The sequence below is a fragment of the Lolium perenne genome, chromosome 3, assembly GCF_019359855.2.
Source record: "Lolium perenne isolate Kyuss_39 chromosome 3, Kyuss_2.0, whole genome shotgun sequence".
Classification (NCBI taxonomy): domain Eukaryota; kingdom Viridiplantae; phylum Streptophyta; class Magnoliopsida; order Poales; family Poaceae; genus Lolium; species Lolium perenne.
In genome coordinates, this window is record NC_067246.2 from 304,229,882 (window position 1) to 304,301,970 (window position 72,089).

The 72,089-nt window shown below is 43.1% G+C and overlaps 3 protein-coding genes across 3 annotated transcripts; 1 reads left to right on the forward strand and 2 right to left on the reverse strand.

The window, feature by feature from the left end:
- The first annotated feature begins 27,901 nt into the window (after nt 1-27,901).
- Nucleotides 27,902-34,542, forward strand: LOC127345300 (dolichyl-diphosphooligosaccharide--protein glycosyltransferase subunit 2). Its single transcript, XM_051371750.2, has 19 exons — nt 27,902-28,189; nt 28,374-28,566; nt 28,659-28,748; nt 28,861-28,917; nt 29,022-29,091; nt 29,392-29,456; nt 29,881-29,935; nt 30,317-30,444; nt 30,529-30,644; nt 30,728-30,797; nt 31,228-31,326; nt 31,446-31,535; nt 31,624-31,772; nt 32,405-32,516; nt 32,598-32,681; nt 33,513-33,593; nt 33,666-33,890; nt 34,004-34,126; nt 34,202-34,542. The coding sequence occupies exons 1-19, from the start codon at nt 28,041-28,043 to the stop codon at nt 34,316-34,318; spliced, it is 2,073 nt and encodes a 690-aa protein (XP_051227710.1). The 5' UTR covers nt 27,902-28,040; the 3' UTR covers nt 34,319-34,542.
- Nucleotides 34,543-34,922: 380 nt separating this feature from the next.
- Nucleotides 34,923-40,063, reverse strand: LOC127345301 (ABC transporter B family member 26, chloroplastic). The gene is made up of 18 exons (XM_051371751.2): nt 39,483-40,063; nt 39,235-39,359; nt 38,722-38,764; nt 38,571-38,615; nt 38,320-38,442; nt 38,133-38,236; nt 37,736-37,790; nt 37,565-37,635; nt 37,376-37,478; nt 36,990-37,200; nt 36,807-36,880; nt 36,599-36,655; nt 36,414-36,488; nt 36,204-36,278; nt 35,836-36,117; nt 35,672-35,736; nt 35,542-35,602; nt 34,923-35,370 (listed from the first exon to the last, which is right to left on the reverse strand). Exons 1-18 carry the CDS (start codon nt 39,855-39,857, stop codon nt 35,290-35,292), a joined length of 2,025 nt encoding a protein of 674 aa, XP_051227711.1. The 5' UTR covers nt 39,858-40,063; the 3' UTR covers nt 34,923-35,289.
- Nucleotides 40,064-62,305: 22,242 nt separating this feature from the next.
- Nucleotides 62,306-64,882, reverse strand: LOC139838237 (uncharacterized). Its single transcript, XM_071827621.1, has 4 exons — nt 64,684-64,882; nt 64,399-64,608; nt 63,578-63,822; nt 62,306-63,244 (listed from the first exon to the last, which is right to left on the reverse strand). The coding sequence occupies exons 1-4, from the start codon at nt 64,880-64,882 to the stop codon at nt 62,306-62,308; spliced, it is 1,593 nt and encodes a 530-aa protein (XP_071683722.1).
- Between the last annotated feature and the right edge of the window lie 7,207 nt (nt 64,883-72,089).

Genomic DNA, 72,089 nt, shown 5'->3' on the forward strand with positions numbered 1-72,089 from the left:
AAAAAACTCAATCACCAGAGCTTCCGACTATTTTCTTACTTCTCAAATTTGTAGCTAGAACTCAAAGGATATCCGATGGGATCAAGACGGCTTGACACAGCTGTTGTTTTCCTTGGTGATGTCCAACATTCAACTAGGTTATGTGCGCCTCTACACTGCTGCTTTGTTCTTGAGCCACTTCCCCCCTTTGATCGTCGATCTGTTTCGATGGTTATTGATGATGTCAAAGATAGGTTTAGTCCTATGTCGCATGTCAACGTCCATCCATCCACAGAAGATAAAATCATTGTCTCTTTCGAAAATCACCAATCAGCAATGCTAGCCATTAGAACCGCCAGCGAACAAAGAAATGTCTATGTTGATGGAATTCCATATGATTTCCAGGTTGACCATACAATTTACCATCTCTACACAACACTTTCTGACAGACATGCCATCTTGACAATACAGATGTTACCACTGCATCTACGATCACACCCCGTCGTAGAACAGATCCTATGCCGGTTTTGTGTCTTAGATTATGTACCATCTCAAACAGATTCGATGCAAGACGAATCTTTTTTCACATGATATGTCCGCTCTCAGCGAGACATACCTTTCCCAACACATATAATCATCTGGGTTGAAGAGCCAACTACCAATGATTCTCTTTCCACAAATCACGAGTCCCCAATTTTCTTAAGTTCCTACACAGTCACCTTGATTACTGAGGAATACAGCTATGGGCGCGGTGATATAAACTATGACGTGCCAGTTCCAAACCACTTTAACCAGGTTTCAGAAAGTTACATTCCTTACTCTCTCCTAGATAAACCTCAAGTTCCGTCATGTTGTTCCCCCGGCAAGGATCCTTGCTCGCAAAAATTGAGAACATATATGCCCTATTCTTAGACATATCTTTCATCTGTATCAACGTGCAGAAAATGTACAACCAAGGGTTCCTCCTTTCCCTTTCTCGAGAATCAGATTCTTCTTCCCTATTCAACATGCTTGACACTTTTCTTAGCCGCGAGGTCCAGTCTGGTGCCATTGCCCTACAGCCTTGGATACCTTCATATGGCTCAACAGGAAGCGCTATATCAACCACGGCTAATATCCGTGTAACATGATTACCTTGCAACCTCTTTACTTTGTCCAACATACAGCAACTGCTCAGTCCTTTTTGCATGGTAAAAAATAATGCCCGTGCTATTGTTGAAGCAGAGAACAGTATTGGCAATACTATGTCCTCCTACAAGTGCTCTGTCTGGTGCCGAGACCCGCGCAAAATTCCTCGGCGTATCCAAGCAAAGCTACTGCCGTTAACTTTCTGCGATCCATCATCGATGACTGTAACAGACCACATATTTCTTAGGCAAATAGAAATTGGTGTCGGTATGCAGATCAACTAGCCTTTTTCCCTTCTTAATCCCATGTTTTAACGTATCCCTCTACATTTCACCTATATATGTACTTCCCTTAATTCGGATGTTATGAATAAAACACCAAGTTTGGGTGCCTTGATTCTAATCTTGCTTCTTTTTGGCTGTATACTCGCTTTCTGCTCAGCTTCTCAACTGTGTTACCAATCTCCATGCTATCACACTGGTGTATACAACAACAAGAATACTTGTAGAAGCAACAATTGTTCTTTGTATACATTATTTATTCCTTATTTAAAATTAGAAAAACAATCATTTCTTTATTTTATTAACTTAGTATCCAGAAGAGGTAGTATTTCTTTGATCCATATCTTATTTAATTTAGTATCCAGAAGAAGTAGTATTCTATTAATTGCGTTGCTGCAGAGGCTGGATGTAATTGATATCTTTTGATGTTAATATATTCTCTTCAGCGGAAAAAAAAACTTGTTTAACTCATAATTTTATTTAATTTATTTTTTCCCTACGCAAAACAAAAAAGAATAATAAGTAATTCCATAAATCTACGCTGTTGCCCAGCAATTCACTATTCTTCTTAATTAATTATTTCCTATATAGAGAGAATGGCCCTCACAAATTGCAAATACTAATTTCTTAAGAATCAATTATACCATCTGCTAAATTCATGTACTTTCTTTACTTAATAAAATAGTATGCAAGGCCCAACAAGAGCTACGTACGGGAGTGGTGTTTTGGAACATGGGAGCATATGCTCCCTTTATTTTAAAATTCATCTTACACATATTTTGAATTTCAAAAAAATTGAAACAAAAAATTCGCACGTACATTTTCACGTGCTACACGCTCACAAAGTTGTTTCATAAAAAATGGACTTGTCATGTGATGTGTGTAAAAAAGACAAAACTCAGTGCTAAAAATAATGTTTTTTACAAGGTAAATTTTCTCTTTTTTACATAGACCACAAAAAATATTGATTTTTCCTGAAACTTGAGGAATGCACATATATTATGGAGATGTACATGTAGAATTTTTTGTCAAAATTTTTTGACAACTCGAAATATAATTTTTTGGTATAGGGAGCATACGCACCCGGGAGCCGAATTGAATTTCCGTCTACAAAGTCAGTACAAAAAATAGCTGATACATTATTTGCGAAACGCAGTGAAGCACCAACTATTAAAGAAGAAGAAAAATTGCCATCTCAAAAAATTCGATAGATGTCAGCTCACATCAACATTCACAAACCATATTTGCATAGCCAGAAATATATGTAGGCTTATCATTCACATATTATTCAAGAACTCAACCAACAAAAGACACATAAACCATAGAGAATCATTTCATGCATAAGCTAACTTAACTAAAGAAACACTGTAAATAAGCAATGTAAAGTATGTTATCGTCATACATAGGTGCGACTGAAAAAGGAGCACTAATGTGAACCAACCAAATCTATAGCTAGACTGTCTGTACACCACGAAAGTGTTAGCCTAGCCCTTCACAGAAACACCAGATCATTAAAATTACCATTACGACTGCACAAACGCTGCAATCAATTTCTTCCCACTACACCGAGGTTGGCTTCTGCAATTGCTGCAGAAAAATAAGTTGTCACTGATACTGGACATATATTGTAGCTATGGCTACAGTTCTAGCGTGCTTCTCTGACACTGGATAGTTATATGAAATGTATTAAATTCCAAGCCATCTCTTAGATATACTCATATTGTTCATGTCATATGGATAAACCGTGATTTCACCGTGCATCTGACTCACACCTACATTAGCTATGAGTATATATTCAAAAATATAAACGAATGAAAATAAACAGAAAATCATTTCAAAAGATTCTGAGGAAATGACCTACCCATCATGCACAGTTGTGCTTGGTCACAGACAAATAACAAAGAAGCAGGACTATCATGTTATCAAAACCCGAAAAACATGCATATTTGATGTTCGCTGGCCCTAACATCTTTAGTTGTCATTAATTCATCAAAATGAAACTATCCATCTGTTTTTCTAGCCATGCAAATGCACGCTCAATGCTGTACAGGGTCTGTTCATGCAGAGTGTGAACATGTAAAGATGATATTTACGCTCTGTCTTTTTGACATGAACCGAACGTAATCTACCTGCTCTTTTTTCTGTTGGCTTGAATATCTGTAACAATGAACATTTTTTACAGACCAAATGATCCATTAAATAAATTTCGTTCTAATCTATACAAAAATATCTTTGATATATTAGGAGGTGTATGCATGGAGTTTCTTATAGTAATCAATGTTCCACATAAAACAGAAATTTTAATTTTTGCTTATGCATAAAAATTATGTGTTTCACACTCCTGCCAAAAATCAAAAGTAACTCAAATTCTTCCTTCCTCCAAACAAGCAGCTTCTTACTATTTCAATAAATCCACACACCATGTTGAATACTATGGCAGCAGAAGCATAGGACCATCGTGTCTATGTATGTCCACCCTATAAACTACACCACTACTGCATGCACCACTCATGCCATGTAGCACCTATGCCAGCACATGAACAACTAGCCATGCAAAGCAACATCTGTCTTGCACTGTGACACGTCTTACAAGCCACGGGTCACCATGCATGCAAATCGACATGTCCTCCATGCAATAAGCCACTGCTGCCTATAAATTAAGCACATAGAGCTACTCCATGCAGCACACAAAAAATAAACCACTGCAGAATTCGTTTGCTCCATACACCCAAGACAAACCACCACATCACTGCACACCACGATGAGCACCAGCCAGCAGGTCCATGCTGACCACGTCTGCATTTTTCACCCGTTTCTACTTGCTTAGATTCTATATCTGATCGACATCCATTGTAACAGATTCTAACATCCATTGTAACAGATTCTAACACTTTTTTCTTTTGCTTCAATAAGGTCATTGTGCTCAACCGACGCAGGATCCTAGGCGACATAGCTGAAGCCGCGAACCTGCCCATCTATTCTGAAGGATCGCACACACCTTCGCCCGGAAGATTCAGCGCCTGGATTAAGATGGACATCCCCGTCCCTGGCAATCATCCACACCGGGCAACAACGATGGTAACTGCTGATTCCACCATTAGCGAGGAACACGCCACCGAAAAAGCCGCAGACAAAGCAATTAAATTGATAGTGAAGAATGGTAACATCATTGTCTATGATGTCAACTATGATTCCTTAAGAGACAAAACAACCAAGCTCCGTTGTGCTGGGTTAGCTGCGTGCCATAGAGATGCGCACCTAACTAGAATCGCTTGTGAAAATAATAGGCTTCTCCAAGAAAGAGAACACCTCCTCACCCATCTAGCATACGCATGCACATCTTTTGACGACGTCCTTCGTATAGAGGTCGTCCAAGCACCTGCTATCCCAGGAGATTCATCAACTGGTACTCTAAGATACACTGGCAATATGCCTCCATCAAACCGTCTGGAACACCTAGCATCTTTCATCCTCCACAGTGATAACCCACAAGTATAGGGGATCGCAATAGTCTTCGCGGGTAGTAAAACTCAATTTATTGATTCGACACAAGGGGAGACAAAGAATACTTGAAAGCCTTAACAACGGAGTTGTCAATTCAGCTGCACCTGGAAACAGACTTGCTCGCAAGAGTTTATCAGTAGTAACCGTTTTATAGCAGTAGCAGTAGTGAAATAACAGCAGCAGAGTAACAGAGAAAGCAGTAGTAATTATAGTAAACAGCAGGATTAAAATACTGTAGGCACGGGGACGGATAACGGGCGTTGCATGGATGAGAGAAACTCATGTAACAATCATAGCAGGGCATTTGCAGATAATAATAAAACGGTGTCCAAGTACAAAGCAATCAATAGGCATGTGTTCCATATATAGTCGTACGTGCTCGCAATGAGAAACTTGCACAACATCTTTTGTCCTACCAGCCGGTGGCAGCCGGGCCTCAAGGGAATCTACTGGATATTAAGGTACTCCTTTTAATAGAGTACCGGAGCAAAGCATTAACACTCCGTGAACACATGTGATCCTCACATCACTACCATCCCCTCCGGTTGTCCCGATTTCTGTCACTTCGGGGCCATTGGTTCCGGACATCGACATGTGTATACAACTTGCAGGTAAGATCATAAAACAATGAATATCATGATGAAACAATAACATGTTCAGATCTGAGATCATGGCACTCGGGCCCTAGTGACAAGCATTAAGCATAACAAGTTGCAACAATATCATCAAAGTACCAATTACGGACACTAGGCACTATGCCCTAACAATCTTATGCTATTACATGACCAATCTCATCCAATCCCTACCATCCCCTTTGGCCTACAGCGGGGGAATTACTCACACATGGATGGGGGAAACATGGCTGGTCGATGGAGAGGCGTCGGTGGTGATGATGGCGATGATCTCCTCCAATTCCCCGTCCCGGCGGAGTGCCAGAACGGAGACTTCTGGCTCCCGAGACGGAGTTTCGCGATGTGGCGGCGTTCTGGAGGGTTTCTGGCGACTTCGACTTCGTGGTCGCGATTTTTAGATCGAAACACCTTAAATAGTCCAGAGGAGGGCGTCGGAGGCCAGCCGAGGGGGCCAGACGACAGGGCGGCGCGCCCCCCTCCTGGGCCGCGCCGGCCTACTGTCTGGGGGCCCTGGGCCTCCCCCAGGCTTGCCCTTCTGGCTCCGTGAGTTTTCTGGAAAAATAAGACCTTTCGCATAAATTCCGAGGATTTTCCTGAAAGTTGGATTTCTGCACAAAAACGAGACACCAGAACAGTTCTGCTGAAAACAGAGTTAGTCCGCGTTAGTTGCATCCAAAATACACAAATTAGAGGCAAAACAATAGCAAAAGTGTTCGGGAAAGTAGATACGTTTTGGACGTATCAACTCCCCCCAAGCTTAGCTTATTGCTTGTCCTCAAGCAATTCAGTTAACAACTGAGCGATAAAAGAACTTTCACGAACACATTTGCTCATATGATGTAAATATTCTCATGCTATGGCTAACACTTAGGCAGTTCATAATAAGATACATGCAAATAAGATCATCTAATAGCTATGTCAATCATGGAAAGGTACCAACAATTAATAATAAGCATCATGAATCATGTCTATAAGCAGGATTGCAATATTCATAAAAGAGTATGATAGAGTGGTATCTCGCTTGCCCATATTTGATCAGCAAAACATAAATGCTCAGGCACCTCTGAAGTTCATAGAAAGACTAGAAGTAGTGATTGTCAAAGATAAAAGCATCAAAGTTATACCGCAATCAATCATATTTTGAGACAAGCATATTGTACTAAGAATGACAGTTGTGCTCTCAAGATAGTGCTCAAAGAAAGAATGGAGACACAACATAAAAGTAAAAGATTGATCCTTCGCAGAGGGAAGCAGGGATTAACATGCGCTAGAGCTTTTCATTTCTAAAACATGAGTAAAATTATTTTGAGAGGTGTTTGTTGTTGTCAACGAATGGTAATGGGTACACCAACTACCTCGCCAACCGGACTCCCAAGAGCGGCTCCCATGAATTATTTTTATGTTTATGTGGCACCCCTTCCAACCTTTCTTTCACAAACCATGGCTAACCGAATCCTCGGGTGCCTGCCAACAATCTCATACCATGAAGGAGTGCCTTTTTATTTTAGTTTTATTATGATGACACTCCCCCCAACCTTTGCTTACACAAGCCATGGCTAACCGAATCCTTCGGGTGCCGTCCAACAATCACATACCATGGAGGAGTGTCTATTTAGGTTAATTAATTTGGGACTGGGAATCCCATTGCCAGCTCTTTTTGCAAAATTATTGGATAAGCGGATGTGCCACTAGTCCATAATGAAAGTCCATCAAGAGTAAATGACAAGGTTGAAAGTTAAACACCACATACTTCCTCATGAGCTATGAAACATTAACACAAATTGAGAAGCATTTTGAAGGTTTTAAAGGTAGCGCATGAGAATTTACTTTGAATGGTTTGAAATGCCATGCATAGGTATTTATGGTGGACACTTTGGAACAACTTGGTTTTCAGGTGTTTGGAAGCACGAGCAGCGTTCCCGCTCAGTACAAGTGAAGGCTAGCAATAGACTGGGGAGCGACAAATCAAGAGAGCAACACTTGTCATAATCATGCTTGCGGCAAAATAAATTAACGGAGGCATAAAAGTGATACAAGAACTCTGAAGCAATGTAAATCATCGAGGCTTAATTGACTTTTGTTCAGTCATATGCATGCGTGAGCATGTGCCAAGTCGATATAAATGAATTATTCAGAGGAGGATACCACAATACCATACCTACTTATGAATAAAACAATGCAAGCAAACATCCATGCGGATGAATCCTAGTGACCGGGTGTATACGTGAGCACGCGCTTCTTGCTTGACACGTGTCTAACGTCGTTTGCTCTCCGTTAGTCTGTGAAATCCGTGCGAATCTGTGATAGGGAAAAGCACAGCAGCGAGCTGCAAAACATTGTCAGCTAGCATGCTAGATTGCATGCGAGTGGGACCCGCTTCATGGAGGAATAATAAACTGCATCCCTTACCAGCGACAGATACACTTGTTTTTTACAACTTGTTCCATCCTTTCCTTAACCAAGTAACAATAAGCACTAATGAAATCGTAAGCGCCCAAATTAACTAATTAAACCCGATTCACCCCATGAGATAATTATAGTTAGAACTGTATATGAATCGATTGGTTTCCGAGGGTTACTAGCTAACAAATACAATCACGGTTAGTTCAGCAAACGAGTATGCGTTTCAAGTATAGAATAATCCCTCAAAACATAGTAGTACTCAAAAAAAAATTATAGCTAATCGATTCTGCATTTGAGGACGCACAAGACCTTTGTCACCGGCCGAGCCAGGAAGCAGTGGATATGTTGAAAGGAGCAAGGCTGCTGGAGAGCGTTCTCCTCTCCGCCTGTGCTGGCGGTGGCCCTGGCCGAAGCACCCAGCCTATCCTCTCGCCGGTGCCAAAGATCTGATCGAGAAGCTGGGGCAGGGTCACGTCGGAGCGGGGGATGTCCCATCCATCGAGCTCGTCGCCGCTGCCGCCGCCCCCTCCCTCAAAGACTTCCTGTCCCTGCTCCACCCAGAGCCTGCCGCCCACCAGTCGCCGCAGCCCGGCGCGTCGTCGCCGCGCGTCTTCCATCGCCTCCGCGTTGCGGCCTCTGCTCTTCGTCTCCTCCGCGCCCTCCACCCGGCGCAGGTCGCCGCCGGGGAGGAAACTCGGGTCGCTTGCGACGAGGAAACTCAGGTCGCCTGCGACGAGGAAGCGCAGGCCGCCGCCGGGGAGGAGGAAGGCGGGCGGCTGGTGCTGTAGTTCACCTCGCTCCAAGCCATCCGCCGCACCTTCGAGGACTGCAGCGCCGTGCGCGCCATCCTGCGGGGGCTGCGCGCCGCCGTCGACGAGCGTGACCTCTCCATGGACGCCAGCTTCGCCCCGGAGCTCGCCGCGCTCCTGCCAGACATCCCCCGCTCCGACGTGACCCTGCCCCAGCTCTTCGTCGGCGGCCGGCACCTCGGCGCGTTCGGGCGGAGGGGGCCGTCGAGGCCGGCGCGGATCCGCTCCCTTTCCCAGCAGCGGAGGCGGAGGTGCAGCCGGTGGTGGTGGTTGCATGCTCGCAGTGGCGGCGGTGGCCTCCCGAGCGACTCGGTGCTCACAGCGATGGCGGCGACCTCCGGCGCGGCTCCGTGCTCACGGCGACGGCGTCGGCGTCCTCCCGCGCGGCTCGGTGCTCACAGCGACGACGGCGACCTCCGGCGCGGCTCCGTTCTCGCGGCATCCGGCGCGGCTCCATGCTCGCGGCGACGGTGGCGGCGGCCTCCGTGCTCCTCCTCCTCTCTTCCCTGCTTCCTATCGCGATTTCACAGACTAATGTTTGGTCGAGGGAAATCGGATAAGGTGGGGGTGGTGGTTGCCGAGGAGCGAAAGAGATACTAGTTTGTTTGCCCCGCGCCGTTTGGCTCCGTTTGTGAGGCATGCATCTTAAAGCAAATCCAACGCTAATGACTGCGTGCTCACGTATACACGCGGTTACCAAATCCACTCTCAACATCCATGACATGCTACTCATATTAATAAATTGGAGCTAAACATGAGAGATCATGAACTACTAGACTTTCTTAAATGACATATACCTCACATGAACCAACTAAGCATGCTCACATGGATGAGTATATGTACAAAAATGAAAACAAATAGAGTTCATACCAGCCTCTCACCACAATCCAATTGTCGTAGATCATCATTATTGCCTTTCACTTGTGTAGCTTGGATAATATGAAATGAAAACCGCGCTCCAGCTACCGAGGACCATTGAACTCATGATGAACTTTACAAACCAAAGAAGAACAACAAATATTTTTGGTGTTTTCGAATTGGAAACAAGAACAAAAGGAAACAAGCAAACAAAGCAAAATCTTTTTGGGTTTTCTTATAGCAAACTAGCAATAGCAAATAAAGTGAAACAAATGCAAGAAACCAAAGCAAACAAATGATGAAGAGAAACAACAGAAATATTTTTGGTCTTTTTGTGTTTTGGAAAGGAAACAAAGCAAGAACAAGAAATGGCAAACTAGAAAAGTCACATAAACACAAAGCGGCAGAAATTCGTCAAACTTGACAGCAGTACAGTACTCGATTTTTAAGAAATTCTTCCACTGCTCAAATCGAAAAGTGTTCAACTAATGAAAGTTATATAACAACCGGGGGAACATGCACAAAAATTGGCTTCGCAAAATACCGTTCTGGCTATTTTTGAGAATTTTTTCGGTAACAGTCCAGAATCTGTTTTCAGGCAGCACTTCCCCAAATATCATCTCCCTCTCATTAGAAAACCACTCAAACAAACTAAACAAGTATATACAAGTATCCAGCAACCATAATATGCAAAGAATGAGTGATGCCGGTATACCTCCCCCCAAGCTTAGGCTTTTGGCCTAAGTGGAGTTCAATCCCATCGTGGCCATGAAGTTGCATCTCCGTAGTACGACGAAGATGGATCATATTCCGGGTATGTGCTAGAAGAAGCACCCGGATACGTGACGGTGTAGTCGTAGGAGGGCTCGGCATCCTCGGAGTCATGCTGCTGGCGGAAGTCTTGTATCTTCATCTTTTCCTCCACCTCCTCCTTAGTGCGCGACCATGGTTCCCTGTCAATACTGAACAAATCTGGCTGGGGCAAAGGAATTTCCTTCTCATCCCCGTCAGCAAACAACATTCTATAGACCAAATTATCTGGAGTGGAATCAGTGGTAACAAAATGATGGCTCTTCATAGCAGCAATATCAAGCCTCCTAGGAGTTAATGGCACATCATTAGGATCAAGAGAAAGTCTTAAATGTGCTAAAATGCGCGATGCAATGGTTCCTCCAAAAATAGGCCCCCTGTTGGACAGGCGGCGAGCAATAAGAGAACCAAGATGATAAGGTGTCTGTCCAGTAAGTGCAGCAATCAAGAAAGCAAGATGGTAGCTAGAAATATTACTAGTGTTCTCCCTACCAAGAATGCTAGTAGCAATGTAATAGGCAAAATACTTAATGGCGGGGAGTTGGATGTTTCTTATCTTGCCACGCTGAATGGTGCGACAATCATCATTGGCGATCCCTCGATAGAGCTCCAACAAGACCCGGGGGTTGTCCTCAATCCTCCTTGATGTACCTACGGGGGCAATATCCAATGCAACACAAAATTCTTCCAATTCCATAGTAATAGGATTACCGTAAATCTTGAATGCAACTGTCGGCCCATATTGCTTGTTGTGGAACTTGAAGCTCTCGACGAAGATTTTGGTGAGCATGTAGTATTGCTCCCTTTCATCTCCCACGTAGGCGGCTAAGCCCGCCCTGTTGAGGAGGGTGAAGAAATCATCCAACAACCCTGCATTTCTCAGAAAATCATAACATGGGAAAGATGAAGCATTAGGAGCTCCATTGTCTTCTTCGGGCGCGAAGCTTGGCGCGATGACATCCTCATTGTAGGATCGCCTGAGTCGGGTGGCGGTCCTAGAGGGCCTTCCGGTGCTGGTTCTCACTCTCTGAAACACTTCTCCAAAGTTGAAATTATTCATCCTCCTTTTCTGAAATTTTTCAACAAACAATATAAAATTTGATTTGGTGACATATAATCAAGGGGAACTACTATAGGAACTTGCTAGGGTACTAATCATGCATCAAAACTAGTTTATACAACGTAGAACAAGCATGCAAGCTCACTAAACATGTTACCTACTGCAGCAAAATATTCAAGATATACTCAACCAAACAAAATTCTACTTGGATAATCGGAGGAGTCACATACCGGAGAGCAAATGTGCCAAATTTCAGACAGAAATCTAGGCTGAGCAAAGAGATCGAGAAATCCTGAGCTCTTGAGCAAAAACGCGAGTGAGAGAAAGCTGGTGTCGATTTTTTCGGGAGAGAGAAGAGAGTGGGAGGAAGAGATGCTGAAGTGGGGTAAAGGGGGGCCCACACGCCAGGGTGGCGCGCCCCCCTTGCTGGCCGCGCCAGCCTGTGGGGTGCCCCACTGGTCATCCCCAGGTGCTCCCGGGTGCATTTTCGAAAAATAGGACCAACGGTATAATTTTTGTGAATTTTTGAAAACTTTGAAAAATGCACATTTCTGGGTATTAAATTTATTATTACTGGCCAGGAAATTTTTTGAAATCTCTAATTCACTAAGGAACTTTGCAAAACAAAAGTGCTACAGCAAGTAAGACAAGTGGAGGGAGAAAGAGATGTTGTTTACCTCCTCTATGCATGTAAAAAGTATTCGTTAACAAGGTTGATCAAGTCTTGTCACCGAACAATTTTTACATAGCATAAGAAGAAATAAACCTCAAATCAATCATGTTACCTTGAATTGTATTGATATGGATCCAATCATAAGATTTTGATATCCTTCTTTAGGCTCATATATAGGACAATCGATAGTTTCAATTTTGATAGTTCTCACATTAGAAATAGTATTGACTCCACATACTTTATCAATCCTCTTGGGGAAATAGACGGTATGCTCCTTATCATCAACATTGAAAGTAACATTTCCTTTATTGCAATCAATAACAGCCCCTGCGGTGTTAAGAAAAGGTCTCCCAAGAATAATAGACATATTATCATCTTCAGGCATCTCCAACACAACAAAATCAGTTAATATCAAGCAGTTATTAGTAACTTGAACAGGAACATCCTCACATATACCAACAGGAATAGCAGTAGATTTATCAGCCATTTGCAAAGATATATCAGTAGGTATCAACTTATCTAAATAAAGTCTCTTGTAAAGAGAAAAAGGCATAACACTAACACCGGCTCCCAAGTCACATAGAGCAGTTTTAACATAATTATTCTTAATAGAACAAGGAATAGTAGGTATACCTGGGTCGCCTAACTTCTTTGGAACTTTGCCATTGAAAGAGTAATTAGCAAGCATAGTGGAAATCTCCTCATTGGGGATTTTCCTTTTGTTAGTAACAATATCTTTCATATACTTTGAATAAGGAGGCAATTTAATAGCATCAGTCAAAGGGATTTGCAAGAATAAAGGTTTCATCCAATCACAAAATTTATTATAGTGTTCTTCTTCCTTTGATTTTAGTTTCTTAGCAGGAAAAGGCATTTGCTTTTGTACCCAAGGTTCTCTTTCATTACCATGTTTCTTAGCAATAAAATCTTCTTTAGTATACTTTTTATTTTTAGCATGCTTTCCAGGTTCATCTTCAACCTCTTCTTTATCAGAAGCATCATTCTTATTATTATCATTATCATTATCATGTTCATTACCACTTTCAGTTTCAGCATCGGAAATAGAAATACTATTATGATCATTAACAGGTTCAGAGGATTCTACAACATTTTTATATTTCTTCTTCTTTTTCTTCTTAGAAGGGGCACTAGGTTCAATTCGTTGAGAATCTTGTTCAATTCTTTTGGGATGCCCTTCAGGATATAAAGGATCCTGGGTAGAGACACCGCCTCTAGTTGTTACTTCATAAGCATGTTTCTCTTTAGAATTATTTTTTAACAAGTCATTTTGCACTTTAGTGAGTTGATCAATTTGAGTTTGAACCATTTGAAAATGTTTAACAAGCATCTTAACATCATTGGAGGTTCTCTCCACAATATCATGCAAATTGCTAATAATTGAGAATTTTCCATTAGATGATTCTCTACTCTCATATTAAAATTTTCCTGCTTAACAATATAATTATCAAACTCATCTAAGCATTGCGCAGGAGGTTTTGAATACGGAATATCTTCCCTAGTAAAGTGTTGAAGGGAGTTTACCTCAATCATGGATGAAGGGGGAATTATCTCACATATATCTTCTATGGGAGGTAGATTCTTCACATCTTCGGATTTAATACCTTTCTCCTTGAGAGACTTCTTAGCTTCCCTCATATCTTCATCATTCAATTCAATTAAACCCCTCTTCTTCAATATTGGCGTTGGAGTTGGTTCAGGTGTATTCCAATCATCATGATTCCGGCTTATTCTAGCCAATAATTCTTCAGCTTCGTCTGGAGTTCTTTTCCTGAAAACATAACCAGCACAACTATCCAAATATGCTCTTGATTCAATGGTTAGTCCACTATAAAATATATCAAGTAAATCATTCTTTTCTAAATCATGTCCAGGTCGAGCTCTGATAAGAGAACAAAATCTTGCCCACGCCTCAGGCAATTTCTCTTCATCTCCCTGGTCAAACCTATAAATTTTCTGTAAAGCAATATGTTGAGCACTAGCAGGAAAGTACTTTCGAAAGAAAACATCACGCAGCTCAGTTGGACTTTTAATAGAACCAGGAGGCAAATTATTATACCAAGTTTTAGCATCATCCTGTAATGAGAAAGGAAAAATTTTAGCGACAAAGTAAGTACGCATCTTGACATCATCAGAAAACAAGCTACTCATAGAAGAAAGTTCAATCATGTGTTCTACAGCACTTTCTTTTTCAGTACCACAAAAGGGTGCTTTCTCTACAATAGCTATATTAGATAGATCAAGAGAAAAATCATAATCTTTATCCTTAATGCATATAGGAGATGTGGCAAATTTAGGATCAGGAGATAACTTATGTCTAACGGTATATTGTGTAAGAAACTTTTTAATTTTTCTTGCATCAGCAGTAGCATTGCATCTATTAATAAAATCATCATTAAGCTCCACATAATCTTCATCAGGATCAGCACTAGAATAATCAAGTTCAGGTGAATTAACAGGTGTAGTAGCATTTTCATTAGGAGTTTCAGCATTTTCAATTTGTCTAGACCTAGCAATTGTAGCATCTAGAAAGGATCCCAATGAACCACTATCATCAAGCACAGCAGAAACATTATCAATATTATGAGAATTTTCAGATTCAGCAGAAGTACCAGCAAGTGAAGCTTGCGGCGGTGAAACAAGTTGACTTATCACAGATGGTGAATCAAGTGTAGCAGAGGTACTCAGAGTTGTACCTTTTCTTGTAGTGGATGGTAATATGGCGACTTTAGGATCGCGAGTTTTATCCATGATGGAGAATTTGCAGCGAACAATATCAATCCAAGTGAACTTCCAAATAAAGCTATGCTCCCCGGCAACGGCGCCAGAAAACAGTCTTGATAACCCACAAGTATAGGGGATCGCAATAGTCTTCGCGGGTAGTAAAATCCAATTTATTGATTCGACACAAGGGGAGACAAAGAATACTTGAAAGCCTTAACAACGGAGTTGTCAATTCAGCTGCACCTGGAAACAGACTTGCTCGCAAGAGTTTATCAGTAGTAACAGTTTTATAGCAGTAGCAGTAGTGAAATAATAGCAGCAGAGTAACAGAGACAGCAGTAGTAATTATAGTAAACAGCAGGATTAAAATACTGTAGGCACGGGGACGGATAACGGGCGTTGCATGGATGAGAGAAACTCATGTAACAATCATAGCAGGGCATTTGCGGATAATAATAAAACGGTGTCCAAGTACAAAGCAATCAATAGGCATGTGTTCCATATATAGTCGTACGTGCTCGCAATGAGAAACTTGCACAACATCTTTTGTCCTACCAGCCGGTGGCAGCCGGGCCTCAAGGGAATCTACTGGATATTAAGGTACTCCTTTTAATAGAGTACCGGAGCAAAGCATTAACACTCCGTGAACACATGTGATCCTCACATCACTGCCATCCCCTCCGGTTGTCCCGATTTCTGTCACTTCGGGGCCTCGGGTTCCGGACAGCGACATGTGTATACAACTTGCAGGTAAGATCATAAAACAATGCATATCATCATGAAACAATAACATGTTCAGATCTGAGATCATGGCACTCGGGCCCTAGTGACAAGCATTAAGCATAACAAGTTGCAACAATATCATCAAAGTACCAATTACGGACACTAGGCACTATGCCCTAACAATCTTATGCTATTACATGACTAATCTCATCCAATCCCTACCATCCCCTTTGGCCTACAGCGGGGGAATTACTCACACATGGATGGGGGAAACATGGCTGGTCGATGGAGAGACGTCGGTGGTGATGATGGCGATGATCTCCTCCAATTCCCCGTCCCGGTGGAGTGCCAGAACGGAGACTTCTGGCTCCCGAGACGGAGTTTCGCGATGTGGCGGCGTTCTGGAGGGTTTCTGGCGACTTCGACTTCGTGGTCGCGATTTTTAGATCGAAACACCTTAAATAGTCCAGAGGAGGGCGTCGGAGGCCAGCCGAGGGGGCCAGACGACAGGGCGGCGCGCCCCCCTCCTGGGCCGCGCCGGCCTACTGTCTAGGGGCCCTGGGCCTCTCCCAGGCTTGCCCTTCTGGCTCCGTGAGTCTTCTGGAAAATAAGACCTTTCACATAAATTCCGAGGATTTTCCTGAAAGTTGGATTTCTGCACAAAAACGAGACACCAGAACAGTTCTGCTGAAAACAGCATTAGTCCGCGTTAGTTGCATCCAAAATACACAAATTAGAGGCAAAACAATAGCAAAAGTGTTCGGGAAAGTAGATACGTTTTGGACGAATGGATGAACTTGACTGATACCCGTCACAGGACATCGGTGGAACGGTAAACCCATCATGCATTTGCTTATGCATAAAGAACTTTGTATCCGACAGCACTGCTAAAATTCCAAACTAACTCAACTTTTCCCTTTTTCCAAACAGGCAGCTTTTTAACACTCCAATAAATCCACACACCATGTTGACGGGCTGGATACAGAATGCAGGACACTCAACTCAGCAACAATTGCCACCGCTGTCCATGTGTGATGGATACTCCGTCTATCTATTTACCACTTGTTGTACAACTAAATAAATCAGTTGTGCCTTCCACTATGTGACCTTCCTCGAGGGTATCTATATGTAACCTATCTATATGTATGCACCCTGTTGTGCTGTTAAATAAACGTGAAGTGTTGTCCGAGTTATTTCAAATCCCCCCATCTCCCATTTAAAACCAAGTATATGCTAAACATAGCATGAATAGAATTTCTCCCCTTGTGTATCTCCATCTACAATGTGATCAGGTTATTAAATTTAAAAAATGTGAAAATATAATTAGAAAATTCAGTTACTCAACACATGCATGCCCACCGAGATATTTTACTGTTCAGCTGAGTTCTTGCAACTGCATCCAACCTTAAACTCCGAGCATATATAACCGTCATTAGGTGAGGTATATGCCTGTCGCTAGATACACATTTCAGTAACAATAAAAAATACAACCAAATCATACCAACTCCGCACCAAATTAACCACCACACCACTATAAGAAGAATGCATGCTAATTAGCATCGCTCTGTGTATATATACTAAAATAGAAGAAAAGTATAAAGGAACAATTGTTCTCATGAGGGTTTGAAATAAATCACCGAGGAATTACTTGAATTGAATATTAGATTTAAAATAAAGATCCCACAGACCAATTAATCTTATATACATGCCCTGGGTACCCTTAAGAATAGAATAAAAATGATTAAAGACACAATCTATATACTAAAAAATTGACTTAGCACCATTGGAGCGAATCGACACTGTCGAAGCCGTGTACTCATATCATGATCTACAGATCCAGGTACAGCTCCCATGCAGGCCCAAATGATAAAACAAATAGATTCCTTCGTAAACAGGCAGCACAACATATACAAAAGTAACATGTCTCTGCTGTTGAATCTAGACAGTTGGCATCTAAGGCCAACATATATATGTCGCCTTCACAACGAAGTGTATTGTATTAGCTGCTAATCTCTAAAGCAGGGAAGGAGAGTCGACCAACAATTAATGAACCGATCTAATCTTCACGCTGACTGCTGCATGTCATGCACACTGCCTGCAAGAGGAGATAAAATACACAGAGCCACCTGCCACTCCATACCTGCCACAGACAGCTATCATATATTAGCCCTCTGTCCACAAATGACAATACTACTACCTGCGTCACTCCTGCCCATGCATCAGCAGGTACCCATGCAAAACAACGCCTGTCCTACACCTTGCCACGTCCACAAGACAGAAGTCATAGCACTTTTATATAACGATGGTATAACAAATGATCAATATAAATCACATATAGATTCAAAAAAGTTAAGACCACACATAGGATAATCTAAGCTTTACCTTATTAACCCTGCTTATTCACCATATATCCCAAATCGCCATTTATTGTTACCTATCCTCTTATTTATAAGCATTGTCATGACAAATTATCTGATATTACCAATATTATATTACTCATTAGGTCAATATCTAATCATGTAACATCAGCACAAAATCGCTTCCCTCTTTCCCCTGCATATACTCGCACATGCATACTATTTTTCATGTAACAGTGTACAGTCCATCGAGAAGAAACAACATATTTTCATTTTATTCCGTATACAGTACACCCGTTACAACACTGACCAACCCACCACATCAACATGAAACATTGACCAGGATAATAAAACAGACAGCTACAGCCAGACAAAGAACATACGATAAAAAAACACCAACTCAAACGATCATGCTAAGAAATGGCTTCTCAGCACTACCGAATAAAACGAATAACCGGAACAAACAAAGACGCACGAGCATCATACAATAAACTCGGATCCACCTTCGCACAACATACAACGGTATTATCCACCCAAGCAACACTGCCGTGCAGGTCAAACGCATGCCTGCGATTCTAAAGGCGTCCAAATACAGAGACACCATCAGCACCCTTCTTGATAGAAACCAACCGACGGTCATCAAAATAGTCCTCCAAAAAAACCCGAGTTGCATTCTCCAATGAAACATTTCCTCCTCTCACCCAAAACCGAACAATACTACCATCTATGAAAGGAGGAGGCGCTAGAAACTCCACAGCACGCCCGGCCATTGTCCCTTTAACCAAAAAAAGAGAAGACTCTATAGCTCGCTGCACTCACTGATGAAAGCACAAAAGACATCACACCAAATAAATAGAGCCACGAACTTCCCAGAGGTCATACAACGTGGCGTACCATTACCCCAGTCACGTCCTATACGCCAACTGGCAGCATGCATGCAATTCGACGTGTACTGCATGCAAATGACCACCTCCGCCTTATACAAGTTGATGCCTGCTCCACCGAAAGAACAACTGCTACATATAGATTAAAAAGATTGTACCCAATATATGCATTCCACAGAAAACAACCCACCACAACACACCTGGCTTCCACAAAACATGGTACCATTCAACAGTACTAACAGTAAAACTTTTTGTCCACTTCAAATAAAATGGAGCCTCCAAGAAAAATAAGTGCTACACAATCCTTCGCATAAAGCTTATGGCACAGAAAAAAACTTAAAGAAAAACATCTTTCTTCTCCACAAAATGACTTCTTTTTCACACAAACCTTTCGGACTTATTCATCTCACTGATAAAAAAAAACTCAACACTCCATGCAGCACCAAAAAATTAAACACTCACTGTCCACCCAACACTGACTCACACAAAATACTACCACCAGATAACAACAAACAAGGCGGCACACATACCCATAAGCAATGAGCATCGAAGCTCATCAGCCATTACAAAACGGTCCCACAAAAGTAACACATCACATGCATGCAAGAGCACACGTACTACACAACCAGACACACAATGATTTCAGTCCTACACAGAATAGCATCGATCGGATACACACAAGCAAAAACACTAAAATACCAACATAGCCAAGTCATGTGACCATACGACCTTGATACGTCTCCAACGTATCCATAATTTCTGACGTTCCATGCTTGTTTTATGGCAATACTTACATATTTTGCTTGCACTTTATGATAATTTCATGCATTTTCCGGAACTAACCTATTAACAAGATGCCACAGTGACAGTTCCTGTTTTCTGCTGTTTTTGGTTCCAGAAAGGCTGTTCGGGCAATATTCTCGGAATTGGACGAAATCAACGCCAAAGATCTTATTTTTCCCGGAAGGCTCCAGAACACCGAAGGGGAGTCGGAGGAGGGCCAGAGGGCCACCACACCATAAGGTGGCGCGGCCAGGCCTGGGCCCGCGCCAGCCTATGGGGAGGAGGCTCCAGGCGCCCTCCTGCGTCGCCTCTTCGCCTATATAAGCCCTTTCGACCTAAAAACGCGATAGCAATTGACGAAACTCCAGGAAGACTCCAGGGGCGCCGCCGCCATCGCGAAACTCCAATTCGGGGGACAGAAGTCTCTGTTCCGGCACCCTGCCGGGACGGGGAAGTGCCCCCGAAAGCCATCTCCATCGACGCCACCGCCCCCATCATGCTCCGTGAGTAGTTCCCCCATGGACTACGGGTTCTAGCAGTAGCTAGCTGGTACTCTCTATCCCATGTACTTCAATACAATGATCTCATGAGCTGCCTTACATGATTGAGATCCATCTGATGTAATCGGTGTTGTGTTTGTTGGGATCCGATGGATGATACATTATGATTAGTCTATCTATAAAGTTTGTGCAGTTATTGTTGCTGCAATCTTGTTATGCTTAATGCTTGTCACTGGGGCCCGAGTGGCATGATCTTAGATTTAAGCTCTATAATTATTGCTTAGATTGTATCTACAAGTTGTATGCACATGTCGCTGTCCGGAACCAAAGGCCCCGAAGTGACAGAAATCGGGACAACCGGAGGGGATGGCGGTGATGGGAGGATCACATGTTTTCACGGAGTGTTAATGCTTTGCTCCGGTACTCTATTAAAACGAGTACCTTAATATCCAGTAGATTCCCTTGAGGCCCGGCTGCCACCGGCTGGTAGGACAAAAGATGTTGTGCAAGTTTCTCATTGCGAGCACGTACGACTATATATGGAAAACATGCCTACATGATTAATGAATTGATGTTCTGTCTTAATGCTTTGAATCCTATCAATTGCCCAACTGTAATTTGTTCACCCAACACTTGTCACTTGTTATTGGAGAGTTACCACTAGTGTAGATCGCTGGGAACCCCGGTCCATCTCTCATCATCATATACTTGTTCTATATGTCATTGGAAGTAGTATCAACTATTTTCTGGTGCCATTGCCTACGTGTTATCAAGTATCGCTGTGTGTTACTGTTACTATTGCTCTCATATTACTGCTGCTTTCACATCACCCCTGTTACTAGTGCTTTTCCAGGTGCAGCTGAATTGACAACTCAGTTGTTAAGGCTTATAAGTATTCTTTACCTCCCCTTGTGTCGAATCAATAAATTTGGGTTTTACTTCCCTCGAAGACTGCCGCGATCCCCTATACTTGTGGGTCATCAGACCTACCCATGCAGCATTGCATGCATACCAGAAAAAAACAACCTGCAGCTGACACCATATGCATGGTACACTCCACTAGCTACTCTAAACAAATAGATGCTCAGAATTCCATTGAGCACCACATAGACAAGAGCATCGATTCAGCAACATGGGTTTAGCACAAGTAAACACATGTATCAACACTTATAATAAAAAAATAAAATTGTACAACATCATTGTTATATTATTTAGCACTATGTTATATGACATTTACGCACTACACCAATGCAAAAGTAAAGAAATAAATAGCTGCATATGGCGATAAAAACATCAGTTTAACATGCCCATTCAGTACATGCATCCATCCCATAGATCAGTAGACCATCTACACACTATATGCATGCCCTACACAATGGCGTACTAGCAAGAGGCACACACCTCAATAAACAACAACTCTCGAACCTTATATAACCTTGAAACGACAACACTCCACTACACGTTAGAAAAATACGGTGACACGCGTGAGACATGCTACAGCCACAGCAATCACATATCCATGTATAAAAGGCCATACAATCTATGTCAGAGTACACACTTCACCACTGCCTGTACACACATCAACTGACTAGAAAACACAAAGAAAAGCTGCTGATCATCCAAAGGTCAGTCCTCACAAGAGCTACCTGTAACAAACACATTTCCCGCTTTGTTCTTACCTAACATTTTCTCCATGCAAAAAATACCACATGTACCATGGCATCGCGACCACGCGTCAAGGACATTTTCTTCAGCAACATCCAACAGAACTCGAGGCAATGCGCACCACTACATTGTGCATACATAATTAGACCAATCTCTTCGCTCCAGACTTTACCCACAGTCGATGTTGTAGCGCAGCTAGCCGACAAACTGAACATCCGCAAAGGCATGCAAGTGCACACAAGCACAAACGAGGGAATAATGGTTTCCTTCGCACACCACAAAGAAGCCCTTCGAGCCATAAGCCTATCCACAGAAAACACAATACTAAACATCCATGGTTGCCCATACCAGTTCATCCAAAGCGACTCTTTGGTCCACTTTAGCACATGCAATGTGGACCAGCGAGTCTACATTACCCTCCGAGAAATGCCCCTGCACATGTGGACACCGGCAATTGTGGAACAACTGGTGGCCCCATATTTTGCACTAGAGTATATTGGCTTCGAAACAAGAACACACGAAGATCCATCTGGATTCAAGTGTCTGGCGCGCGCACAACGACTGCTACACATACCAGACAATATTACAATCAAAACACCAACCCATGCAGGATCAATCAGCCAAAATTCAACATCTTCTTTGCTCTTAGACACATTTACAGTTCACATCGACAAATCGGAGTACCTACACGGCATAACAGAAAGATATGAATACGACAGCGCACCAACTACACACACATCACACATCGTCTACCCTCACCACTGCTACATATCTCCCAACCTCCACGATGTAGCTGCAATCGAAAAATATTCACAAGCAGTTGTCATATATGCTGAGCCAGACAACCACTTCTCGGTTATGGGCAACCTATGTGACTACCTCCGCATGTACATGCAACCTCGACTCAGAATCAAACTACTAAAAGAAGGCACATACCTTGTGTACTTCGACCAGCCGCAAAGAGGAACCTCTCTTTACGCACTTCTGGAGGCTCATCTACGCTACTGGATAAACCGAGGTGGGCTATACTTAACACAGTGGACACCATCATATGGCTCCACCCCAGAGACAATTTCCGAAAAAATTCACCTCAAAATAAGAGGGATACCATGCAATCACAACACTCCACCGGTCATTGAGTACACCATGAGCCCATTTGCATATGTGGATGAACATTTCACCGCAACAGGCGACAGCTACACAAGTGTTGGAAAAACTCTTACCATCTACGAGTGTTTAACATGGTGTTCCCGAAGCAGCAGAATACCAGCTACCATCCGAATCAAAGTAATCCCAGACCACATCACCGACTTAACACAAATTTCACATGATGAGGCCTTCCGCTGCCCAGAGCTACAAGTATCCGTGCTAACGAAGACCATCGACCCGGAGTAGGAACAACTTCGTCGCAACATGAGTTATATTTTTCTGCTTACTTAGTTCCCTCTCCAAAATAATGGTGCAAATTCATTGCACATGCCATTGTAATACCCCTCAATGTATCTTTCTCTACAAGTTTTTTTTACTCCGAATAAAATAAACTATGTGCCTTTTCTATCACATACAGTAGCCATTATTTCTTCTTCCATGTGCATCATATTTTCTTATCCAACACCAAATAATAAATTAAAAAAACAAAGTCCCATTTCAATTCACTTATAATGAACCCGCCTGATCGATTATAGACACCTAATGTTTTATGCGCAACAATTCAGACAATTAATTATCCAGTAACCGGTGGTCTTCTTTTTGTTCAAAGCAAAAAATGTAGCCTTTGCATACATGCTTCGTTTTGTCTCTCTCATCTCCATAATTTCAACAGCATGCATGCATGCATGCTCATTCTCTCTCCACAATGCAATAATTAAGGGACTACATTTCAAACCGACTGTCGCAAGCTTGCATGCATATTTCCTTCTCTCTCTCTCCATAATTGAATTCACCTGCCCAACAACAAACACCACAGGCTGCTGCCGCCAACCCTCTGCGAGCCACACACAAGCAAATAGCAACAGCACATCACCCCATGAACACAGATTCTTCTTTGTCATAAACTCATATATACGTCTTAGCCCTAAAAGTAAAACTTAACATTCCAATGCGCCATCATACAAAAAATACCTGCCAATTATTATCACTTATTATGAAAAATAGCTGTCGATTTTCAACCTGTAATATATAGACTAGCAAATAAAACAAACACATATCGATTTTATTTCATACAACACATACCGATTACAAACCAACATCACACTCACCCGATACAACAGCACACACCACCTGAAGCTAAAGCCTCTCCATCAAACACAACAACACACACCATAGACCAAGCTAACCAAGCGGAAGAACCATTCACGAAGAACTGCAACAACTAACGAACCGACCGAAGGATACAATACCAACAAAGCAGCCACACCACTAACGGACAAAACGAATAACTGGAACAAACGCCGCCGCACGAACATCATATAACATGTGCGGATCCACCTTCGCACAACAGATAATAGTGTTGCCCACCCAACCAGCGGTGCCATGCAAATCGAATGCATCGCCGCTATTCCACAGATGCCCAAAAACACAGTTTCCAACACCCCTCTTGACTTTAAAAGACCGATGGTCATCAAAATACGCCTCTAAAAACATACGAGTAGCATCTTCCAAAGAAAGATTTCCCCCTCTGCTCCAAAACTGGAGCATGCTACCTTCAGCGAAAGCAGGAGGAGCCAAAAACTCAACGAGAGGACTAGCCATCGTCCACTTAGTTGGCAGCTAAAACACACAGCAACAAAGAGGTGTGATGACCAAAACGGTATGCGATGCTTAGGAATGAAAACGCAGGTGTAGGTCGACCCATTATATAGGACACCCAAACTACCAGTCACCCTGGCCCACTTCTTACCCCTACTGAAAACACACACAAAACTACAACACCAGGTCACCTACAGCGGTATCACTGCAGAAAACTGAATCAATATCACCGTAGTTGATACAAGATAATTGCACATCCTGCCAACGAACTGCATCAGGCACATCTTGCCAGCTTACTAGCTTCAGACATCATAGGAGACCATGCCCTGCCAACACATTAACACTGCTACCCATCCACCACAATCAGCCAACCTCAAATAACAGAACCTACACACCCTACTCACTGTAACAAGGCAGCTATACACTGCCTCAGCCTAGAGCATACCAAACCAGCTGCAAACAAACAACAAGCTACCCACGTGATCACGGCTGAATGAAACCACTCAATATGCCAAAAACAGCCAAAAGAGCACCACTGTCCATGCAATACACCATTAACAACGACGCAACCAACCATACATCTCCAGTCACCACTAATTACACGAAACACATAATCACCATCAACTACAGAGAGCAACACATCTCGCTCATCACCTGTTTGTCCAAATGCTGTCTGAGAGTTACATACCAAAGATATGCCAAGATTAGTACTTCATCTGGGCCAATTAATCTATACCTAATAATAAAGAAAATAGCGTTTCCTTGGTTTCGTCCATCATTGTACGCTTTCGTCCGTTATACTTTACGTCTTTGTACGTGCCCGCGTTCCGTCCCTGTGCCCTTTCCTCTATCATATTTTAGGCCTTCCTACCTGACCGTGTTCTGTTTCGTTAACGATTCGTGAAGAGCAAAACCATATCCTCAACACCTCGATCGATCAAAACAAGAAGAGGAATCCAAACTTAACTCTATAAAACACAAGGCAGTGGCGTGGTGGATATGGACTCCGTTGCACGTTGATCAAGCCAAAACCACGTATAAATAGGTGATGAGTTCCTCGACCGATCTCTAGGCAGAGGCAGCTGCTACGCGTGTACGCGCGCTCTGGCATCACCGCTGCGGATGCCGGACAGGGAGGAGGGCCGGCAAGCGCACGGCGTGGCGGTGAAGGTTGGGGCGGCGGAGCCAATCCAGCGTCCAAGTTTGCGTCGTCCCATGTCGAAGACAGAGGAGGAGAAAGTCTAGCCGGGGAACCGGTGAGGAGGTCGTCCATATAGGCATCACGGTCCTGTCCCGGGCGGTGAGCTCCCCAGTTTATTTGTCCGTCCGCACGGCTTGGCGTACAATACAAAGTAAAGGACTCAGCCGAGTGCTGGAGACGGGCTTGGCCAAGAGGAAAACTTGATGCTCGTGACACGTGGATGCAGAAGCCTGCTCGACGGAAAGGAGCTCGGCGACGAGCGACAGAGTCCTTGTCGGCCGAGTTAAGTGCAGATGTTGTAGGCGGCTCGGCGTCCGCTGCTGAGACGCAAGTTCATCCGCAGGCGAGAGTAGCTACGCGCGAGAGCCATAAGCTGGCCAATGCACGTGAACAGGGCTGCAGCGTCAAGATTTCGCCCGAAAATTTTGTTTGGGCGTGCGACCATAACCAGCCATCCCCAAGGTCGGCGTCTAACTGAGGAGCGGCTGTCACGTTAGAATTGAGCACGCATCAAATCGAGGCGTTGAGCGGGTGACCCAGCTGGTGCTATTAATGCTCGATGTCGATCCGCTGCATCCTGTGATCCAGTGAAGTTGAAAAAATCATTTCTTCTTTTTACAATCGGGCTCAAGTGGAGAATGAAGATGCGATTTTTTCTGAATCATGACCCCCACTTGTTCAGTTTACCAAGTTCCGTGGATTTCATAATTCTCCCAATGTCACCTCTGTCATGAGACCATTGACACGTTCCTTGGATATAGACAAGGTCGTCGCCAAGCGGCTAGCCACGAGAAGCGGCAGATTTAGATGCGGCGCAAACTGCGGCACGTCTGGCAGTTCCTACATGTGATCGACTCGCTAGAGATATACACGATCACAGGGTAACAACCGTGCCTATGCAGTGTTGCCTCTCGGCATGCATCAAGCACATCCATGGTTCCATCAAGCAGACACGACGTCCATCTCTAGCAGACGTGAGCACACCGTCCTCCTCTAGGAAGAGACACACATGGTTATATGACTAGCAGCTCATCAACTCCACGCCGACATGCGCCGCCACCACACTGGCCTTCACCAGATCAGGTGCACCAGAATTGTCCATGCATATTGTTCTCAAAACCCTAAAACTTTGCAACCTATGTCTCCAGATCCAAAACTGCAAATCTTTTGTTCATATAATTAAATTCTTTATCCGTTAGTACCATAAATTCCAATTTTTAGATTGTTTTTTCTCCCGTTGCAACGCACGGGTACGTTTCCTAGTTTAGACTAAAGGGAGTAATAGTTTTTCAATTATCGAGACCTAATGTCCTAACTCAATTTTGGACTTGGAGCTGGCTGATTCAATTATCGAGAAGTACAACTAAAAAAATGGTTGTTGTACTTTATATATTTCTTTACATTCACAACCTATATTTATAATAATATATAACTTGCGTGTGCAATTCTTAGCTTCATCACTGCCAACTTTTTTTTCAATTTGTCCCTATTTAGTTGTTCCTTCTAATTTACTTTTGTTCCTTTCCTTTATTTTTTAGATTATCTCTAACTGATCCATGTTCTATAAATCAGCTACACTCTACGTTTGTGTAACTCCACTATTTGCACATACGATAAAATATAATCCTAAATAACTTAAACATCGTTTCAATCACTAGCGCGGCGTGCCGCCGCGCCCCTCTTTGCTAGTTTCCATAACAAGAGAACAAATATTCAAGACCATGTTGTTGTATCACACGTCCATACGAATCCAACGAGCCAAAGCACTGCCCAAACAAAATTTGTATGAGGAAATGATGTCCAAAATAGTGTTGCATAATAAAGATATATTATTGATGTGAAAATAGGCATACATTTGAGCATTCAACTAGTACTTGATAAATAAATACAATTATATTAGCTTGAAAAACATACTACTACAAGAATACAAGAGTACGAGAAGAAAGAGTTATACGAGCAGCAAGGGCTGGAAATCCTTCAGGCAGACATTGTAAGTGCTGTTGATGAAGGTTAATAAAGCCCTGAGATTCTAAGCAAAAAAAAAAAAAAAAACAAGGGCTGGAAATGGTCGATGTATAAAATTGAAAAACTGATATAAAAGCTTACTGGAACCACCACGAATCTCAAAGCAGCTCACACTCTTCCGAGGTCGAGGCGGCTCGAGCCTTGAACGAGAGAAAAATATTTCTAGTCGTCCCCTTCCCTCGACCTCCGGCAGATCTGGCCACTCCCACCCGCCCAGTCTCCTAAACCCTTCCTCCTCTCCCCCACTCCGGCCGGCGCCGTCCGCCGCACCAGCCATGGCCTGGGGGCTCCCACCCTTGGCCGTCCTCCTCCTACTCGCCGTGATCGTAGCCCCACTATCCTCAGCCGTTCGCCCAGTCTCCGACGCGCACAGATCCGCTGCCGCCGAGCTCTTCACCGCCTTCCCCGACGGATCCCTCGGCGAGTAAGTTCCCTACTCCACTAGAAAGCGTCACCGTCTCTACTGATCTCCAGCGTTCGTCCCCCGGGGGCGCAATTACGAACCTGCTCTCTGGTCCAGATCGATCCGAGATGGAACCGCCTGCCTGAAATCTCGAGTCCTACTTGTGTGTTCTAAGTGTTTCTTGTTGTCTATCCGCGCCCTGCAGCTTGGAGACGACGTACGAGGCGGTCAGCACGTTCAAGATACTGGGGGTGCAGAAGGACAAGAGCCTTGACGGCAAGGCCTGCAAGCTCGCCTCCGACACGCTGTCTTCCTCCTCCTCATCCGCGAAGGATCTGTTCCACGCGGCCCGGATCAGCGGCGTCCTCGGATGCAGCATTGACGCCGGCGTTTACGATGTGGGTTTTTTTTTTTAGCTCTGGAGATCTTGCCGTTGCTATTGGGATTTGCTTGTGTTTGATGGTGTTCTGAGGTTCGTTCTTCGTGACAGGATGTTGCGTCGAGGCTTAAGGCAGTGATCAAGGACACCAATTCACTCCAAGAATTCTACTATTCCGTGGGAGGGCTGCTCAGCCTCAAGGTTACCCCTCTAATCCACCCTCTTGTTCGCACTTGTTGGTTTCCTTCAGCACTAATGATAGGTGGTCATCTGAATCTATGTAGCGGTTGACAAAATGGTGTTGTTTTTGCAGGAGCAAGGTCACAGCGTTGTTCTGTCTGACGCAGACAGCATATTTCATGCAATTAAGGTGACAACAGTACATTACGCTATGCAATTTTTTCTGTGTATCCTTTTCAATCTACATCTTGTTCTGCCGTTCGAACTAGTTGCTGATCTATATTTGTATCTTAGGCACTTAGCCAAAGTGATGGTAGATGGCGTTATGACACCAACAGTGCTGAATCTAGCACATTCGCTGCCGGTAACATTTTTTTGCCATATTGCACTACTACACTACTATATACTATATTAGTTGAAAATTGTCGCTTTAAATAAATTTTATGTATAACTGCACTTGCATGTTGGATGAACTGGTTGCTAGTTACAAAATTTGGCCTTGCTGTCTAGCTGAGGACACTCTTATTACTGCAGTTATATACTTTGTATTCATTTTCAGTGTCCAAGTCTTTTTGAAGCTTGTTTCTATTCACCTGGATGATTTTACTGCAAATCAAATGCCTAGCTTCAGGCGCTGATGTTTAGCAATAATGTACTGCAACAGGTATCGCACTAGAAGCGTTGGCAGGAGTTGTTTCACTATCCGATGCTGAGGTTGATCCATCCATGGTATGTATATGTTCTGTGCTTGTGCTTGATTAACTTTGTTAATTTGCTGTGTGATTATCTTCCTTGAATGTAAGTGATAAAGAAGTAAGGGTACCTATATATGGTGCATGCCATGTCACAAAGCCTTGTAATTCCCAACTGAATGCAAGTGAAAACCTTATACATGATCCTATTATCTTCCTCTATGAGTAATATAAGGACGGTTAACATATACATTTAAAAACTACTATATTTTGTGTAGTCTTGAAAGCAGGAAGGGCTTGAATTCAATACAAATAGAAACATACATAACAAATTATTAATCTCTCAACTTATAGCATTCTAAATTACGCACAACAATCTCCATTCATCTGATTTACAAATGCATATTGTTTGAAGTTTGTTATTGCCATGTATCTAATTTTTTTTATTATCATGCCATCAGATCGGAGTCGTTAAAAATGACATCGTGAAGCTATTTGGCACAATCAAAAGCTATGGTATGTTCTCTAGCCTTCTTCTTTGTGCTCGCTGGAGATGAGCATTTGGTTCACTGGTTTTTAACAAATGAGCTTATAGACCTGAGATTTTTAGTATTATCGACTTAAACTTGTCAAGAGTTCTCCAGGAGTCAAGATGCCTGGTTGATATCTTGTAGGAACTTAGGTACCAAATTGCTAAGCCTATGGCATACTTAATGGCAGGTTTAGATAGTTACTACTACTGTCATTTTCTCTCTCCAGATCGTGAAGTTTTTATTTAGGCACTACTGAAACTATTTACTTGGTCTACTGTGATACTTCTCCATTACGAAGGAGCCACTTCCAAGTGAAAATACTCCTCTTACTGCAGATAGTATCTTATGGTATGTGTTTTCTCAGATGATGGAACCTTCTACTTTGATGAGAAGAATGTTGATGCTTCCGAATACAAGGGCCCCATAACAACTTCCGCTTCAGTAGTACGAGGTTTCACTTCATTCGCAAATGCTGTTTCTGGGAAATTGAATGTGAGTTTTCCTCATTTCAGTTTGGTGCTTGTTCATTAAATTTGTGTTAAGCACCTTCCATAACCAACAACACTCAACCTACAGATCCCCGGTGAGAAAATACTGGGCTTGGCGAAGTTCTTTCTTGGTATAGGGCTCCCAGGTAGTGCAAAGGATTGCTTTAATCAGATCAAGTCCCTGTCACTCCTGGAGAACAATAGGCAAGTTACCCTTTTTCTTGCCATTTTCGAAGAGTTTGCAACCCACATTATTTTGATGCTTATTTATTTTCTGCAATTTACAGCGTCTTTGTTCCTTTGATCCTTTCACTTCCTTCCAAAGTACTGTCCTTGACCTCCAAAGATCAGCTGAAGGTGATCATCACGTGCCAGTCTCTTTGATTTTGCCTGATGTATTAATGTGGCTTTGGTTCTGCATTAAATTATTCTGTGTTGTAGTGCAAAATGGTATTAGACACATTATATGACACTGGTGACTGAGGAACTCCCCATGTCTCTTGCAAGCACTGTTGTATTCATTAAACTTTGAAGTCTTGAATTTACCTTGTTTCTAAACAAGCATTCTATGATTTCTAACCTTTATGCATCCTGCTGGTACTTCTGTAGTTGCAATTTAATAGTAAGTTAATAACAATAATGTTTTGCTAAAGAGTATGTGATGAGTGTGAACGAAAAAAGTAACACTTGGCTGCAATATTGTCACTTGTTGCTTTTGACTTCAGAAGTTTTTAGCTCGGTGCAAGTTAACTCCAACTTGTGTCCCCTTGATATGTATCATTTTCAGGTTGAAGTCACTACAGTGTTTGGATCTGCTGCACCTCCTCTCAGAGTAAATCTTGTGCAAGTCTTGGGATCTGACTCCAAGGTTATCACCGCTGACAAGGTACAGGTTTAGATTAGTGTTTACCTCTTGGAACTTCTTTTTTATTATATTAGTTTATCATTCTTTTGTCTCTGTTTGAGCTGCCATTCCCTAACATTTTTTTTTCCTTATGGTATCAGGAACTTCAGTATGACGTTGACAACAATGTTCATTACTTGGACATTGATGCATTGAAAATAGATGTTGGGAAGTACTCGCTAGTTTTTGAGGTAATAGTATTTGCCATTCTTTAATGTTTTGCCCTTTCTTAGTGATAGTATTTGCCATTCTTAATGTTTTGCCCTTTCGATTTTCAAGATTTCTCTCCAGGATCCAGAGCATGAAACTGTTTACACTACTGGAGGGAGAAACACCGAAACTGTCATTGTCACGGGATTGATCAAAGTTGACAAGGCAGAAATCGGAATAGCTGAGAACGATGCTGGGACTTCCGAGTCTGTTGAAAAGTAAACTTTTCAAGACATTTAATTCCTTACTATTTTTCAGAATTTGGTATTTTACATCAACTTATAAAAGATAACTTAGTTCTGACACCAACCGCCAAAGTCAATCATGATCACTTTGAAAGAGTTCATTCTCATCTGGAATAGCACATCTTCACCTTTTAGTATTTAATTTTCTTCACACCTGACGTCTGTTTGAAGCATATCCTCCATTATGTAATTCACGATCCTCTCGGGAGGTAGATAGCTACGCACCCACATCTGGCCATTGGATCATCCTGTAGAATATTTTCTACCGTAGATCGAATGAATGGTGTTAAACTTGCTGTTCCCTGAACCGACTGTGTTTCTTTCTTGGGACGGTGAAAAAGATGGCTTATTTTTTATCTGGATGGATGAACGATGCATTTTTTATTTAAATCCGGTATGGTTGGAAAGATGCCTTGTTTTTTATCTGGATGGGGGAAGTGTTAACAGACGGCTAACGGGGTTAGACGTGCGTAGCTATACCCCCAGGTAGAAAATCCGTGTTAATATCTATTAAGTTGTCTGAAGATTGGCATGGGGTTTTAGCTGCTAATTGTGGCAAAATAAGCTTATTTTGCATGTCTCACTTTCAATCCACTTCTTTACAGGTTAGATCTACTGAAAGATAAACAAATCTCTCTCTCTGCGAACCATCTGCAGAAGTTACATTTATCTTTTCAACTAGCTACACCACTTGGGCGCACATTTAAACCTCACCAGGTGCAATAAAACCCAAGTTTCTCTTTCAGTGTTGCAATATTTGTTCCTTTCCCTGACTTCGTTTAGCAAATTTGTTGTCAGGTGTTCTTGAAGTTGAAGCATGAAAGTGGAGTTGAACACTTATTTGTGGTACCGGGTTCTGCAAGGCAATTCAAAATCGTTCTAGTTGAGTATACCTACTCCCCAGTTTGTTGTACTCAATTTTCTGGTGCTTGCTCTTCATTCATTTGGCAATGTGTCAGTTAGTTTTTAGGCCCTAAATTATATCATCCAGAGAACGTGGTTCAGTTCTTGAGACGGCAGGACTGTAATGTCATACCCCTTGAATCCCTTGGGGTTGGAAACCATAGGAATCTACACCAAAGCGTGTTTGATTACATCATATGAAAAGCATAGGAATTCATGAATCATAAGAGTTTCTGAAGAGTTTTGACTCCATGGAAATTTTCAATTGGAAATGAGTACAGAATGGCTCATAGAAAAAAAAAATCATATGGTTATCAAACGACATTTGTAGGAAGTTTAGGATGGAACACTGTTGGCATCTTTATAGGAACATTTGTACAGAATGGCTCATAGAAAAAAAAATCATATATGGTTATCAAACGACATTTGTAGGAACTTTAGGATGGAGCACTGTTGGTATCGTTATGACAAATTGAGGTTTGAAGAAAAAGGTCATATAGGTTGCAAAACATTTGAAATAAACCTATTAAATATTGTTCAAAAATTAGTATATAATGATGATTATGGTGGATGCATCTTCCAGTTGTGCTTGAATTTGAATTTGGGCGTTCCTCACATAAAAGCATGGTGGCATGGTTACACCGGTAATGTGGCCAAATGTGGAGATGAAGTACCACAAGCTCACTTGACATATCTAACGTTGCATGTTTCTGCTGCCTTCAGCTTTCAAGGGTTCCAAAAGAATTTATACATTCTAGACATTGTTTTATTAATAATATTTCTTATGTGCTTGTTCAATCCACATTGTAGGATTTTCTTGGTTTGGTGGAGAAATTTTACTACCTTTCTGGTAGATATGACCTCGAGCTTTCAGTTGGTGATGCTTCAATGGTATGTTGCCACATTTATATTTCTACAGTCCTGTTTCATTTAGCCTTGCTGATTTTTCTTTGTCTGCTTCAGGAGAATTCATTCCTACGAGCCCTTGGCCGTCTGGAGTTGGACTTGCCAGAGCCCTCAGAAAAGGCCCCACGTCCTCCTGCACAAGCTGTTGATCCGTTGGCAAAGTTTGCGCCACAGAAGGAGATATCACACATTTTCCGTGTACCAGAGAAGAGGCCGCCTAAGGAAGTCTCACTAGCATTCACTGGTCTCACACTTTTGCCTTTTATTGGTTTCTTGATTGGGGTGAGTCAACAATTCCTACTCCAGTGTATATCTTTGTCTGCTATCACAAAGTTGTTTGGAAAATACTTCCAACATATTGATGTTGATAATGTGCTTCTGACTTTTACTTGCAGCTTATGCGTCTGGGAGTCAACTTGAAGAACTTCCCATCCCTGCCAGGACCAGCTGCATTCGCATCACTTTTCCATGCTGGAATTGGAGCAGTTCTGCTGCTCTATGTTCTCTTCTGGGTTAAGGTCAGTGTCCTCCTTGTAGTAAACATAATTGCACAAGCAAAACATCTGCTCATGTTCATTCTTCTATTGGAACAGCTGGATCTTTTCACAACTCTGAAGTACCTCGGCTTCCTCTCAGTCTTCCTTGTGTTTGTTGGCCATAGGGCCCTATCTTACCTTTCATCGACATCGACGAAACAAAAGACTGCTTGAGGGGAAGATGCAAACAGAAGTTTTGGATCCTCAATTTTCGAGCAGCTGCAGTTACTTGGATCCTGTCCTGACCAGAAATTTTTCTTGAGCAACATGAGTGTCTAGGGACAACTGAACTGGGTTCCATTTTGTAGTGAATTCTAAGAATCTTGGAACTAGAAAAGTTAGTAGGACCTCACCTTCATGTATGATGCACTGATGTTTACTAAATAGACTTGATTTTTTCGAAGATAGAATTAATAAGATCATGTCCTTGCCAAAAGAAGTGCCTTGCCGTAGCCAAGTGTGGTGGCTGCATTCTGTGACAACACACGAGAGAGCCATGCAACAAAGTGAACCTTAGCGCTCTGAAAGCATTCATAACAATGCATGTCTGGCCTAACTAGTAGTTGCGTCGGTAAAACCTATCCTTCCGAAAGATCAAATACCCAACGTAGCAGTGGCATCAGTGAAATCCATCGTTCCGAACAATTAGCAGTTGCATCAGTGAAATCTATTGTTCTGAAAGAAAAGGACCATTTGAAACAAAAGGACCATTTGAATATTTAGTCACATATACCTTATGGAAATCTTGAAACAAAAGGACCATTTGAATATATAGAAGTTATATCAAAACTCGAGTATATTTCATCCCAGAAAATTGTTGCATTTTTTTATACAACAGTTGGTTTACAGGGTTTCGATCATCTGAAATCCAGAATGCCTATATTTATATAGTTACAGGTTGCACTAATGTGTGACTAAATGAATCATGTACGAACTACTCAATTTCCTGAATCCTCCATGTACTGCCGTCGCTGGATTCCGACTGCCCTTTGATCCTTTGGCGACGGTAACCGTTTCAATACAGTTTGGTTAGTTGGCATTTGTGAATCATTAGAATCTGGAACTGATCCATGGTCAGTTGTCAGAATACACACCAATGACAGAGGCTCCACTTGGAAAACCCTAGTGTAGACTGAACCATCTTGCTATGGGAGAGCATCATTTTGTCGTCGAGCTAATCTTGAATACAAACCATCTTGCTTGACAAGCTCACTATGTGGTCCGTCCTGCACAACCATACAGAAGTTATCTAAAAACCACAGAAGTGCTTGGAAATACTAATCATAAGTAAAGGCTGTAGGTACAATCTGTTCAGCTGCGGACAAGCCTGACATCACGCATCTCACAATTCACAATACGTGTTTGCAGCCATGACACGACAAAAATCAAAAGCATACCTCCACAATATCACCATTCTCCATCACAATAATCCTATCAGCGGCTTGAATCGTGGATAACCTATAGAAAATGGTGTCAGCTTAATTCTTATTCCTAACAAGAGGAAACTTGGTCATAAGCATGCATTACCTGTGAGCTATGATTATAACGGTTCTTCCAGCCTTAGGGTCGGTGCTTACTTCAGTGATAACACTCTAGAGCAAGGCAGAAAAAAAAAACTTAACATGCTATTCATAGGCATATTATACTTATCTACTGTGTACAATTTATTCTTTTCTTAACAAATACTCTACCTTCACATAATGTTCGCTCTCAGCATCAAGTGCACTAGTGGCTTCGTCAAGTACTAAGATGGCTGGATCTCTCAGAAGGGCCCTTGCAATAGCAACACGTTGCTTTTGGCCTCCACTAAGAAGAGCATCATCAACAGTGGTGTTATAGCCATCAGGAAGAGCCATTATGAAATCGTGAGCATAAGCCTGTTTAGCAGCCCACTCCACTTCTTCCTGGCTAACTTCTCTAGGGCAGCCATACCTAATATTTGCACTAACATCCATTCGAAATAGCTTAGGCTCCTGCATATAGCAAGTACATGTTATTGTTAAATACAAAACAGTTCCATGTGGTACAACAATCGGTGTTGGGTTAAATGGATGTGAACCTGTCCCACAAAACCAATTCTCTCCCTAAACCATCTGGTATCCAGCTTGCTAAGTGGGACACCATCTACTAGTATCTGCACCAGTTACAAACATAACTTCAAACCAGTAAATAACTTTGCTTTTGAAGTGACTGCATAAAGTCAGCAATGCTTAACTCCTAGAAGGAGGGACAGAAACAATAGCAAGAGGTAGAGGTAGAAATAACTTACTTGCCCATTTGTAGGTTCATAAAGCTGAAGTAGAAGGTTAACTATAGTACTCTTGCCACTTCCACTAAGACCAACCTTTAAAGGTGTAAACCATGCATGAGCAGTAGGATTATATGTCAATACTTGTAGTATTCACAATACTTGTAGAATTCAGATCTATGAAAGCATCATTCTATATATCTTACAATGGCAACTACTTCATTTGGATTGAGTGTTAGATTCAGCCTTTTCAAAATTGGTACCTGAAAATTAAGAGCCACGGGTAGATTGGTACACAAATACCCACACATACATAATAATCACGGAACACGCAAATTGATGAACCCTACTATACATGTGTGCTTCTGTGTGCTCATCAAAGAAAAAGCATCTAAAGGGAATGGTGATACATACTGAAGGTCTTGACGGATATGAAAATGCTACATCTTCGTACTGAATTCGCCCTTCTAACTTCTGTAACCTGAGGCCTGCGATAGTGAAATAATTTAGACTACTTTAACAATGACAGTCTGACAATTAAAGTATCAAAGAACAGAGACTCTAAACTAGACATCAGCATGCATTCTACCGCCTTGCCTTTAGAAGTAAGGTGCTTGCTAGGCAGGAGATCCATCAAGCGAAAGACTTTTTCACTTGCACCGACAGATTGCATCAAGGAGGACCAGTTATCTCCAATCCACCAGGTAGACAAAATTAGCCACTCGGCGTACAGCGTGAATTTTGTCAGTTGCTCAGCACTTAACTTCCCGGACATGATATATATTCCTCCAATCAAAACTGCAACGACCTACGCAAAGCTTATTTGGAAGAATTCTTCATCAGTAGTGCAATGAGAACTGAAAAGTCTATACCTAGAGCCTATGTTTCTAGTAATAATATTACTCCCTCCGACCCATAGGTACAAAATCTGAGACAAGTAATATGGGTCAGATGGAATATTAAAACACAGTAACATCAAATACCTGAGTAGCATGGTATAGATAATTCAAGCTCAAGCTCCAGCCCCCATAAGCCATTGTCTGCCGAAAGCTTACATCATACAGCTTATCCAGCCACTTTGCATACCTATATATAAGTACACCAGGGATTATGACACGTGCATAGTGTTAAATATATGCTTTATAAGAGAAACACGAGAGCAGAGTGATTACCTTTTGATCTCTTGCTTTTCGGTCCCATAGACCCGTACTGTCCTAACCAATGTTATCGCTTCTTGAGCAACCTGATTTAGATTAATATAATACAAAATGAGGAAAATCACTGATATATGAATTTGCATTGTCAAATACGGAGTAGCTTCCAACTAGAGGCCATAAACTTACATTATTGGCACTTGCAGTGAACTCTTGTGCAAATTTAGCTGCCTTTTTTTGATACCTATCAAACGAAGGTATCATAATGATTTCTTTCACATGGACCAAAGATTCAAAGCAAAAAAATAAGGAAACCTGGAGGAGGTAGTATATACTCCCTCCGTTCACTATTATAAGATGTTTTAGATATTTCAATGTGGACTAGATACGGACCGAAATGAGTGAACCTACACACTGAAACGCATCTAGATACATGCATTTTTGAAAAAACTAAACAATCTTATGATAGTGCATGGAGGGAGTAGCATTTACTTGATATTGCTGCAAGCTAACAATATAATAGGGAAAAGAGCAAGCAAGACCAAAAGGAGAAATAAACCACCGAGAAGTGAGAACAAGCTTTTACCGTCCATGAACTACCATAATCATTGACAATGTCCCACAAGTAAGCATAGTGCACAGTCCAAGAGGCCATGATAAGATTAGAAGATAAATCAGCGCGCCTATACCCTGAGACAAATTCACATATGATAAATGAGTTTTTCAAGCTAGTGGTCATCATTGTAGACTCGAATACTAAACAACCTTTTCACCTGAAGCAAGTTGCGCGAAATCAAATTAAGATCATTGCCAATAACTCGAGACACTTGCTGGCAGTCGGAACCAAGCCTACTTGTCAAATCACCCACAGTTTCCTCGTCGAAAAAAGCAATATCCTAGCACAATATAGAATGCAGTTATGAAACTTTGTAGCAATTCCAACCGAAACTAAGTAAGACAAAATAGTATGGGCACTAGTCAATTTTCTTGAGGAAACCATAGTTTTTTCCTTCTGTGTTTTTACCTGAGATAGGATGGAATCAAAGAGCATTTCTCTCATTCGTTTGACCTAAGAAAAAAAGTTGACATATTGATTGTAAGACAGCGATCGATCCAAAGGGCAACATGAAAGGAAATAGCCTTGTTAAATTACATAAAATCTAACATGGTTTTACCAATATCATGTTCGCAATACCAAAACAGCAGCTTCGCACACCACTGCAAAAGGGGGACACGAGCTAAATAAGCAACCTAAAGAAAGCTTAAAGAAACCATGCTGAAGGCGAACAATTTTAGTCCTGTGCAGATTATCTCACAAAACTCCTTCTCTTCATGTGTGCACACTTGTCCACGCATGTGCATGTGCAGTTGTTCACAACGTACATTGCAGAAATAAAAGTTTGCATTTCACAGTGATCGTACCTATCATATCATAAAATTCACAATGTACCAATATGTAGAAATTTAAGTTTGTTTTCGCAGTGCTTCATCCAACTGGAAACACATCAGCTCAGCACAATCCAAAACAATTGACCAATCCTAGATTGCCTGACTAGCAGCACATTTCATGTTTTTGGCAGTCTGAACTAGACGACCCAATGCCTAAGTGAGAGTAAACACTTGACCGAATCCTAGATTGTCTGACTACGCACGATATGAGCTTGGGTCTGAAGAAACAAATAGCTGACCTGAACACTCCGGAAATCAAACATAGAACAACCAGTAGCTTGGCATTCGTGTAGAAGACGGCCCCTCCGTTCTGCGCGGAGAAGATGGACGCCGCGAGGAGATGGGGTATGGCGATCTCCGAGAGCTGCAGCCACGAACCACGACCACACACACACAGAGCATCAGCGGCTCAGCGTCACACCCACCAAACAAAACTTATCCAAACCAAACCACGGGGTTGGACTAGCGGAGACATCATGGGCATTACCGCGGCGCAGACGAGGGAGGCGAAGCCGAGGAAGATGACCCAGCGGTCGTTGGCGACGAGGGCCCACATCCGGTGGAGGGCGGAGGCGGCCGTGGCCCCGCTGGCCTCGGCGCGCCCGTCCGCGCCCTCCTCCTCCTCCTCGAGGCGCCACCACCTGCCCCCCGGCAGCACGTTCCGCAGCCGCCCGATGAACTCGCGGCGCCTGCCGAGGCCGCCGAACTCGCCGCCGACCGCCGCCGCGGCGCGGATCCTCGCCGGCCGGATCCGGCGCTCGGGCGCCCGCAGGCGCGGCGGCCTGGGCGCGAGACTCAGCGATAGCCGCGCCGGCGCGGAGCCGAGGGCCGCCGTGAGGAGCATCGCGGCCGGAGGCGGCATTCTCGCTCACCTCGCTCGCTCGCGCGCGCGCGCGATCCGATTCGGAACCCCGATACCGCGCTCGCGATGGGATTCAGACGAGGAAGAGGACGAGCGAGCGGGGCGCGACGTCGCCGGAGTTTGGGGCGGGTTGGGTTTCCGTGCAAACGCGGCGCTGCCCGCCGGCTATTTTGCGTCGCTTGTCTCCTTGTTTAAAAATAAATTTCCTCCCACTTCTCGTCGCGTGCTCTTTGTTAAACCATTTTGCTCCGACTCTTTTGTGTTTGCCGGGGAATTGCGTGTACGCTTGGCCGCCAGTGCTGTGGCCGTGGAATTTCCGAGTCATTTTCGAAAATTGCTGGTTCAGTTTTTTTCGAAATTTTCTGGTCGAGAATAATCATGAGGAGATTGGGCTTGGGTTACGCGGGGAAGGAGCCATGCGAACGGGAGAAGAGAGAGTGTGCACTCCGCAGCAGTTCTCGACTTGCTTCTTTCCTGCCGCTGGTGGCCGTGAACCACGTGGCGGTACAGCGTGAGTTTTGGCTGCTTTCTTCAGATTCCCTTTTGGTTTATACAAGCTCTGAGAAACTCGTGCGCTTTGCAAAATCGTTTTGTGAGTACATGTGCGGCACGATAGCGCCTCTTTTTCTTTTGCCAAATATCCACAGATCTATTCATAATGCTCAATAATCATGAGGAGTATAAGAAATCCAAAAACAATAAAATTACAAACATGTTCTTATCAAATACAAATGGTGATTTATCCAAGCAACTGGAAAATGGAGCTCTTGGATTCCCATCATGGACTTCCTTCTTCGTGTACGAGCACGTCGCACTGTGTATGTAAGCAAGCAGTAGACTTGGTGCGAAGGGCACGTGAGCAGGGCGAGATGGCTTGGCTTGGAAATTACGTCTGGGTATGCGTTTGGCGACGATAAGCTACCTCGGTCTCATCGACGCAAACGCAGCCGGTGACTTCCGCGTTCAAACTTTTCAAAGTAGGAGTAGTATATTTCGTTCCAAGAGGTCGTTTGGGCTCCTCACGCCCAAATCCGACGATATTGTCGTTCGGATTGGAGGAAAATTTGACCTGGGGAGGCCCATTTTCCCAGCCGCGAGTCCAGGATGGATGTAACGGACTTCGGCGAATTCAGACAAAATTGGCGAGTTCGTTCAAACATAAGCGAAATTTAATGATATTTAACATATAGAGGCGAGTTCGTACATAAAGTAGGCCGAATTCGAACATATATTTGAATTCGGCGATTGGCAAACTAAAACTTTAAACTAAAGAACGGCCTACTACATGCTGAAATGGCGGTAGAAGGACGTGTAGTCGCCGCCGTCGTCGTCGTCGCTCGAGCCGGCGTTGTCCTGGGGCGGCGGAGCCTCGTACCAGCGGCTCGTGCCCTGGCCAGCGTCGCCGGCGCGTGGCGGCGACGGACGGTAGATGTCGTCGTCGCTGCTGTCCTCGAGCTTGACCACCTCCCTGGGCGCGGCGTTCCTAGCGGCGGATGGTGTGGCGGCGCGGGCGGCAAGTTGACGCACGGCAGCCAGATCCAGCAGCCGCCGTTGCTGCTCCGCCTCCTCGCGCTCCCAGTCCCGCCTGGACCACTCCAGTGCGGCATCCTCGGGGAGGCTGTTGTCGGCGGGCACCAGGTCCTTCAGCGACCTGGCGATCGCCTCCGCCACCGCGGCGTCCTTCGCGCGCTTCGCCTCCTCCTCGGCGAGCTGGTTTGCGGCGTCCTCCTTCTTCGACGCCTTCCTCTTCCGCCCGCTTTGCGGAGAGGAAGGCTGGTCGCGGATGACGAGGGTGCCGCTGCTGCGCTGTCTGCTCGGCGGTGGCGACGCCGGTTCCTTCTTGATGGTCGAAGGAGACGCCCATTCCTGCTTGACGGTGGTCGGCGTCGACCCACCGGACCTGGATGCCGACCGCGAGCCAGACAAGGAGGAGGATGGCGCCATCCTCCTCGGCATCCAAGAACTACCGTGCCGGCGCGACACGGTAGCCGCCACCGGCGGCGGCATCCCCAGGACGGGGGAGTTTCCGTCCTCGATGTGCGCGAGCACATTCTCGAGGGTGCGGCTAGGCGCGCTCCACCATCGTTTGCGGCCGGCGGCATTGTTCCTTGCCGGAGTCTCGTACCAGCGGCTCGTGCCCTTTGCGTTCATACCTGCGCCGGAAGAACGCGATCCACGACTCGTGGTTGTCGGGGAAGAAACGCGGATCCGCGCGCTGCTCGTCACTGAGAGTGACGAGCACCTCGTCGATCGCCGTTTCGAGTAAGGCCCCACCCGTTGGCGGCGGCGGGATCGGCACGCCGCCTGCGCTCAGCCTCCATCCCCCCGGTGCGCGGAAGTCCGGCGGCGCCGGGTAGCCCGCCGCGTGGAGGAGCCGTCCCTCCCATTGGTGGAGAGAGCGGCGGCCGAAGCCGTTGTTGGCCGCACCGTCGTTCGCCATTGCTCGTTCGAGTTCGGGGAAGATTTGGTGGAAGGCGAGCGAGGTGAATGCGGGGCAGACGCGGTAGTTCGGCGATAAATAGAGGTAGGCGCGCGTGATACCGAGGCGACGGCATTAACTCGCCGCGTGGAAGCTACGCGGCCGGCGAATGCTGACCGGCGGCAGGCTTTTACAGCGCGCGGAAGACGATGCGATGAGGACGACGATCGGTGTCTCTCGCCGACAAGTTGGGGCCACCAGACGCGCGGGAAGTTTCCTCGACGTTTCGCGCGCTTTTGTTTCGTCCGGAGTCCCCGAGAGCTCCCCAGGGGACCGGGGATGGCGTGGGATCGCCGGATAAATTTAGGCCCAAATCCGGACGAAATCGAGGAACCGGGGGCACGACTTGACCGAATTTCGCCGTCCGGATGGAAAAAACGTCGTTCGGGGGCCTCATCGGGGAGACGAGTGGGGATGCTCTTAATGTAGTAACTACAAGCCGCATGCCATAATATCACACAGAAGAGCAACTGGAGACTACAGTCTACAAAATTGAGTATTTAGCTCGTTAGTTGTTAATGGTATACTCGTTCGTATGCAAACACTAAATATAGTAACTACTAAGTAGATTTTTCTCCAAGGGATCAAATGGATCAATTTTTATTACCACGGAGATAACGAGAAACATAGAATCTAATCCATGGGGCCAAAAGGAAAAAGCAGCAAAAAAGAAAAGCGCCATCTAATGCTAGATAAAGTTAAGACAAGCTTTGTGAGATAGAGTGAGTAATATATTTTTTATTCACTGTATTTATTTCTGCATTTGCATAATTTCATGAAATGTTTATTGGTTTGGGTTGCTCATCAAGCATTCTGCTCCATAATTTGCATGTAATGTCAAATCTACAATAATCTCGCATGTTCCTTCAATAATTTTTCTAGAGGCTCCAATGATATTTTCTACACGCCCCATGTATCTTTTTAGACAGAAAGATAGTCATTGTATAAAAAGCTTGCTCATTTTAGCAGTATTCAGAGCGTTGGCCATACAGGAGGGCACGAGACATACATGTAATAGTTCTGGCCCATCCAGCTAAACAAATGGGCCGAGCAAAGCCCCTCCAGGAGCGAAGCTACTAAACGAGCATGATGTTCTCGAAAAGAACGAGCACGTTTGGGATCCTTTGGGGCGATTCGTGTCTCACTGCGTCCAAGGAGATGGAACTCCCGAAATGAGATGAGATCGGCGCCTTCATTATCCCCCTTCCCCTCTCTCCCTCTGATACAGGACCTTGAGGGTCGAACCCCGTCGGCCGGGCCGATCTGAGGCCCTCTCCGCCGGAATAGCCGGCCGGAGTAGGTCAAAGATGGGCGCCGGAGTAGGTAGGAGTAGGTATAGTTGCAGATCTAGCCTAGTTTTAGATGCTACCCATGTGGAGAATGGCGCCATGCCCATGGGGTTTCAGCCATGGTGGAGCTCGGGCTGCTCCCGGTGGCATGTGGTGGTGTCGTGGCGGTGCGTGGCGCTCCCATGGTGGGAGCCAGAGGCGGACGGCGGCGGCGCTACAACGACCCCCCAAATAAAGCTCATATGCTTTCCTCTTGATCTGGCTGGATCTGGGCTGGATCTTCTTTCTCATGGCCACCGGGGTGGTGGAAAAGAGGAGGAGATCCTCACTGGAGCCGTGTTTTACAGATCGACGGGAGAGCATCCTGGAGCAGTATCTCTTCTCCGACGAGCGCAACACGCGGCGACCATGATTGTCGCAGTGATCCTCGGTCAACAAGGTGACCCATCCTCAACCTCCGTTTTGGAGGCCCTCCGATCTTTCTGCTGGTGCTCGACGCCTTTGGGAGTCCAAGTGGTTTGTCCCCGGCCTCCTGGAGGTTGCCAGCAGCGGGATCTTCTCGCCGGAACAGGGCTTTCGGGCATACAGCTCTCTGAGCTCGGCGGCGACGCCTTGAGCTTGCCGGCGTGTGGTGGCAGAGGCATCCAGGCACTGGATTGCTTTTCTTCTTTTCTTTCCAGGGTGCTTTATGTAATTTGTAGGGTCTCTTCTTCAAATAGCTGGTTAGTCAGGGCATGAGATGATAAGGGACTCTACTGTAATTTGTACCTGCCATGTGTGTTTCAATGAAAATGCTCCACTGGGGTCGCTGACCCCATCTTGTGTTCAAAAAAAAAATGAGATGAGATCTGGTACACAAAATGCACTTCGGTTGATAGCCTGAGTTGTATTGTTAGACACTTAAATACCATTTTGTTTTGTTGCTCTGTATTAGCCTGCAGATCTAAACATATACAACTTATAGATGTGTTGTTGCTCTGTATTAGCGTACGTAGTATTGTCTTGTATCTAGTAATCCTCTACTTACCAGCTAATAAAGTTCAATTAGCCAAACTCATCATCAACTCCACAGCCCCGACAAGGGTGAGGCCAACACGGGACGAGGCCGGCGAGGTGGGCCGAGCGCAGCCGCCATGGGCCAGCCGAGCGCGGGGCTAGTGACGGCACGGCGAGGCCGGCGACACCCCAAACTTCCCATTAACGGCGAGAGCAAGGCCAAGGGCGGCCAGCGCGGGGCGGTGTCGTTGCCTATTTGACGGTACTCCAGAGGAGGGATCCTCATGGAGGGAAGAAGAAGTAAGGGCCATCGGGCGGAGAGTCCTCGGGACGGTGGTGCGCGGTTTACCCAGCTTCGTAACACCTGCACGATGACAGGGTCTACTGCTGCTTGTCTGGAATTATCTGGGCGCTTTCACGTTGTTACAATGAGTTGTGTGTGTGCCTCTAGGGCTCCAGAATCCGGCTTATAAAGGTGCCCGGATCTAGGGTTTACACGGAGAGTCCTAGCCAGAATACAAGATGCCTAACTACGGAATATTACATTGTCGTGCACATCAAGGATCCACCTTTTCTGATACGCCGTATTGAATCCAGATACTTCATGGGCCTTCACGGATCTGACTACCTGCACAGGTCGGTTAAGATCCGGCTCCTGTTCCTGGGCTGGACTTCACCCATCTTCTATCAACAGCAACTGGGCCGCCCGATGGACCATATGCCACCATCACCATCTGTAGGCCTGATACGTCCAATTTGCATCACTATTTTATATCATAATTTGCTGTTATTCATTGATATATTTCATATTTGGAGATGATACTTATGTTATTCCATCTATTTTGCATGTTTCATGACTATTGGAGGATCGCGCACCGGAGTCAGGATTCTGCTGGAAAAAGCGCCGTCAGAATGCAATATTTCGGAAGATCAACAATTGACGAAAGTTATATGAAAAATCCTATTTTTCCAGAAGATGACGAGAGCCAGAAGGAGGAGCCGAGGAGGGCCACCATGGGCCCCCCTCACAGGCCGGCGCGGGCCCTGCCCTGGCCGCGCCGCCTTGTGGGGAGGGGGCCCACAGCCCCCTCTGGCCTCCTCTCCTTCGCGTATTTCTTCGTCCCGAAAACCTAAGCTCCAGGGGGTAAGTCGCGAAGAGTCACAGCCGCCTCTGCGGGGCGGAGAACACCAGAGAGAAAAGAGCTCTCCGGCAGGCTGAGATCCGCCGGGGAAATTCCCTCCCGGAGGGGGAAATCGACGCCATCGACACCGCCATCAAGCTGGACATCATCTCCATCACCATCATCATCATCTCCATCATCATCACCGCCGTCTCCACCGCTGCACATCGTCACCGCTATAACAATTTGGGTTTGATCTTGATTGTTTGATAGGGGAAACTCTCCCGGTGTTGATTTCTACTTGTTATTGATGCTATTGAGTGAAACCGTTGAACCAAGATTTATGTTCAGATTGTTATTCATCATCATATCACCTCTGATCATGTTCCATATGATGTCTCGTGAGTAGTTCGTTTAGTTCTTGAGGACATGGGTGAAGTCTAAATGTTAGTAGTGAAGCATGGTTGAGTAATATTCAATGTTATGATATTTAAGTTGTGGTGTTATTCTTCTAGTGGTGTCGTGTGAACGTCGACTACACGACACTTCACCTTTATGGGCCTAGGGGAATGCATCTTGTACTCGTTTGCCAATTGCGGGGTTGCCGGAGTGACAGAAACCTGAACCCTCGTTGGTATATCGATGTGTAGGGATTCGTTGCATAGAAAACAAAAAATTTCCTACCGCGAACACGCAATCCAAGCCAAGATGCAATCTAGAAGACGGTAGCAACGAGGTGATTATCGAGACTCACCCTTGAAGAGATTCCAAAGCCTACAAGATGAGGCTCTTGTTGCTGCGGTAGACGTTCACTTGCCACTTGCAAAAGCGCGTAGAAGATCTTGATCACGGTGCCACGAACGGGCAGCACCTCCGTACTCGGTCACACGTTCGGTTGTTGATGAAGACGACGTCCACCTCCCGTTCCAGCGGGCAGCGGAAGTAGTAGCTCCTCTTGAATCTGACAGCACGACGGCGTGGTGTCGGTGGTGGTGGAGAAATCCGGCGGAGCTTCGCTAAGCGTGCGGGATGTGGTGGAGGAGAGAGGCCGCTAGGGTTTGGGAGAGGGGGGCGCCGGCCACTAAGGGGTGCGGCCACCTTGGTGGTTCTTGGGGTGGCCGGCCCCCTCCCCTTGGCCCCTCATTATATAGGTGGAAGCCCCAAGTGTTGGACTACAAGTCTCCGAATAAGACCCGAACCCAAAACCTTCCATGTGATAGGGAAACCTACCCAAGGTGGGAATCCCACTTGGGGTGGGATTCCCCCCTTCCATGTGGGGGGGTGGCCGGCCCCCATAGGGGGAGTCCACTTGGGACTCCTCTCCCACTAGGGTTGGCCGGCCATGGAGGTGGAGTCCCTCCGGGACTCCACCTTCCTTGGTGGTTTCTTCCGGACTTTTCTAGAACCTTCTAGAACCTTCCATAGAACCTTCCGGATCATTTTAAATCTCATAAAATGACTTCCTATATATGAATCTTATTCTCCGGACCATTCCGGAACTCCTCGTGATGTCCGGGATCTCATCCGGGACTCCGAACAAATATTCGAACTACATTCCATATTCAAGTTCTACCATTTCAACATCCAACTTTAAGTGTGTCACCCTACGGTTCGCGAACTATGTGGACATGGTTGAGTACTCACTCCGACCAATAACCAATAGCGGGATCTGGAGAGCCATAATGGCTCCCACATATTCAAAGATGACTTTAGTGATCGAATGAACCATTCACATACGATACCAATTCCCTTTGTCACGCGATATTTTACTTGTCCGAGGATTGATCATCGGTATCACTCTATACCTTGTTCAACCTCGTCTCCTGACAAGTACTCTTTACTCGTACTGTGGTATGTGGTCTCTTATGAATTTATTCATATGCTTGCAAAACATTAGACGACATTCCACCGAGAGGGCCCAGAGTATATCTATCCGTCATCGGGATGGACAAATCTCACTGTTGATCCATATGCCTCAACTCATACTTTTCGGATACTTAATCCCACCTTTATAACCACCCATTTACGCAGTGGCGTTTGGTGTAATCAAAGTACCTTTCCGGTATAAGTGATTTGCATGATCTCATGGTCATAAGGACTAGGTAACTATGTATCGAAAGCTTATAGCAAATAACTTAATGACATGATCTTATGCTACGCTTAATTGGGTGTGTCCATTACATCATTCATACAATGATATAACCTTGTTATTAATAACATCCAATGTTCATGATTATGAAACTAATCATCCATTAATCAACAAGCTAGTTACGAGGCATACTAGGGACTCTTTGTTGTTTACATATCACACATGTATCAATGTTTCGGTTAATACAATTATAGCATGGTATATAAACATTTATCATAAACATAAAGATATATATAATAACCACTTTTATTATTGCCTCTTGGGCATATCTCCAACAGTCTCCCACTTGCACTAGAGTCAATAATCTAGTTTACATTTGTAAAGATATAACACCTTGGCCTTCCGGTGCTTTATCATGTATTGCTCACGGGAGAGGTTTTAGTCAACGTATCTGACATACTCAGAAACGTATGTATTTTGTAATTCATTTGCGTCTCAACGCATCACTCATTTCCAAATGAGTCGGCATTCAATATGTTTGGTCTTCTGGTGGAACCTTAATTCCACGGTCTGAAATATGTCACTAATATTGTCACACACAATATAGCTTCAAAGTTCTGACTTTGTTGGAACTACACCAAGTTCTCAAAGAACCTCTTGACTTTAACATCCTTTGTCATTGTCAAAACAATGACATACTCTGCCTTCTTTTGTAGAATCCGTCACAATATTTAGAACTCTTCTAAATCTAGCATAGACAACTTCTATCTCATTGTGCTACCTTTTAAACAACACTTAGCCTAATTGAGATTGAAATTTATTTTTATATGTGACCAAACTAATATCGGTGCAATTACATCGATTTGTTTGTCATTACACCATATAAAATTATATATATATATCCTTGGATCTTCTAAAGTACTCAAGGATATTCCTACTGTTTGTCCAATAATCATCACATGAATTATTCTGGTATATGCTCCTAACTCTTTAGAGCACAGGACATCTGATTTTGTACATATTCTTCGTGATCTAAAATCACTCATGTGTTTTTACTCATTGACAAGGTATTAACTTGTCAATGCCTACGGGTTGTAGACTAGGGTTTAGTTGGAAGTAGAGGGCAAGTAGATCTCGAAGGTTTCAGCCGAAAAGTACTCGACGATTATGAAAACTAGGGTTTGAGAGACCATGATTCGATGATCTCTTCGTCCCTCGACTCCCCCTTATATAGGAGGCGGAGCCGAGGGATTCGTGTTGTACAAGTTACAGAATCCGGGACGGTTTCTAATTCATCCCGCAAGATTACAAATAATGCTTCCTATTACAACTCTAGCTTTCCTTAATAATATCTTGGGCTTCTGAATCTTCTTATTCTTCGGGTAGTGGGCCTTCAGTAAACCCCGGGTACCATCTTCGGCAGACCCATTTGGGATGCCTATGTCACTCATCGAGTGTCAAATACACTCAAGTCTTGTTTAAACCTTCACATGAAAAGAACACCTTCTTAATATTTCTATATTGAACTACTTCAATATCCAGTCTATGTACTTTGACTTAAACTTATTATGTATTCCAATCTATCTTCATAGATCTTAACACTAAATATGTTTCAGTCCATATTCTTTCATTGAAGTTAATTTCTCAATGAAACCTTTTAATCAAGTATATAATTACATCATTTATAACCAACTATATGTCATCTACATAAAGTATTATAAATATGTCTCAGCGCTCCCACTTAATTTCTTGCAAATGCAAGTCTCTTCATCGTCTCTGATGAAATCAAAAACTCTTTGACTATTTCATCTGGTGAAGATTCCAACTCCGTGATACTCACTTCATCCAATTGAAGTTTGTATACCTATCTAGTATTCCACGGACCAGCAAAACTCTTGGTTGTATCTTGTATACACCTTTAATACACACTTCTTATAAGTAATGTATTTTGCCATCCTACTAACATATCTCATAAAAGAAATATGTAGTGATTACTAGAATAATCCACATAGAATATAAGCATTGCTACGGAAGATCTAATCTTATCGTAGTCAACTCTTTGAACTTTGTCGTAAACAACTTTTTAACAAGTCAAGCTTTATCAATTTTTATAGATCCATTTACTTTCAAAAAGTATTCATATATCTTGGATTTCATGGCGTATAGCCATTTTAACGGAGTCAGGGCCCATCATAACTTCTTTGTTTGTAGTTGGTTTATCATTGTTCAAAATCAATCCTTTGTCCACAAATCATTTATTTGATCACAAAGTAAACCATACCTACAAGGTTCAATATGTACTTCGATCTTCATGGCTAAAACACTTTGTAGTCATGAGAGCCATGATCGTCATGGCCGCTTCCGGAACCAATTCCGATGCTGTGCTACTCTGATCATTATGCTCAGGTTCATAAACCTTATCAAATTATATTGTCCTCCCACTCAAATACTTCACTAGAAACAATTTCTCGGAAATAAGAAACATTGACAAACACTTTTGTCTTTGTCTCGTGGGAAGAATTCCCAATTAAATCTCTGGGATAACCAACAAAGACATTCATCCGATTTCGGTTGTAAACTTTTAAACCAAAATTTAAAGAAAGGACTATTAGGGTTTATACCCATGCCATAACTCGTATGGTGTCATTTCTACGGATCATGATGATGCTCTTATTTAGTGTAAAAACGGTAGTCTCTAAAGCATAATCCACAAAAATATAATGGCATCAATATTTTATTTCATCATTAATCCAACAAGGTTTGGATACATCTCTCGGATACTCCATCATCACTATGATACTCCAAGAAACGTGAGTTTGTAGAACAATTTCATAACTCTCTTAGATGTTCGCTAAAACTCGTAATTCAAATATTTCCACCATGATCCAATCATAGATATTTGACTTTTCTATTACGATGATTTCCACTTCATGCTGAAAATTATTTGAATCCATTCAAATGTTTCAAACTTCTTCCTTATCGAATATATCCATATATACTCAATTCATTATTGAAAGTTTTCATGAAGTAGAAGAATCTCCCGCACACAACTATGCCCTAGTGAACCACATACATCATCATGTATTTTTCACTAAGTTAGTTGCCCGTTCAACTCTTGGCCTATGAACGGTATTTTAGTCATTCTCTTTAGAAAAGATTTGCAAACGCCAAACGATTCAAAAATCAAATGACTCCAAAAATCCATTTGCATGGAGTTCCTTCGTGCGTTCCTTTCTAACATGACCTAAATGGCGGTTCCACAAATAAGTGGAATTCAAATCATTTGCCTTATGGCATTTTAGCGTCAGTGTTATGTATGTGTGTTTTACCATTAAGATTTATAATAACTTATCCGTCATACATGGAGTAATGTCATAATTTGAATAACTCATTGTTTTCATTTGACCAGAGCAAAATAACAATTATTAAGTTCTTTATTATAAATTCTAAGGGCTAGATAGAATGCCAACGACGAACATAATAACACTTTATTTTGTTCTAGACGTGTATTCCTATCATATTCCTTGCCAGTCACTTAGGCCATTGTATTCTTGTATTGCGTTGTTTTGTATGACACTTCATACCAACCAATATAGTACTAATACCCAAGAATTTCATAGTGTGACTTAACTAGGAATACAACCATAACATGTATATCATTTATATACACCTGAGCTAGACTTTCTAGTCTTTTATTTTCTTTCTGCCAAAATATCTTTTACAGTTTCTCTTTTAGCTTTCCTCATTATTCAGAAAAACACTTTAACATTATTAACTTCTAGGTTTGTTGGTCAAATACCAATAACCTTGAGGTTCTTACTTTAAGTTGATCATCATATGACAAGTGTTTCAGATTTCACTATTAGTAACTTTGTAATATGATGAACAATTTCACTCATAATTTTATCCATGATATCATGACGACTTTTCGAGACCATGTCTATACATGCTAGGCTCGTAAAGTTTTAACCTTGGTATTCGCATGTGCAAATCTGGCTTGCACCCGTTGTATGCACACGTAGAATCTATCACACCCGATCATCACGTGATGCTTCGAAATGACGAGTCTTAGCAACGGTGCATACTAAGGACGATAATCTTCATGGATATGCAAATATTATTAGTGCCCCAATAGTTGGAGGATTGTGACGCCTGGCGTCTTCAATCTTCATACATTCCCATAAAACTTATGAGTTTATGTAGTCTCACAAAATTATATTCTATCATCTTGTAATAAGGTCTTAGATATCACATATATCTCATACCTTGATTATTTCTGAAAACTAATTTTTCAGCTCCTTACTTTTCAAACAGATTTGAACGGAGACAAGATAACTTTAGGTACTAATTGAAACCATAGTTCTTTGAATCAACAATGTGAGGTTTACTAAAAGTTTGCAATAGAACTTAATCAATTCTTGATTCTTTAACAATACGGTACCAATCCGTAAAGTTTCTTGTCAGATTTTAACTGTATTTCTATCTCAATAACAAGACTAGCGTATGGTAGAAAGCGTATGCCAATACTATAAAAATTAATTCAAAATACTACTCAGACTATGTTTATGATAATTAGTTCATGTTTTAATCTAATTACTAATGAACTCCCACTTAATACAACATCCCTCATAGTTGTCAAGTGGTACACGATCCAAATCCACTACACCAAAACCGATCATCACGTGAGATGATGTAGCTTCAATGGTGAACATCAACATGTTGATCATATCATCCATATGACTCGTGTTCAACCTTTCGGTTTCCGTTGTCTCGAGGCCATGTCTGTACATGCTAGGCTCGTCAAGCAAACCCAAGTATTCCGCGTGTGCAACATGGCTTACACCCGTTGTATGTGAACGTTGAGTCTATCACATCCGATCATCACGAGATGCTTCGAAACGACGAACTGTACAACGGTGCATACGAGGGGAGAACACTTTATTATCTTGATATTAATGTGAGGGATCATCTTATAATGCTACTGTCGCGTTCTAAGCAAAATAAGATGCATAAAGGATTAACATCACATGCAATTCATATGTGATATGATATGGCCCTTTTGTCTTTGCGCCTTTGATCTTCATCTCCAAAGCACGGACATGATCTCCATCATCAACGGGCATGATCTCCATCATCGTCGGCGTAGCGTCAAGGTTCATGGCGCCGTCTTCATGGTTGTTCACCTCATGTAGCAACTATTACAACTACTTTGAAATACTACTCAACATGAAATTTAAAGACAACCATAAGGCTCCTGCCGGTTGCCACAATACAATAATGATCATCTCATACATATTCATCATCACATTATGGCCATATCACATCACCAAACCCTGCAAAAACAAGTTAGACGTCTCTAATTTGGTTTGCATATTTTACGTGGTTTAGGGTTTTCGAGAGAGATCTAATCTACCTACGAACATGAACCACAACGGTGATACTAGTGTTGTCAATAGAAGAGTAAATTGAATCTTCACTATAGTAGGAGAGACAGACACCCGCAGAGCCTCTTATGCAATACAAGTTGCATGTCGAACGAGGAACAAGTCTCATGAACGCGGTCATGTAAAGTTAGTCCGAGCCGCTTCATCCCACTATGCCACAAAGATGCAAAGTACTCAAACTAAAGACAACATAAGCATCAACGCCCACAAAACCATTGTGTTCTACTCATGCAACCATCTATGCATAGACACGGCTCTGATACCACTGTAGGGATTCGTTGCATAGAAAACAAAAAAATTCCTACCGCGAACACGCAATCCAAGCCAAGATGCAATCTAGAAGACGGTAGCAACGAGGTGATTATCGAGACTCACCCTTGAAGAGATTCCAAAGCCTACAAGATGAGGCTCTTGTTGCTGCGGTAGACGTTCACTTGCCGCTTGCAAAAGCGCGTAGAAGATCTTGATCACGGCGCCACGAACGGGCAGCACCTCCGTACTCGGTCACACGTTCGGTTGTTGATGAAGACGACGTCCACCTCCCGTTCCAGCGGGCAGCGGAAGTAGTAGCTCCTCTTGAATCCGACAGCACGACGGCGTGGTGTCGGTGGTGGTGGAGAAATCCGGCGGAGCTTCGCTAAGCGTGCGGGATGTGGTGGAAGAGAGAGGCCGCTAGGGTTTGGGAGAGGGGGCGCCGGCCACTAAGGGGTGCGGCCACCTTGGTGGTTCTTGGGGTGGCCGGCCCCCTCCCCTTGGCCCCTCATTATATAGGTGGAAGCCCCAAGTGTTGGACTACAAGTCTCCGAATAAGACCCGAACCCAAAACCTTCCATGTGATAGGGAAACCTACCCAAGGTGGGAATCCCACTTGGGGTGGGATTCCCCCCTTCCATGTGGGGGGGTGGCCGGCCCCCATAGGGGGAGTCCACTTGGGACTCCTCTCCCACTAGGGTTGGCCGGCCATGGAGGTGGAGTCCCTCCGGGACTCCACCTTCCTTGGTGGTTTCTTCCGGACTTTTCTAGAACCTTCTAGAACCTTCCATAGAACCGTCCGGATCATTTTAAATCTCATAAAATGACTTCCTATATATGAATCTTATTCTCCGGACCATTTCGGAACTCCTCGTGATGTCCGGGATCTCATCCGGGACTACGAACAAATATTCGAACTCCATTCCATATTCAAGTTCTACCATTTCAACATCCAACTTTAAGTGTGTCACCCTACGGTTCGCGAACTATGTGGACATGGTTGAGTACTCACTCCGACCAATAACCAATAGCGGGATCTGGAGATCCATAATGGCTCCCACATATTCAACGATGACTTTAGTGATCGACTGAACCATTCACATACGATACCAATTCCCTTTGTCACGCGATATTTTACTTGTCCGAGGTTTGATCATCGGTATCACTCTATATCTTGTTCAACCTCATCTCCTGACAAGTACTCTTTACTCGTACCGTGGTATGTGGTCTCTTATGAACTTATTCATATGCTTGCAAGACATTAGACGACATTCCACCGAGAGGGCCCAGAGTATATCTATCCATCATCGGGATGGACAAATCCCACTGTTGATCCATATGCCTCAACTCATACTTTTCGGATACTTAATCCCACCTTTATAACCACCCATTTACGCAGTGGCGTTTGGTGTAATCAAAGTACCTTTCCGGTATAAGTGATTTACATGATCTCATGGTCATAAGGACTAGGTAACTATGTATCGAAAGCTTATAGCAAATAACTTAATGACGTGATCTTATGCTACGCTTAATTGGGTGTGTCCATTACATCATTCATACAATGATATAACCTTGTTATTAATAACATCCAATGTTCATGATTATGAAACTAATCATCCATTAATGAACAAGCTAGTTAAGAGGCATACTAGGGACTCTTTGTTGTTTACATATCACACATGTATCAATGTTTCGGTTAATACAATTATAGCATGTTATATAAACATTTATCATAAACATAAAGATATATATAATAACCACTTTTATTATTGCCTCTTGGGTATATCTCCAACACGATGCTGGAGGGATAGCAGGATCTCAGAGTTTAAGGCTGTGGTTAGATTTATCTTAATTACTTTCTTGTAGTTGCGGATGCTTGCAAGGGGTATAATCACAAGTATGTATTAGTCCTAGGAAGGGCGGTACATTAGCATAGGTTCACCCACACAACACTTATCAAAACAATGAAGATTAATTAGCCGTATGTAGCGAAAGCACTAGACTAAAATCCCGTGTGTCCTCGAGAAAGTTTGGTCATTATAAGTAAACAAACCGGCTTGTCCTTTGTGCTAAAAAGGATTGGGCCACTCGCTGCAATTATTACTCTCACACTTTACTTACTCGTACTTAATTCATCTGCTACATCAAAACCCCCTGAATACTTGTCTGTGAGCATTTACAGTGAATCCTTCATCGAAACTGTTTGTCAACACCTTCTGCTCCTCGTTGGGATCGACATTCTTACTTATCGAAGATACTACGATACACCCCCTATACTTGTGGGTCATCAAGACTATTTTCTGGCACCGTTGCCGGGGAGTGAAGCGCTATTGGTAAGTGGAATTGGTAAGGGAAATTTCTACTGTTTGTGCTGATTTTATTTCTGCCTGCTGCCATAATTCATTATGGAGAGATCTTCTCTTGAGTTTTTATTTGGAAAATCTGCTACTACTGCAAAGGTAGTGGATGAGGCGCCAGGTGAGGAAGAAATACCATACAAAATACCTATGAAAATTATTGAACGTGTAGTGGATAACCGTTATACAGGGGATGGAACTGTCCACCCTGGAGATCATTTACTGTTCTTACATGAATTATGCGGTTTATTCAAGTGTGCAGGTATTGCTATGGATGAAGTGAGGAAGAAACTATTCTCTATATCGCTGTCTGGTAAAGCGGCGCATTGGTATAAATTACTGGATAATGGGGATTCTCTTGAATGGAATGATATTGTGCCCGGGTTTTATTCTAAGTTCTATCCTCCAAGTGAAATTCACAAAGATCGGAACCGCATATATAATTTTTGGCCTCATGATGGAGAGAGTATTGCCCAAGCGTGGGGGAGATTGAAGTCTTTAATGCTCAAATGCCCCATTCATGAGCTTCCTGGTAATGTTATTATTGATAATTTCTATGCAAGACTTTCTTTTCAAGACAAGACCTTGCTGGATACTTCTTGTTCTGGATCATTTATGTGCAACAAAGAAGAGTTTAAAAGGGATCTTCTTAATCGGATCCAGGAAAATACTGAAGGATGGGAGAACGACAAAGATAGAGAATCAGGTATAAATTATGATTATAAATGCATTGAAGCTTTTATGGATACTGATAAATTTCGTAATATGAGTGCTACTTATGGTCTTGATTCTCAAGTCGCTGCAAATCTTTATAAAGCTTTTGCCTCTCATTATGAATTGCCTAAGAAGAATTTTGATAAGTATCATGAACCGTATAAAGATAAAATTGATTCATCTATAAATAAATGTGTTGTAGTTGAAACTGTTGATCATGTTATTCCTGAAGCTTATATTGAAAAAACTCCTTTCCCTGCTAAAATGAAGGAGTACTCTGTTATAAATAGTGCGGTTAATAAAAGTGAAAAGAAACCTATAGAACCTGAAGAACAAATAAAGGTTGAACCTGCTGTTGCAATTGTTAAAGATCTTGTGACCGAAAATATAGAAGATGGTCATATTATTTTCTGTGAAGATGCCTCTAATATTGTTTCACATCCTAATAAGTCTAGGAAAGCTAGTGTTCCTATGTTATCTGTTAGAATTGGAGATCATTGTTATTATGGTTTATGTGATATTGGTGCAAGTATTAGTGCTATTCCTTATGAGCTTTACACGGAGATTATGCACGAAATTGGTTCTTGTGAACTTGAAGATATTGATGTGGTTATTCGGCTGGCTAATAGAGAAACTATCTCTCCAATTGGTATTGTTCGAGATGTGGAAGTTCTATGCGGTAAGATTAAATATCGTGCTGACTTTTTGGTACTTGGTTCTGCTGCTAGTAAATATTGTCCTATCATTTTTGGTAGACCTTTTCTAAATACTTGTGGAGCTATTATAGATTGCAAGAAAGAGAAAATTTTGACTAAATTTGCTGGTGAATCTTATGAGTTTAACTTCTCTAAATTTGCCAAAACTCCTTATAAAGCTGATTCGCCTAATAATGATTTTATAGTTGAACAGTGTGCATCTATTGCTCTTGCCCCTAATAATCCTTTGCAGCAGCATTTGGAGAATAGTGAGAGTGAAGTTTTTAGGGAAGAAAGAGATGAGCTTGATGAAATTTTCCTTCGTCAACCTATTCTTAAGCATGATTTACCGGTAGAAGATCTGGGTACAACACCACCACCAAAGGAAGATCCTATCTTTGATTTAAAACCATTGCCTGATAATCTTAAATATGCTCATATTGATGATAATAAAATATATCTTGTTATTATTAGTTCTAAGGTTTCAGAGTTTGAAGAAGAAAGGTTATTGGAAATATTGAAGAAACACCGAGGTGCTATTGGCTACACTCTTGACGACTTGAAGGGGATTTCTCCCTCTATTTGCCAACATGCCATTAATATGGAAGATGATGTGAAGCCTGTTGTTGAACCTCAGCGTCGTCTAATTCCTAAGATGAAGGATGTGGTAAGAAATGAGGTATTAAGACTTCTTGAAGCTGGTATTATATATCCTATTGCTGATAGTAGATGTGTTAGTCCTGTGCATTGTGTTCCTAAGAAAGGAGGAATGACTGTTGTGCCTAATGATAATGATGAGCTCATACCTCAAAGAGTAGTTGTAGGGTATAGAATGTGCATTGATTATCGAAAAGTTAATAAAGTTACTAAGAAAGATCATTACCCTTTACCTTTTATTGATCAAATGTTAGAAAGGTTGTCTAAGAATACTCACTTTTGCTTTCTTGATGGTTATTCTGGGTTTTCACAAATTGCTGTTAAAACTAAGGATCAAGAGAAAACCACTTTCACTTGTCCCTATGGAACTTATGCTTATAGACGCATGCCTTTTGGTTTATGTAATGCCCCTGCTACTTTTCAAAGATGCATGTCTGCTATTTTTCATGGCTTTTGCGAGAGTATTGTAGAGGTATTCATGGATGATTTTTCTGTCTATGGGAATTCTTTTGATAATTGCTTGCGGAACCTTGATAAAGTTTTGCAGAGATGTGAAGAAACTAACCTTGTTCTTAATTGGGAGAAATGCCACTTTATGGTTAATGAAGGAATTGTATTGGGACATAAAATTTCCGAGAGAGGTATTGAAGTTGATAGAGCTAAAGTTGAAGCAATTGAGAAGATGCCCTATCCTAGGGATGTTAAAGGTATTCGTAGTGTTCTTGGTCATGCTGGGTTTTATAGGAGGTTTATTAAAGACTTCTCCAAGATTTCAAAGCCTCTTACTAATCTTCTTCAAAAAGATGTACCTTTTGTTTTTGATGATGATTGTAAGGAAGCTTTTGAAACTCTAAAGAAAGCCTTAACAACTGCTCCTATAGTTGAACCTCCTGATTGGAACTTACCTTTCGAAATTATGTGTGATGCTAGTGATTTTGTTGTAGGCGCTGTTCTTGGACAGCGAGTAGATAAAAAATTGAATGTTATTCATTATGCTAGTAAAACTCTTGATGCTGCTCAAAGAAATTATGCTACTACTGAAAAAGAATTGTTAGCTGTAGTCTTTGCTTGTGATAAGTTTAGATCTTATATTGTTGATTCAAAAGTTACAATTCATACTGATCATGCTACAATCTGATACCTTATGCAAAAGAAAGATGCTAAGCCAAGGCTTATTAGATGGGTGCTTCTGTTGCAAGAATTTGATTTACATATTGTAGATAGGAAAGGTGCTGATAATCCTGTTGCTGATAATTTGTCTAGATTGGAAAATATTGCTTATGATCCTGTTCCTGTTAATGATAGTTTTCCAAATGAACAATTGGCTGTAATAAAGGTGAGCTCGCGAGATAGCCCTTGGTATGCTGATTATGCTAACTTTATTGTTTCCAAGTACTTGCCTCCAACCTTTTCAGCCCAACAAAGGAGGAAATTCTTTTATGACTTGAGGCATTATTTCTGGGATGACCCACACTTATATAAAGAAGGAGTGGATGGTATTCTGCGAAGATGTGTTCCCGAATATAAACAGCAAGAGATATTGAGTAAATGTCATGGTAGTGCTTATGGAGGACATCACGCCGGAGAAAGAACCGCGCAAAAGGTTCTACAATCAGGTTTTTATTGGCCGACTCTCTTCAAAGATGCAAGGAAGTTTATTTTATCTTGTGATGAATGTCAAAGGGTTGGTAATATCTCCAGACGCAATGAAATGCCTATGAATTATACTCTTGTTATTGAACCGTTTGATTGTTGGGGATTTGACTTCATGGGACCTTTTCCCTCTTCAGAAGGTAACACTCATATACTTGTTGCTGTTGATTATGTTACTAAATGGGTGGAAGCCATACCTACAAAAAGTGATGATGGTGAGACCTCTTTAAGAATGCTTTTAGATATTATTTTTCCTAGATTTGGAGTTCCTAGATATATTATGACTGATGGAGGTTCTCATTTTATTCATGGTGGTTTTAGAAAAACTCTTGCTAAATATGGTATTAATCATAGAATTGCTTCCGCTTATCATCCTCAAACTAGTGGGCAAGTAGAACTATCAAATAGAGAAATTAAATCTATCTTGCAAAAGACTGTTAATAAAACTAGAAAGAATTGGGCTAGCAAATTGAAGGAAGCACTATGGGCTTATAGAACTGCTTATAAAAATCCCATGGGAATGTCACCGTATAAAATGGTTTATGGAAAAGCTTGTCATTTACCTTTAGAACTAGAGCACAAAGCTTATTGGGCTGTTAGAGAACTAAATAAAGATCCTAAACTAGCCGGTAAGAAGAGGTTGCTGCAATTGAGTTCTCTAGATCAATGGAGAAGTGAAGCTTATGAAAATGCTAAACTCTTTAAAGAGAAAGTTAAGAAATGGCATGATAGAAGAATTATCAAAAGAGAATTTAATATTGGGGATAAAGTCCTATTGTATCGGTCTTGTCTCAGATTCTTTGCAGGGAAATTACTCTCGAAATGGGAAGGACCATATGTTGTTGAGGAGGTGTATCGTTCAGGAGCAATTAAAATTAGCTCTCTCCAAGGCAATGCCACACAAGTGGTGAATGGACAAAGACTTAAGCATTATATCTCAGGTGATTCTTATAATGTAGATGTTGATGTTATTCGAGTGGAAACACCGGAGGCTTTCATCAAAGGTCAAATTAACAGTCCGCCAGAACTCGACTTTGAATAGGTAACAGTACTGGTAATGAAAAGTTCGCAATGTACTTTCCGAACAATGTTTTTGGTATTTTTGGAAAATATGAAAAATTACGAGATCGAAACGGAGTGGAGGAGACGCACGAGGGCGTGCCCCCATATGCCGGCGTGGCCAGGCCTTGGCCCGTGCCGCCCTATGAGCTGGCCGCCTCGTCGCCTCTCTCCGACTCTGGTTCGACCTGGTACTTTCCTTATGACATACAAATTCCTACTATATAATCCCCCGGACCCCTGGAGGTCCGTATATCGCTTTCTCGACGTGTTTTGTTTCGAGCTGCTTCTGCCAGGATTTGTTCTCAATCTAGGAGCACCATGGCCTCCAACAACAAGGGCAAAGGGCTTTCGGAGGAAGAAGTGAAAAGGGTGTCGTCAAAACAAGAGCAACAAGCCGTTGGGAGTAAGCAAATCTTGGTGGGATCTGTTGACACTCGACGTTCTTTTTCTCATAACTTGCAGGGACCCTTACCACCTGCTTTTAGCCTCGACTCTTTCCCTGTGTTGGAAGAAGCTCTACGGACTACCGATGAGTTTTGTGATCAATACCGGGCTCTAAGAAGAGAAGTGGAGATACTCTAGGAGGAGAATTACCGACTCCGTAGAATGCTGGAATATTACTCGAATCCCATCACAAGGTCGCCACCGCCAACTTCAGATAACAATGAATCTCTTCGAGTCTTAGTGCAGAATTGCCAAACTGAGAAACTGAAGCTGAAGGAGATCTGTAAGAAGCGCGGGAGGAATTCATCACCATCATCGCCGAAGGAGTAATTCATCATCGATATTGGCATCCCCTTTGTTTGTTCCAAGCTTGGGGGAGTGCCGCGGTATCACATCATCACTACCTTTTACTTTTTACTATCAAGTAGTGTCATATCATGAGTAGGGAAGTTATCATATAAGATGGGTTGCAGTGTGGAAGTATCTCTCCTTTAGTTGGTTGTCTATGTATCCCTTGGTGTGAGTTATCGTTATGAAGTATTAATGAGAAGTCTTATCATTTACATATTGCACATCTTATTTTAGTTTGCAATCTTTATTATATGATTGATCTTGTTATTAGTATTGGTATCACTTTGGGAGCATTGAATAAATCTATTCGGTTTTGGCAAACTTAGCATTGGTCAATAACAACAACACTTTGAGGTTTAAGTAGAAAAGAGAAACACATGTAGTTGTTTCATTGTCTTCTTTTCTTGTTAGCTCATAGCCTATTATTCTGAAGTTAAAATTGTTTGTGCTTACAAGGAAGATGCATGATTGTTTCTATCACATGTATATTTGTTTGTTTCCCTCGACTCTTATGCTTGCTAATTAACCTTGCTAGCCAAATACCTGTACTGAGAGGGAATACTTCTCGTCAGCGCCGGCTCTATATTTTTCGGGACCCTTGGGCGAAGTCTATAAAAGGGCCCCTTAAAGCTAATATATATGTACGTATAATTAGATATGTAAACAAATATGTGGTACTTTTACTTGTAAAAACTTATAAATAATTGTTAAACACTGAAACAATGTCATATTACGATAGACCAAATATAATGGTAGCAAATTAAAAATATTACAAGTATTTCCTAATAGTTTTATTACCTCAAATAAAATCCAAACTACAATTATTCCATCGATAGCATGATTCATTACTTCGTGAAAAAGCTTCTTCGTGCATTCCTAGATGCAAAATCATCGAGGACAATATCAAGATCAATGTTGTCTAAGATATCCTTCTCAATACAACATGTAGCCAAGCCATTCAATATGTCTTGTAACATAGTTGATCTCAAACAATTTTTCAGTAGCTTCAGTTTAGAGAAACTTCTTTCAGCTGATGCTACAGTCACAGGTATAGTCAGGAGGATACGATATGCAACTGAGACATTTGGATAACAGTCTATAGCTGTAACAAACTGTAGAATCTCAACCGCTGACAAATCATCTGGCAAAGTTACTTGCAACACCTTTAGTTCAGAAATGAAGTCATAAAGATGAACATCAGACGGCCCTTTGTGAGTAAAAGTTTGTGCAAAAGTAGTGCAATGTTTTCGTAGATTAGTATCATCCAAGGACTTCAGATTTTTTGAGTTGAATAAGAAACCAAACACCTTCTCAAATGCCTTCAACTGATCAAATCGACTTTTCAATGAAGCAATTGCAGCGTCAACAACAACAAGAAAATAATTCACTCTGAATGATTCAATTGCTGAAAGTTGTAGTTCTTCCTCCTCGTCATTGATTTCATCAAAATGTTTCTTCCTTTTACTTTGACGCTTCGTACGAAATTTTGGCTCTATGCCCATATCTAATGCAATGGTTTTAGCACTTTCAATACTAGTATAGAAGTCGTCTTCTCTGAACTTCTGAAAAAATGATATGACCCCTTCAATGTGTTTGATAGTAGCATCAATGCACACAATTTTTTCCTGTAACTTCTTGCTGACCATATTCAGAATATCATGCCAAATAACCATACCAACTAAAGTTTCAAATTTCTCAAGTGCACTGACCAAAGATTTAGCATCACTTACAGCAGCTGGATCATCAGTAGAAGCCTTTGCCAGTTCCTTCAAAGCTGATCTTATCTGTGGTGTTTGGGACCTTATGGGTTGCACACTCTTTATGCGACTCTCCCAACGAGTATTAGACAAAGGTTTGAGAGTCAAATTTGGAACATTATCAAGCAAAATCTTCCACCTTTTAGTAGAGCGTGCAAACAATACATATATACGCTGGATAATACCGAAGAATGAAATAGCTTGTTCACAAGATTTTGCCATATCACAAAGAGTGAGATTCAGACTATGACATGCACATGGCATATATAATGCTTTCGGGTTTACTATGAGCAAACGATTTTGGACACCTTGATTTTTTCCCTTCATGTTGGAACCATTGTCATAACCTTGCCCCCTCACATTAGCGACATCCAAATCAAGAGAATCCAATGTATCAATTAGTACATTAAAAAGACCCAAACCTGAAGTGTCATCAACCTTTAAGAACTCTAGGAAAAACTCCTCCACTCTCGGAATGTTACTTGACAGGTTGACACAACGCACAATTAGCGTCATTTGTTCTTCATGGCTCACATCCGGGGTACAATCCAAGATGACAGAGAAGTACTTGGCATCCTTGATAATCTTTAGAATAACCTTTTTCACTGTATTGGCAAGAAGTAAGATCAACTCATTCTGAATATTGTGACCAAGATAATGATGATGAATTTCATTATTTTGAATGCGCCTAATATGCTCTTGCATGACCGGGTCAAATTCAGCAATCATTTCAATTGTGGCTAGAAAGTTACCATTATTATCTTGGTACAACTTCTCATTTGATCCTCGAAGGGCCAAATTACGTTTTGCAAGAAACTTAATTGCAGAAACTATTCTTTGCAATACCTGTCTCCAACGCTCTTTTTCCTTTGCAATCTCCCGTTGCATATCATCATCAATTGTTTGATTGTTTCTCAACCTGAACCTTACTTCATTCCATGTATTCATGTTTCTGAAATGCTCAGCGCCCCTCTCATGTTCTTTGAGTCTTGAACTAAGACGCTTCCAATCACTCAATCCATCAGATGCTAGCAAAGAGTACTTGCTCTGATTTGATTTGAACAACTTGCAGCAAAAACAATAAACTTTATCTAGTTTTTTGGAGTAAACCAACCACTTTCTGTCAACAACCTCACCATTAGCTAACTTTCTGGAGTAATAAGCATAAGAAAAATGCCTACCATCAACATTCTTACGGAACTCCAGACCCAATTCTCTCACAGGCCCCTTTTCAATTAGAATATCCCTTTTGCAATTGTCTAGATTATCCCATGTTCTAGGATCATACATAGATAAAAGAGAATCATCTTGTTCATCGCCATTAGGAGTATCAGATGACGGCTGAAAGTTTCCTTCCTCTGTACTTTCCCCACTAACACTATCATCAAGATCTGCAAGTACATTCAAAAAATTATACTTAGTTACTTAATTACACTTGAAAAACCTGATGCTAGTTAGTTACTTACCATTATCCGAGGATTGTTCATTGGCCTCAAGATCGTCTTGTCCGGGATCAGATTCTTGCCTTTGATTGTTGTCGTTGATAACATCAACAGTATTTGTTGCCACAAAATACTTATTTAAAGCACCTCTTTGTGATTCAATCAACTGATTCTCTCGCTTTCTTTTGTTTCTTTTCGCACAACCGGACAAAGGTTTCGGCATTGTAACAACTATACCGGTGAAGAAATTCACATAGAATTATAACCTTACAAATTAGAACCCTAATTGAAACTCGATGAAAGTTTATATTAGGGATTAATTTTTGGACTTACAGATCAGGGAAGGGGTCAGCCGCCCAGCCGTCCAGGAGCAGCCTCAGCGGGCGTGCGTGTCGCCGGAGTCGGGTTGTCGACCTGTCGTCGTCGAGCCGCCGATGAAGAAAAACATCAGCACCAATTCACCCAATCGTCGCTGGCTCGCTGCGTCACTGGAAGTCTGGCGAGGCGTCGAGGCGACCGATGCGTTATTGCGGACGAAGGCGAAAAACTTACACGAAGGGGGCCTGAACTGAAGCAATCGCTCGTTTTTCTGCCTCCTGAGTTCTCTCGTACATGCCTTCTCACGTATTTCACTTGATGGGCTTAAAATTAGGCCAATGTGAAGTACAAACTGCCAGGCTAATCAGGTATAGACTACAGAGAAAAGATGGTATCCAGGGCCCCCCTGGCACGGGCCCTAGGCAGCCGCCCATGGTGGCCATGGTCTAGAGCCGGCCCTGCTTCTCGTGCATCCAAACCTTAACCCAAACCTATGCCATTTGTGTCCACCATAACTACCCACTACATGGTATTTCCTGCCATTCCAAGTAAATACTTCGTGTGCTACTTTTAAATGATTCAAAATTTACTATCTCTTATTTGTGTCAATGTTTTATAGCTCATGAGGAAGTATTTGGTGTTTTATCTTTCAATCTTGTTGGGCAACTTTCATCAATGGACTAGTGGCTTCATCCACTTATCCAATAACTTTGCAAAAAGAGCTGGCAATGGGGTTCCCAGTCCCAAATTAATTAACCTAAATAGACACTCCTCCATGGTATGTGATTGTTGGACGGCACCCGAAGGATTCGGTTAGCCATGGCTTGAGAAAGCAAAGGTGGGGAGGAGTGTCATCATAGTAAAACTAAAATAAAAAGGCACTCCTTCATGGTATGAGATTGTTGGCAGGCACCCGAGGATTCGGTTAGCCATGGTTTGTGAAAGCAAAGGTTGGAAGGAGTGCCAACTTAAAATAAAACTTTATGGGAGCCGCTCTTCGAGAGTTTGTCTGGCAAGGGGGTTAGAGTACCCACTACCAGTCGTTGACAACAACAAACACCTCTCAAAATGTTACTTTCATTCTCTTTATATGATTTCAAAACTGAAAAAGCTCTAGCACATGATTTAATCCCTGCTTCCCTCTGCGAAGGGCCTGTCTTTTACTTTATGTTGAGTCAGTAAACCTATTTCCCTCCATCTTAAGCAAGCATTTGAGTTGTTGTGATCAAACCATTATATTGTGATTTACCTCATCATGTCTTTTACTCTTCCCTGTTTAGTATGAGTTTTATCTGAATGAATATAGCTTTGAAAGTTATCAATGATCATGAGGAGATTATTATGATTGAGTATGCAAGTTGTGCCATATAAACTTTAATATAAGAGCGCTGCTCGATAGATAAGTATAACCTGTTAACTGTTCTTTGACCAAGAACGAAGTTTGCCATCACCAACTATGATTTCTTATGCACCTTTATTTGTGATTACCTTATACTTGTTTCAGATTGAATTATATGATGAAGTTGTTTACTAGAATGTCTTGTGTGAATGAATATGATGCTTCTTGTCCGTATTTTATTTATCGACTCTTCACTCCATAAACATGTGGTCCTGTTTACCGAGTTCAGTTTCGCTTGGGGACAAGCGAAGTCTAAGCTTGGGGGGGTTGATACGTCCAATTTGCATCACTATTTTATATCATAATTTGCTGTTATTCATTGATATATTTCATATTTGGAGATGATACTTATGTTATTCCATCTATTTTGCATGTTTCATGACTATTGGAGGATCACGCACCGGAGTCAGGATTCTGCTGGAAAAAGCGCCGTCAGAATGCAATATTTCAGAAGATCAACAATTGACGAAAGTTATATGAAAAATCCTATTTTTCCAGAAGATGACGAGAGCCAGAAGGAGGAGCCGAGGAGGGCCACCATGGGCCCCCCTCACAGGCCGGCGCGGGCCCTGCCCTGGCCGCGCCGCCTTGTGGGGAGGGGGCCCATAGCCCCCTCTGGCCTCCTCTCCTTCGCGTATTTCTTCGTCCCGAAAACCTAAGCTCCAGGGGGTAAGTCGCGAAGAGTCACAGCCGCCTCTGCGGGGCGGAGAACACCAGAGAGAAAAGAGCTCTCCGGCAGGCTGAGATCCGCCGGGGAAATTCCCTCCCGGAGGGGGAAATCGACGCCATCGACACCGCCATCAAGCTGGACATCATCTCCATCACCATCATCATCATCTCCATCATCATCACCGCCGTCTCCACCGCTGCACATCGTCACCACTGTAACAATTTGGGTTTGATCTTGATTGTTTGATAGGGGAAACTCTCCCGGTGTTGATTTCTACTTGTTATTGATGCTATTGAGTGAAACCGTTGAACCAAGGTTTATTTTCATATTGTTATTCATCATCATATCACCTCTGATCATGTTCCATATGATGTCTCGTGAGTAGTTCGTTTAGTTCTTGAGGACATGGGTGAAGTCTAAATGTTAGTAGTGAAGTATGGTTGAGTAATATTCAATGTTATGATATTTAAGTTGTGGTGTTATTCTTCTAGTGGTGTCGTGTGAACGTCGACTACACGACACTTCACCTTTATGGGCCTAGGGGAATGCATCTTGTACTCGTTTGCCAATTGCGGGGTTGCCGGAGTGACAGAAACCTGAACCCCCGTTGGTATATCGATGCAGGAGGGATAGCAGGATCTTAGAGTTTAAGGCTGTGGTTAGATTTATCTTAATTACTTTCTTGTAGTTGCGGATGCTTGCAAGGGGTATAATCACAAGTATGTATTAGTCCTAGGAAGGGCGGTACATTAGCATAGGTTCACCCAGACAACACTTATCAAAACAATGAAGATTAATTAGCCGTATGTAGCGAAAGCACTAGACTAAAATCCCATGTGTCCTCGAGAACGTTTGGTCATTATAAGTAAACAAACCGGCTTGTCCTTTGTGCTAAAAAGGATTGGGCCACTCGCTGCAATTATTACTCTCGCACTTTACTTACTCGTACTTAATTCATCTGCTACATCGAAACCCCCTGAATACTTGTCTGTGAGCATTTACAGTGAATCCTTCATCGAAACTGCTTGTCAACACCTTCTGCTCCTCGTTGGGATTGACATTCTTACTTATCGAAGATACTACGATACACCCCCTATACTTGTGGGTCATCAAGGCCACCCGGGCTCGCCGGATCTAGACCACATCATTGATATACCCAAAAAGTATACCCACAACAGTAGTCCCCGAAGTTCTCCGAGATTCATCATTCCTCCGTCTACCTCTGCCCAGATCCGAAGAGAATCTTGAAGAGTTTCCAAAACTTCTTTGTTTCCGACTTCATCCCAACCGGAAAATCACTCTTTCTCCTGTAACGGTGACTTAGCAGATTTCTCACCCATGTCGCGCACAACTTCCTCTTTTCCCGCGCTAATTTTTTGGATATGCGAATCGTCAGCCGAAAATTTTGGAGGCGCACAGTCAGTCACCACTACGTTCATTTCACCGCTTTTGACCTAATACACATGGTGATCATCCAACGGTGCGACCGTTCCGTCCCCACCGTTGGATCCGACTCACGAATCTCCGTGCGAGGCCTATAAGTACCCCATGCGCATGGTCACTTTCACTTTTTCACCGCCCTTACCACTTCGTCTTCTTCCTCGCGCCAGTGCCGCCCGCCAGATCTCACTTCCGGTGAACTCCTCCCCGGAAAGCTTCAAACGCCGATACTCCAAGGTCTCCCTCGACCCGAGCTGCTCGCGTTTGACCAGGAAATCGTCTCCGCAACCGATTCGTGGTCTCGCCGGAGGCCTGCGCGTCAAGTCCGGGAGCCTCTTCCTCGCCAGCGTCACGGGGAACCTATATGCCATCGCCGGTAAGTCCACCGGACTTGTAGAAGATAACTTAGCTAGTTCTGGCTACTTAAGCGTTTTGCCATATGCATGCAGCCGGAAACATGTCCACTAGCTCACCTAGGTTCACCGATAGTTCTCCGAATAGCCTACAGCCAAACTCCACAAAACCAACGTTCATTGAGCCATTAGCATTCCTTCCGCACAACATTTCCGATATTAGACTAGCCCAAACTTTCTCCGCCTCTTCGAGCAATATTCTCGGTCGTATCCCAACAGTAGAAGAGATCCAGGCGGAGATAGAAGGGCAGGCTAGGATGGCAGCTAAGGTACAAGAAGTTGAGCAAAAGAAGGGTTCGAAGGCCCGAAACCATGAAGGCGAGAAGGGTCAATGGTGGCCCAGCGAAGTCACGGATTCGAAACTCAAAGCCTTCGTAAAAGAAGGGTTCATTGCTCCAGACACATGGAGTTTTCAAAAGGATTCAAGCACTCCGACCCCATAACCCAATGAACGCGTCTTCACCAAAGCCTGGGTGGAGCGTGGCCTTTCTCTTCCTCCCTCCGAGTTCTTCTTATCAGTGCTTAGCACTTATGGTCTCCAACCTCACAACATATGCCCCAATTCCTTTCTCCTCCTCTCCAATTTTGTGACTCTCTGCGAGGGTCGTCTCGGAATCCGTCCAGACATTCGCCTCTGGCAATTCTTCTACCGAGTCAAGAAAGAGACCAAGGATAAGGTCATGGTAAATTGTGGAAGCATGACGTTCGTGCTCCGCCCCAAAGGATATTTCCGGCTCTTGCTTCCCACGAGTCCATCCGGTACTGGAATGCCGAATGGTTCTACGTGAAGAACATGTCAGTTCTGGGCATCCACGATGGCCTCCCCACATTTGTCAACAACCCTCCGGAGGAGCTGGCCAGCTGGAGTCTCATTCCTGCCCTTGCCCAGTATCCGGAACTGGACAAGGCTGCTCGGAGAATCTCTTGGCTAGTCCATGACGGTTTAACCGGAATGGACTTAACCTTGAGCTGCTTTACCCACCGGATCCAGCCGCTCAAGTACAATAAGCGACTAATCTGCGAATACTTCGGGGTCGACGACCAGCTGCGGGTGACCCGGGACAATCTACCAACGGATTCTCTGAACAAGATGATCTGGACACTCGTGAAGATTGGCCGGGGCCAAGAGGTCCCGGAGATCAACAAGGATATCTTCATCAACAACAACTGCCCTCCGGCGCGTTCTCACACTTAGTCATTTTACTTCTTATACTTGAAATGTTTCTAACATATTCCATGTTTCCTCTACAACTCAATTCTTTGGCGGAGGATGGTTTCAGAAATATTTTCCGTCTACCTGCTGGAAGGGTGGATGTGGATCTGGAGGACGGCGACAAGGGGGAAGAGCAAGCTCCGAAAAAGCTGCCCCTCGCGCGACAAAACGTCTCCGCGCCAAGGTTTCCGGCACTGATGCCGGAGCCATCGGCGAGGCCTCCGCCAAGAAATGAAAGACCAAGCCACCTCCGAGCCTTGACTCCAAGAAGGCGGAGCGCGATTGCATCAAGCTGCTGGCCACAGCAGGAAAAGGATCACGCCCGCTGCTCCCCGGAGCCACGTAAGTGTTCGGAAATACATACTGCTGATTGTGAAGTTTCATTACTTATATATTTTCTTTACTTTTTGTAGGAGCCAGAAGGTCACCACCTCACGGGTCAACACCTAGAAGCCCATCACAAATTATTTGAAGACGTCTCTGGCCATTGTCCCTAGCACCCCAGCTCCACCAAGCACCTCCAATCCAGCTCCCCAACCACCTCCGCCTGAAGCTCAACCCTCCCCCGATCCTGCTACCAACGCGCAAGTGGAAATTATCCCAGTGAGCAGCGAGAAGGGGGACGGAAGCTGGCCCGCTGCGAAGCGAACTGCTCCGGAAGAGCCCCAAGGCCAGGGTCCAGAGGAGGCGGAAGTCAATTCTTTTGACAAGGCTGAAGCTACAGCTAAGGATGCCGTTGGATTTTCGACTAATTTTGGTGATCCCTCTGATCTCTTTTCCACTCCGAAGGCGTACTCCTACAAGTTCTTCAATAAGCTCACGGAGATGGAGAAATGGGAGCTCGAACAAGACCTACTGAACTCCATGCTAAACAATGCGTGGGGTAAAGCTGATATTGAATCTTCCGAGATTCAAAATCACAAAAAAGTGATCACTGAGTTCTTCGACCAACTCCTCATCAAACGCAAGGTAAACTGATATTCCCAGTAGCCCCAAGTGTTTAGGCGGAAACTTAGTAATAGTTAGCACCTTGATACTTTGAGTAAACTGAACTGAGAAAAAAATTAAAGCGTCGTGGTAGCCCCCAAGCATTATGGCGGAAATTTTTTCCGGCAATGATGTTTCGAAAGGATCTACACTTAAATATATATGCATTCGAAACTTATTCCTGCTCTATCACTGTTATAGGAACAACAAGCGTTGCACTGCGAGCTCCATAAGACTATCGCTATGCAGTGTCAGTTACCCTTAGTTAGGCGGATAAAATTCACGATGCCAAGGAAAGGATTGCGGAGCTGGAAAAGTTGTTGGCGGAGGCCCAAGGTACGTTTCCGACCAGTTTGCAATTACTCCAGATTTTCGACTTTGAACTGACTTTGCATATTTGAACAGGTGCATCAACTTCTCTGGCCACTGCTTCCTCAGAACTAGAAGCCCTACGCTCCGCCCATAAATATCTGGAGTCTAAGCTGAAGGAGGTGGAGAAGAAGCGGGAGCTTGCTGAGAAGCAACTGACCGAAAAGAACTCCGAGTTCATTCGCGAAAAAGCTGATCTGGTTGAAAAGCGGAGGAAGGACAACGCTACCTTGAAAAGTCTCCAAGAAAATGTCCAACACTTGCAAACCTACATGAAGACGGCGGAACAAGGTTGGGACCTGCTCAACGCCGACATCATGGGTAAACATCCGGAACCCGAAACTACACCAGTTCTTCGTAACCCTGGATGACGTCTAACTATATTCAACTTTTTATTTTATAGAGCCACTTGGGTACGACGAGGCTTGACGCGAGATGTTTCCGTGTGATGATCTGATCTAGCTAGCCGGAGACGATTGCAAGGATTTGATCTCAGCTTGTCGCAAGATCTGCCACAACTTGGTGATTAATGATAGCCGAACCTGCGATGTCCGTGAGCTTATCCAGAGGATGGATCTCCTGGCGGAGTCGGTTGTCGATCTCCAAGCCTCTTCAGCCCGA

Bases quoted from the DNA above. Each gene is read 5' to 3' on its own strand.
- LOC127345300 (XM_051371750.2), top strand. From the start codon at position 28,041: ATGGCCTGGGGGCTCCCACCCTTGGCCGTCCTCCTCCTACTCGCCGTG. The intron at 28,918-29,021 runs GTGACAACAGTA...TTTGTATCTTAG, and splicing joins GCATATTTCATGCAATTAAG to GCACTTAGCCAAAGTGATGG. The intron at 34,127-34,201 runs GTCAGTGTCCTC...CTATTGGAACAG, and splicing joins ATGTTCTCTTCTGGGTTAAG to CTGGATCTTTTCACAACTCT.
- LOC127345301 (XM_051371751.2), bottom strand. From the start codon at position 39,857: ATGCCGCCTCCGGCCGCGATGCTCCTCACGGCGGCCCTCGGCTCCGCG. The intron at 37,791-38,132 runs GTAAAAGCTTGT...TTCGTTTGATAG, and splicing joins ATTATGGTAGTTCATGGACG to GTATCAAAAAAAGGCAGCTA. The intron at 36,279-36,413 runs GTAAGTTATTTC...TAACTGGTGCAG, and splicing joins ATGAACCTACAAATGGGCAA to ATACTAGTAGATGGTGTCCC.
- LOC139838237 (XM_071827621.1), bottom strand. From the start codon at position 64,882: ATGCCGAAACCTTTGTCCGGTTGTGCGAAAAGAAACAAAAGAAAGCGA. The intron at 64,609-64,683 runs GTAAGTAACTAA...ATGTACTTGCAG, and splicing joins TGAACAATCCTCGGATAATG to ATCTTGATGATAGTGTTAGT. The intron at 63,245-63,577 runs GTGAGGGGGCAA...CAAACACCACAG, and splicing joins TTGATTTGGATGTCGCTAAT to ATAAGATCAGCTTTGAAGGA.